Genomic DNA, 72,089 nt, shown 5'->3' with positions numbered 1-72,089 from the left:
TTTGTAGTAGCTCACCACTTTGTGCCAAACCTAATGATAGAATTGTCATCCGGTTTAAAACTGGCATTTTTCAGTGCAAGATTACTCCTGCTTTAGGTCTTTCACCATCTTCTATACATGATATTGTTGAAAGATTCAGGGAATCCATATATTATATTTATATTTTCAGCATTTAGCAGACGCTTTTATCCAAAGCGACTTACGCAATGAGCTGAACACGATGAGCAATTGAGGGTTAAGGGCCTTGCTCTAGGACCCAACAGCGGCAACAGCCTTCTGTTTACTAGTCCAGTACCTTAACCACTGAGCTATCACTGGCCCTGCACTGAATCCGTAGAACTCAAGGCTGGAATACTACATGGCATTGCATGGGTAGCCAAGCTACTGTGATAAATATAGCCACACTTTGTCAGGCTCTGGAGTATTTCGGAAACCTGTTAACACAGTAACACAGTCCTCCACTGAATAAAAAAAAATGCAACCTGCAACTCTTACACAGAGAGAATGCCATACATTAATTCTATGTAGAAATACTACCTAAGTTCTCTGAGGCTGAGCACAGTCCAGAGTGTGCCTGCAGTCCAGATTTGTCTTCTATTGAAAATATATGGCATATCATCAGACATAAGTGACAACAGACTGTTGAGCAGCTGAAGTCTCATATTAGGCAAGAATGGCTGAATTCCACTTACAAACCTGCAACAATTGGTATCTTCAGGTCCTGAAAAAAATTTAATTAAAAGGAAAGGTAGGTGTATTAAATTAAAAAGTGCCTAGAGAGTGTTAAACACACTGACAAATGAATCCTATCAGAATGTGGCAGCATCAGAAGTCCGCAATGGCAAAAAGGCACCAGACTCTGAGTTTATTGGACATTCCATTTAAAAAAACATGGGAATCAATATAGTAATAACAGTCCCTACTCTTTTGGAAGGATTTGCCACAAGATTTGTGTGTGTTTCTGGGAATTTGTGGCCATTCAGTCAATGGAGCATTTGTGAAATCAGGCACTGAAGTTGGACGGCCTGACTAGGGGTGGGTTTATAAAATCGATTTTTCGATTCGAATCGATCTTTATTTGAACGATCCGATATCGATTCATATAAACGCGAGATCGATCTTTTAAATACGCCCCTTTTTACGGTGCACACGGAAATCTGTTACCCCCTTTAATTTCGCGTGACCAGCCAGTGTTTTTTCATGCACATCAGTTTAGCATGGCAGAAGCTCAAGTTATGACCACTACACAACTTTTTGCACTGATTTTCGCTCGGCGACGGGTCGGTGCTGGATTCGGGAGGAACTCGGTGTTCGCTCTGCGATCAAAACTCGGCTCTCAATCGATGTGAGAAACAGCGAGGGGAAACACAGGGGCGAGGTTGTAAACAGGTGGTGGAGCGCAATATAGTTTCTATCAGAATACATCAGCACACGCGAGTTTTACAGTATTTCTGACCTGATCGTTCTCTACAAAACAAAATATTTATTAACCTCCAACTCACTATAGAACAAGCCATGCTGCTCGTGTTGCCAAATCCACTCAGATTCATTTATTTCATCAGCGCGCACACTTTGATCTCTCGCTACTTGTTGATGTGCATGTTTGGACGTGGTATCATTAAACCTTTCATCACTTCTCACGTGTGTTTTCGTGACCAGAAAGCTCGCCTGTGATTCCCCCTGGTGATAGATGGTGTCGTGTAAAACCCCCCCATCGCCGATCAGTCGTGTAGTGTGAACATTACAGCGACCCGGTGTTAATCAGAGTGTCGTGTAGTGTAAACTTGGCATAAGCTGTTCAACAGCCAGGTGTATGTTTACATTACGTTTACACTGTTGTAGCGTGTCAGACATATAAAATAATAATAAAAAATGAATGTTACTGTTTTCTGTTTTGGATTTATTATTTATGTGAACAAAATACACAAATATTTTTAATAATGAGTGTTCTTTGTACAATTATCACATTCGTTCTCTGAACATCTGTACATATTTAAACAAAACCTGTTAATGTAACTCAAATATGCCTAAATGTGTTGAATCGAAATTGAATCGAAAATCAAATCGAAGATCGAAGATCGAATCGAATCGGGACCTTGTGAATCGGAATCGAATCGATCCAGGAAATTAGTGGCGATACCCAGCCCTAGGCCTGCCAATTATATTCATCCCATAGGAGTTCAGTGTGGTTAAGTTCAGAGCTCAGAGTTAATCAGGCTGTTGAAGGACCTGCTGTTGTCGTCCAGTGGGTCAGAATGGGCGCTCATAATGTTTTGGCTCTTCAGTGTATTATTCAATAATGATGTTGATGTCTTCTCTCGTCTCACTTCTGCAGCTTCGAGAGTTCAACATCTGTGGCCGATGCCAGGTGGCGCGCTACTGCGGCTCTCAGTGTCAGCAGAGGGATTGGCCGGCCCACAAGAAGCAGTGTCGCGAACGCAAGAGGGTTCTGGCCTTGGAGTCCGAACCGGAGCGGTGATCCCCTGAACCCTGAAAACACGCACAGGGTCACGGGGGCTGTGGGATAAGACTTGTAAAGCTGAAATGCAAAAACATCAAATCTACTGACTGACTGACTGACTAACGGGACGGGTGATGCGTCGGTGGGTGAGGCGGGCTTGCCGGGGTGGGGATCGAAAACCTTGCTACTCGGAGCATTTTTCTCCTGGGCTCGTCTGAGGGGGTGTTTTGGGGGTGGGGGGGGTGGGGGTGTGTGGATGAGGGGATTGTTACTTGAGGGAGGATCATAAAAGGCTGCTGCTATGGGTGTGTGTTTTGTGAAGTAAAACACCATGCCGTCATGACTTCCTCTATGGACTGTCGACAGTTCATAAGCTCACTCCTTCCTTCCATCCTCACGCCCGTCGGGAAGCGTCAGCCACTGGTATCGAGGATCACGCCTGCTGTCGGAAGAGATGGAATAACAGACCTTCACTGTACTTCTCCTCTCCCGGTCGGACTTCCTGTGCACTCGAGCGTGCACAGACGCATCAGTACTTGCCATAACCCTCTCCAGGTGTGCGCCAGAGGACCGTGAAAATTCACACTACTAGTATTGTACGTGCGCGTGCGTGTGCACGTTCGCGTGAGAAAAACGCCTGAAAGACTAAAGCGGATGGTCGCTATTCCATCTAGGGATGTCGTCACTTGTTAAACTGTTTTTCGAAAAGCATTAACCTAGTGCTGCATTAACGATCCTGGTTCCCTTCCATAAACGATGTCCACGCTCCATCACTTCGCGGATGTCCTGGCTAAAAACTTGAAAATGCACACGGGAAGTTGTCTAACGTCCGTCTACAAGTCGACATTTGAAGTCCCTGTTATTTGTATGTCAGTCTTTCCTGTTCGCATAAGCTCAGCTTATGTGTTCTCTTTTTTTTACCAGCTTTAATCTTTCGAAAATAGACAAAAGCAAACGTTCATGAACACATGTTTAAAGTGTGTGTCTTCCTCGTATGTGTAGGGCAACTTTACCGAACTGTAATGTGCATGGACGTACACACACATCTGCATGTGTTGCAGGTATTTGTGCTGTTTGTTGACAGTTGTACCAATTTCAATGTGTTTATTTATCTGGATAGGGTTGAACACTGTGCACTGAGTATCCTCACTTTTATCTTTGTCATTTGGGCAGGACGTGGTTTCTGAATGATTGTGTGTAGGTAAGTCTTTCTCTTTTTTTTTTTTTTTTTTTAATGATTTACAATATTACAACACACTTTACAAATACATGAAATATAAACTATAAGAAGGGGCTTAATGTTGGCTATAACATCTCTTGTCACTGTAAAATAAAATAAAATATGAGAGAATATGTACCGAGGAGTTTTATTCTTACAGTACCCGTACCCTCTTCTCCCGCATCCATTCCTTTGTAACGTGTGCAGCATGTGGGCGTCCCTGGAAAAGATGACGTCTTGAAGGCAGCACATGTTGCTCTAAGATCTCAATGTACTTTTCTGCGTTAATGCTGCATCACAGAAGTGTAAACGACCTTTGCCGAGGTCACTGACACAGCCCCATACCATGACAGACCCTGGCTTTTGGACTTGTTGCTGATGACCGTCTGGATGGTCCTTTTCGTCTTTGGTCCGGAGCACACGGCGTCCATTTTTTCCAAAGACCTGGAATGCTGATTCATCTGACCACAATACACGTTTCCACTGTGTGATGGTCCATCCTAGATGCCTCCGAGCCCAGAGAATTCGACACCGCTTCTGGACATAGTTAACATAAGGCTTCTTTTTTGCACAGTAAAGTTTGAAGTGGCATTTGTGCATGTAACTCTGTATTGTAGTGCTCTACAAAGGTTTGCCAAAGTAATCCCTCACCCATGTGGTTCTATCAGCTATTGTTGAGTGGCGGTTCTTGATGCAGTGCCGTCTGAAAGATCGAAGATCGCGGGTGTTCAGCTTAGGCTTCCTCCTGATTCCTTGAATGGTTTAATGATATGATTCACTGTAGAGGGAGAAATATGCAAATCCCTTCCAATCTATCTTTGAGGTACATTGTTTTTAAACATTTCAATCATTTTCTCACGCATTTGTTGATAAACTGGAGATCCTCTGATCATCTTTACTCATCAAAGACTCAGCCTTTCCTGGAAGCTGCTTTTGTACCAAACCATGATTACAATCACCTGTTTGGAACCACATTATTATTTAGTTTGTTCACCTCGTTACTAGCCCTAAATTGCCCCTGTCCCAGCTTTTCTTTTGGAATGTGTTGCAGGCCTGAAATGCAGGAATGGAGGTATATTAACAGATAAAATGAAGTTGAGCAGATAAAACATTTCATTATCTATTTCATTATCTTGGGTTCAAACTGTCTGCAATCAAATAAAAGTCAATGTAAGGAACACTGCATTTTTATTTTATTTGCATTTTCCATACTGTTCCAACTTTTTCTGATTTGGGGTTGTATTTTGTAGTAAACGGGTAATGAATTCGGATCACTTAGGAGCACTTTGTAGTTCTACAATTACTGACTGTAGTCCATTTGTTTCTCTGCATGCATTGTTGGCCCCCTTTCATGTTGTTCCTCAATGGTCATGACCACCACAGAGCAGGTATTATTTAGGTGGTGGATGATTCTCAGCACTGCAGTGACACTGACATTGTGGTAGTGTGTTAGTGTGTGTTGTGCTGGTATGAGTGGATCAGACACAGCAGCGCTGATGGAGTTTTTAAACACCTCACTGTCGCTGCTGGACTGAGAATAGTCCACCCACCCAAAATATCCAGCCAACAGCTTCCCAGCATCAACAGATGAACGATCGTCTCTGACTTTACATCTACAAGGTGGACCAACTAGGTAGGAGTGTCTAATAGAGTGGACAGTGAGTGGACACGGTGTTTAAAAACTCCAGCAGCGCTGCTGTGTCTGATCCACACACACACCACCACCATGTCAGTGTTACTGCAGTGCTGAGAATGATCCACCACCTAAATAATACCTGCTCTGTAGTGGTCCTGTGGGGGTCCTGCCCATTGAAGAACAGACAGGCTAAAAAAGTATGTAGAGAAACAGATGGACTACAGTCAGTAATTGTAGAACTACAAAGTGCTTCTATATGGTAAGTGGAGCTGATCGGTGTATACTTTATAGGGGTACACTTCAATAGTATTTGGATCTGTTGTTTATAGGGCAGTGATGTTTTAGAATTCAGGACCCCTTTCTTCCCTGGTAGATTTGGTCCTCCTCATGTTGTGTTCATGCAGAAAATACAATATATATACATTAAAAAAAAAAATGCATTTTTACTTGTGCCATCTTGCTACAGCTGGTATTGAACTTTAACAGCCTACATAGTGCAATGTGTCTCTGTCCAGGATGGCATGAATAACCTTTAGCCAAACGTTTCCATAGCAAAGCAGTGGGGGGACATTAGCATTCACCTTTTACTTCTGTAGCAAACACACCAAGGACTGCTTTTAGGTTTCACAGCTCTCACTTTGCAACATTAAGTTATAATTATATACTGATATTATATTTGTAAGGACAGTTTTTGTGAGAATTTTAAGTATAGTTAGTCAGGTTGAGGACAAGCCTCGGTTTAGTCCCACTCCGACGAGAGCAATGATCATGTATCAAACCTGAATCTGGATACTAGGTAAGTAGATTTAAAATCTTTATTTCATTAAAGCTATTAATATGTGTGATTATTTTTCTTGCAATTTAAGCAAAGTTTGTCGTTCTATCTTTTTTGGTGTGTTATTTTATTTTCAGACTATTTTTTAGCGCGGATGAAAAAATGAGGTGCTGTCCGACTCCGTGTCAAGAAAATAGCGCATTAACATGGCTCATGTGTTCGAACCCTCTTCATGTCTCGTCTTCAATAAAACTCCTGGCTGAAGCGGTTCAGGATAGAAAGTTTCCTTTAGCAGAGATGATTCTTCAGGATGGTCGCAGTGACCAGTGTTTTAAAGTGCTTATGCGGTTCTTCACTTCTTCAGACGTATGGTCAGTACTTTTCAGTGGCCGCTTTACGTTCACTCACTTTAAACTGCTCCGCCTGGCTTACACTGATCAGCCATAACATTAAAACCACCTCCTTGTTTCTACACTCACTGTCCATTTTATCAGCTCCACTTACCATATAGGAGCACTTTGTAGTTCTACAATTACTGACTGTAGTCCATCTATTTATCTACATACTTGTTTAACCTGCTTTCACCCTGTTCTTCAATGGTCAGGACCATCACAGAGCAGGTGGTGGATCATTCTCAGCACTGCACTGACACTGACATGGTGGTGGTGTGTTAGTGTGTGTTGTGCTGGTATGAGTGGATCAGACACAGCAGCGCTGCTGGAGTTTTTAAATATCGTGTCCACTCACTGTCCACTCTATTAGACACTCCTACCTAGTTGGTCCACATTGTTTGTTTGTTTATTAGGATTTTAACATCATGTTTTACACTGGTTACATTCATGACAGGAACAGTAGTTACTCATTACAAGATTCATCAGTTCACGAGGTTATATCAAACACAGTCTTGACAATTTACTTGCACGTCTTTGGACTGTGGGAGGAAACCGGAGCACCCGGAGGAAACTCACACGGACACGGGGAGAACATTCAAACTCCACACAGAAAGGACCCGGACCTCCCCGGCTGGGGATCGAACCCAGGACCTTCTTGCTGTGAGGCGACAGTGCTACCCACTTAGCCGCCCGGTCCACATTGTAGATGTAAAGTCCGAGACGATCGCTCGTCTATTGCTGCTGTTTGAGTCGGTCATCTTCTAGACCTTCATCAGTGGTCACAGGACGCTGCCCATTGGGCGCTGTTGGCCGGATATTTTTGGTTGGTGAACTGTTCTCAGTCCAGCAGTGACAGTAAGGTGTTTAAAAACTCCATCAGCGCTGCTGTCTGATCCACTCGTACCAGCACAACACACACTAACACACCACCACCATGTCAGTGTCACTGCAGTGCTGAGAATGATCCACCACCCAAGTAATACCTGCTCTGTAGTGGTCCTGGGAGAGTCCTGGCCATTGAAGAACAGAGTATGCAGGGAAACAGATGGACTACAGTCAGTAATTGTAGAACTACAAAGTCCTTCCATATGGTAAGTGGAGCTGATAAAATAGACAGTAAGTGTAGAAACAAGGAGGTGGTTTTAATGTTATGGCTGATCAGTGTATACTCAATCAGTCTGCTACATGAAGCTCCAGCACTGCTGGGCAGGGCAGCAAGACAGAACTAAGTCACCTGAACCTCATTGAGGTGCTGAGGCAAAAACTTACTGCAAGGGAGGAACAGCATTTTCCTCAGCAATGAACTGGGAATGCTTTGGGCCTAGCGAGGCTTTTGTTTCACCATGATTCAATTGTGTCCGCTAGCTGAACCCCAGTTAACACAAAGCACTGCTGATAACTCTTGTCGACTCCATTGTAAAGATTAGGTTTTATTGCCTGTGACCAGGCACAGAGGGTCTGTAGGGGCATATGTAGCGATAATCAAACGTTTATGAGTGTGTTGTGTCTAAATTCTTCCCTGTGACTTCTCAGGTTATGCATTGCAGTGGTTAACATCTTTGGGATGCTTTTGGAGAATGAAGCTTTGGTACAGAAACTTCAGGAGTTGAATTTGGGCGAATCAAATCTTTGCCATGCCTTAGGACGGCTCCTCTCAAACCGGGAGCCTGACGTTGTACTGCATGCTGCTGGAACCCTGACCTCTCTGGTAATTTATTATACACTTACACATTGTAATGAACAGGTACACTAATCAGGTATTTTATCAGGTAAAAGTATCTGGTATGTACATTTATTGGTCTCTCTCCTTTACCCCATACACTGATCAGGCATAACGTTATGACCACCTTTCTAATATTGTGTTGTCCCCCTTTTTCCGCCAAAACAGCCCCTGACCCATCGAGGCATGGACTCCTCTAGACCCCTCAAGGTGTGCTGTGGTATCTGGCACCAAGATGTCAGCAGCAGATCCTTTAACTCCTGTAAGTTGTGAGGTGGGGCCTCCGTGGATCGGACTTGTTTGTCCAGCACATCCCACAGATGCTCGATTGGATTGGAGATCTGGGGAATTTGGAGGCCAAGTCAACACCTCAAACTCGTCGTTGTGCTCCTCAAACCGTTCCTGAAGCATTTTTGCTTTGTGGGAGGGCGCATCATCCTGCTGAAAGATGCCACAGCCATCAGGGGATGCCGTTTACATGACAGGGTGTACACGGTCTGCAACAATGCTTAGGTAGGTGGTACGTGTCAAAGTAACATCCACATGGATGGCAGGACCCAAGGTTTCCCAGCAGAACATTGCCCAAAGCATCACACTGCCTCCACCGGCATGCCTTCTTCCCATAGTGCATCCTGGTGCCATGTGTTCTCCATTGCTCCGTGGTCCAGTTCCGATGCTCACGTGCCCATCGTTATCGCTTTCGGCGGCGGACAGGGGTCAGCATGGGCACCCTGACTGGTCTGCGGCTATGCAGCACCATACACAACAAACTGCGATGCTCTGTGTATTCTGACACCTTTCTATCAGAACCAGCATTAACTTCTTCAGCAATTGGAGCTACAGTTGTTGGATCGGACCACACGGGCCAGCCTTCATTCCCCATGTGCATCAATAAACCTTGGCCGCCAATGACCCTGTCGCCAGTTTACCACTCTTCCTTTCTTGGACCACTTTTGATAGATACTGACCGCTGCAGACTGGGAACACCCCACAAGAGCTGCAGTTGTGGAGATGCTCTGACCCACTTGCTGCCTAATATATCCCACCCACTAACAGGTGCCGTGATGAAGAGATAATCAGTAATCAGTGTTATTCACTTCACCAGTCAGTGGTCATAATGTTATGCCTGGTCAACGTATATACGTAGTATGTTCCAATTCATTCTTAAATCCTGTACATTTGTCTACTCCACAAATTAGGTCAAGACGCCATCCGGACGCCAGTGGCTGCTCCAGGACCATGCTGTATTCACTGAGGTTTTTGAGAGCATCGCTCGTCTTCTAAGCCACAAGAGGGAGAGTATGGTTAACTCTGCTGCTCTCATCCTAGCACGACTGTCTCTGTCTGAGCTGGCCTGCCAAAAGTTTGTGTCTCACTCTTCAGCTTCAAGGATAACAAGGCGTTTAGTTTCGTGTCTGGACTGTGATTGTGCAGGTTAGTGCCAATGAAGAATGTTAGCTCACAGTACTCCTCATGTTTTGGAAAGCCCTATAGAAAAATGTTTTCAGAGAAATAGTGAAGGTCAGAAGAACACTAGGTACTTCTTACCTGATTTAAATGAATAATTATATGGTAAAATTAACCATAATTAATATACACATACAATATGGACAGCATGATGTGCCAAAAGTATGAGTGGTTTTAATGTTATGACTGATCGGTGTATAACATTGTTCTCCTCGGTGTGTATGTTTTCTATACTGGATATTGTACTGTGTTTTTAGACACTGCTATGAATGCAGCATTCACTATTGGCTCCTTGTGTGGAAGTGAACAAGGCAGAAGCCTCATCCTAGCAGAAGCCAGAGAACAAAGGCTGGTGAGACAAAGCCTGAGTCCGAAATCTGTAGCATCATACTTTTGTGTCAACATCATGAATTTTGCTTTATTAGTAGGCCAGAATCCTGTACGTGTTGATCCAAAATGTTTATGTACTCCACAGCATTTATGGTGCCTTAATAGATGTGCTCGTTGCTAGGGATGTAACGATACACTCTATCCACGATGCGAAACAATCCACAAACTATGCAAAACAATGCTGCACATTTCCCTTTTTGTGTAAAAAAAAAAAAAGAAACAAGTCCCACATTAAATAAATAAATAAATGAATAATATAAATAAAGAAAGTATCCTCTCACGAATAAATTTGGCTGAAAAATTCCGAACCTGGCAACCCTGTAGTGACGTCAACCAGGCGAGGTGAATAGCGCCGGTGCCCTCTGCTGTTTAAAGTGAATTGATTCATTATACATGTAAACCGATTTGAATCGTTACACATATGAATCGATTTTGAACTGTTTTGTGGTGCATCGTTACATCCCTACTAGTTACCCATGCTATTGGCACTAAGACACCCCCATCCCAAGAGAGTCACTGGCTTTCGAACCTTGTAATGGTTACAGCTGGAATAACTGAACATCCAATATTTCCAAAAAGCTGGAACACGGCACATATTTTCACTCTGCTTCAGTCCATTCTGTGCTTGAGGATAGAAAAATCAGCTGTGTTTTTGGAAGTTGTGAATTCGTGGGATCTTTAAAAAGTTTCCGCACTTATGTTTATGTTGGAAACGGTGAGGGTGGGAGGAGTAGTACTTGGTCGTGTCTGAGAGACTGAGAGAGAGCTTATAGTCTGGATTTAGCGCCATCTGATTCCCACCTTTTTGGATCGCTCAAAGAAGCTTTAAGGGGAAGAAGATTTCCATGTGATGATGATGTGAAAGCAGCGGTGCATCAGTGACATTTTTTGCTGCTGGCATTAAATAGTTGGTACGATGCTGGGAAAAATGCATCAGAATGTGAATATGTAGGAAAGTGATGCCATTTGTTTTATAAATAGAGTTAAAAAGAAAAAACTTTTAGAAGAACCCTTGTATATGGTTTCTGCTTTGAGTAGTCTTAACCTGCATTTGTAGCAACAGACTGTGTTTACAAACAAGTAAAGCCATGTGGTTATATACACTACATAGTCATAAGCTTTTAATGTAGTGCTGAATTAATGTAGTGCTGAGGGATCAAAATATTAAAGCATTAAAGCTGACTGTGCTGAATTCCATTAAATTCCAATAAATGAGATTATTACTGACAAAAAGCCTTTATAAGCCTTTATAAAGTTATGTACCTCTGTACTTGCATTTTATTTGTGTTTAAGAGTTGTGTCCCTGCAGTGTATATTGAGATCATTGGTTCATCTTGATGTTTAAGGACATCATCATCTGGTTGTCTATCGACTTGCTGTTCTTTTCTGTAGGTGAGCAGTCTGCAGGATCTGATGACTACTGGAGAGGGGGCACAAACAGCCTGTTTTACACTAAGTTGTCTGGCATCCAATGATGACGGGCATGCCCTGGTAATGGAGAGTCCGTCATTCCCTGCTTTGCTGGATCATCTGATCAGTTTACTGAAAAGTGGAGACCCAGACAACACCTGGTTTGCTGCTATGTAAGTTTGGTGGTGTTTACATCTGGGTTTGAAATGTGATTGCAAGTGATCATTACTAATTACAGGTATACACCGATCAGGCATAACAGTATGACCACCTTCCTAATATTGTGTTGGTCCCCCTTTTCCTGCCAAAACGGCCCTGACCCCTGAAAGTGTGCTGTGGTATCTGGCACCAAGATGTTAGCAGCAGATTCTTTAACTCCTGTAAGCTACACACGCTGCAAATGGGCGGGACTGAGGTCGGGAGTGGGTCTCTCTCTGCCAGAATGGTGCGGTTACGACCTCTGCTGGCTGATTAGAGGCGCCTACACGGAGATGAGGAAGCAGTGCTCTTAGGGTGTGTCTCTCCGCACGCAACGCTAGGTGGCGCAACACTCGTCAGTGTGTGGGTGGCAAGATGCATACGGCTTGCTGCTCACGTGTCGGAGGGGATGTGGGTCAGCTTCGATCTCCTCGGTCAGTGTAGGGACGCGCTAAAGGGGGAGAAAAAGGGGAGAAATGCATTTATATACGTCTATATACAGTATATGTATATGTAAACTCCTGTAAGGTGCGAGGTGGGGCCTCCATGGATCGGACTTGTTTGTCCAGCACATCCCACAGATGCTCGATTGGATTGAGATCAACACCTCAAACTCGTCGTTGTGCTCCTCAAACCGTTCCTGAAGCATTTTTGCTTTGTGGGAGGGCGCATCATCCTGCTGAAAGATGCCACAGCCATCAGGAGAGACCGTTTCCATGAAAGGGTGTACACGGTCTGCAACAATGCTTAGGTAGGTGGTACGTGTCAAAGTAACATCCACATGGATGGCAGGACCCAAGGTTTCCCAGCAGAACATTGCCCAAAGCATCACACTGCAGCCAGGTATAGCCCCGTACCTGCAAGAATTAAAACATGAAACCAGTTTGCAGTATGCTTAACTATGGTAGGACAATACTGTACCACAAACCACAAACAAAAATTGTAGTGGGTATCAATTGTGTGATCTTTAGAAGTTTGCTAAATATGTTGCCATTTACTTCTAACATTTCTTTGCTTATTGCTTCTTCTCAGGACAGTGAGAGTGCTCGTGTCTCGACCAGCTGGAGTCAAGCGAGTAAGAGAACACAGCTCTTTGGTGGAACAGCTAAAGGTATTTATGCCTATTATGAACTCACCTGAAGGTCTCAGGTACTCACAATGCAAATCTAGTGGTGAACAACTTTTGTTTTCACTGACACACCTTGTTCTACAGGCTGTGTTATGTTAAGGTCCTAGCTTTTTCTTTAGGCCTAATTTTTTACAACAATAACGTAATGTACATATTTTTTTAAATCTAATCTTTGTGAGAATATGTTGTGCTTGGAAGCTCACGTTAATGTAAATGAATGAACACACAGAGATTTGGGTAGACTTGTGAAGTAGGTATTGTTTGGACAGCACAGCTGATTCACGAGTCCTGCAGTTGGGTCTAAAAAGGACATGAGGCATCAAGAAAACAAATTTTCAACCTCTACAGATGACACATTATATAACAATACATCAATTAGGCATAACATTATGACCACCTTTCAAATATTGTGTTGCAACTGTGACGCACTGTGTATTCTGACACCTTTCTATCAGAACCGGCATTGACTTCTTCAGCAGTTTGAGCTGCAGTAGCTCGTCTGTTGGATCGAGCCTTGGCCGCCCATGACCCTGTCGCCGGTGTACCACTGTTCTTTCCTTAGACCACGTTTGATAGATACTGACCACTGCAGACCTGCAGTTTTGGAGATGCTCTGACCCAGTCGTCTAGCCATCACAATTTGGTCCTTGTCAAAGTCACTCAAATCCTTACGCTCGCCCATTTTTCCTGCTTCTAACATCAACTTTGAGGACAAAATGTTCACGTGCTGCCTAATATATCCCACCTACTAACAGGTGCCGTGATGAAGACATAATCAGTGTTATTCACTTCACCTGTCAGTGGTCATAATGTTATGCCTAGTCGTATATTTGTTATATAGTTGCAGTAGTCAAGTACCACTGAGCTATCAACTGTTTGTACCTCAAGGAGTTGCATGACTATGCAGCTGGAGTTGGTGTAACTAACACATCACAAATACATCACTAGCTATTTAATTACTCACACCTCACTGTGTAGGATTGCACCCATGTATTAAAATTATGTCTGTCATGGATTTAGAAAGATGTTAAAACATTCCTTCAGAATTTTGCTCAATGTTGGTGTAATTACTGCAGATTTTTTAACTGCACATACACTGACAAGGCATAACATAATGACCACTGACAGGTAAAGTGAATAACACGGATTATCTCTTCATCACGGCACCTGTTAGTGGGTGGGATATATTAGGCAGCAAGTGAACATTTTATCCTCAAAGTTGATAGTTGTTAGAAGCAGGAAATGAACAAGCGTGAGGAGAACAAATTGTGATGGCTAGACGACTGGGTCAGAGCATCTCCAAAGCTGCAGCTCTTGTGGGGTGTTCCCGGTCTGCAGTGGTCAGTATCTATTAAAGTGGTCCAAGGTGGGAAGAGTGCTAAACCGGCGACAGGGTCAGGGGCAACCAAGGCTCATTGATGCACGTGGGGAGCGAAGGCTGGCCCGTGTGGTCCGATCCAGCAGATGAGCTACTGTAGCTCCAATTGCCGAAAAAGTTAATGATGGTTCTGATAGAAAGGTGTCCGAATACGCGGTGCATCACAGTTGCAGGGCTGTTTTGGCAGCAAAAGGGGGAGAAAGGTGGTCATAATGTTATGCCTGATCGTTGTATATGCTGTCATTCATATAAAAAGTCAATAAAAATAAATAATTACCCTCAATGTTTAGATCACTGGTGGTCTTTCACAGCTTGCAGAGTTTGTAAACTGGATTGATTGATGCTGCTGTTTCATAAACCAAGTTCACACTTCATCATTTACTCTCATCACTCAGCATCTGTCTTGTTCTCCATCTACGAGCTCGGAGCTTCAGGAAGAGCTTGGTGTATGCCTAAAGAAGCTGAGTCGCCTTCCTAAGCCATCTCCTGTTACGCTCCGGTACCAGTCAGCTGCCTGCATTGCATCATGGGAGAGACTGGAGACTGAAAGTGGCCTGGAAGTCACTTATAGGTACGATCATCGCAACTGTGATAGCCATTGCCATGTTTTTTTTTTTAATCATTTAAAATCAAAAAGTAAAATTATTATTATTATATACACAAAAATAATTAGACCCTTTGCTCTGGCACTCCAAACTGTATGCAGGTACATCCTATTAGCTTTAGTAGTCCTCCAGATGTGTCTACAACCCAGGGCAAATACCTGGGTCGATCAGGGCCCTCTATTTACACTTAGTTGTCAAGTCTTTAAGCGCCCCCAGGACCATGGTGGCCTCCATAAGTTTAAAATAGAAGAAACTTGGCACAACTTTAGACCTTTTAAAGTTAATCATCCAGCCAATTTGGCCATCCATTCAAGAAGGGCATTGGTTAGCCGCTCAGGTGGCGCAGCGGTAAAGTACGCTAACGCACCAGACTTGGGGTTTCGAATGCATCGTATCGAATCTCGGCTCTGCCTTTCCGACTGGACTGGGCGGCAGCATGAATAACGATCGGCTGTTGTTCAGGGTTAGAGGGTAAGAAAGTCGGATCGTGGGTCCTCATAACTGGTGCGACTGCGGCCCCTGCTGGCTGACTGATGCCGCCTGCACAGGGCTGAGGAATAATGCTGATGGGGGTGTGGCCCTCCGTACACAGTGCCCGTCAAGTGTATGAACTCGACTCGTGCAGGTGAAAAATGCAGTCTGTACTGACTGTACGTGCCGGAGGGGGCGTATGTCAGTTCAGAAGCGTCCTCAGTCAGCGGTGAAGGGTCAAATCGGTATAGAGGACGCAATCAGGGTGGACACGACTAGATTGGGGGGGAAGGGCATTGGTTAGAAAGGGATAAATTCTCAGTTCTTAATAACTAATGCAGCCAAACACAGTAGGTCCTCGACTTACACCTACATAAGCACCTATGTCACTCACATGGAGCACATACAACGCCGTCTTCCTCGTATAGTGCCGCGTGACGATGTATTCGTCCGCTCCGCTCGCCAACTAGTTCCCGCACGAACTTTGTTTTTATGTCGCAAATGCCGTACATCGGAATGACGGAACAAGACTTTCTTAATAAATGTTTGGGAGATGGCGACGTAACCACGAAACGCCGTATGTTGAGTCCGCCGTAACCCGAGGATCTACCGTACAGGAATGCAGCCGAACACAGGAACATTCTTGAAGAAAACCCCAGGCATTCTGGTTCACTTTTCAACACGACAGTGACCCGAAACATGCAGCCAAAACAACACTAGGGTGGCTTTGGGGCAAGTCTCTGAATGCCCATGGGCTGCTCAGCCATCTTCCAGACTTAAACCCCACTGAACATCTGTGAAGAGACCTAAAGTCTGACATGAAGAATGGGATAAACTGCCTAAACCCAGGTTTGCAAAGCTTATAGAGCATATCCAAGATGTAACTGCTGCCAAAGGGGGTTTTAGAAAATACTTTTGTTAATGTGTGTGTTTTATTATTGTTTTGTATTTATTATGCATTCTCTCTTTTTGCTCACCTCAGTCTCTTCGATGAAGATACCAAGCTGTTCTGTGGCCCTCAGTGTCAGGTCACTTTATCCCATTCCCATTTTCAACATAAACAGTCGCTGTCTTTACGCCTCAACCTCTCTACCTCGGCCGATGACGTTAGTCCTTTCAGTGACCCGGTGGAAATGAGAGTGGCCAGGGTAGGGCTTAGATTGAGTCCTCCACAGAAGCTGCATGTGGTTCGCTGCACAGCCACTCGGGTGCATTTGAGCTGGACGGAGCCTGAGGGAGGTGTCGAGGCCAAATCGTATCAAGTCTACTGTGATAATGTGCTGGTGAAGACCTCCAGAAAGTTGGGGTAAGTTCAGTCAGTAATCTAGCATTAATCTGAATCTGAGTACTGTAAATATTTTTTAAATCCACAGGACTACAATGAGCTCTCTGTCTCCCAACACCAAGTACACGTTTAGTGTTTGTGCCCTGGGTCCAAGAGGTGCAGTCAGTTCTTGCTCTAGCGTTATTGCTCAGACTGCGGACGGTCAGGATCATGCTCCTCGAGGCCTAACGGTGGCTGTGCTGGGATGCCACGAGCTTCACGTTAGCTGGTCGGCTCCGGCGGTACCACATGGTCACCTTTTTACATACGAGCTGCTTCTAAATGAACACGTGGTGTACCAGGGCACAGGGTGCAAGCATACGGCCCGGCATCTTAATGCCAACACATCATACACCTGCACTGTTACAGCTGTTACCTCCAGAGGAAGCTTCCAGAGCTGGCCAGTCACCAAACGCACAGCTAAGAAGGAATATGTGAAGACGAACAGGCAAGTTAGCAATGTTTCTTTTTATTGTTAATATATTATGATGATAATAAGTTGTGCAAACATACACTGGTGTACAGTACAATGAAATATTTTTTTTCGCACATCCCAGCCTGTCTGGAAGCTGGGGTCAGGGCGCAGGGTCAGCCACTGTATGGCGTCCCTGGACTTGAGAGGGGTAAGGGCCTTGATCAAGGACCAAACAGTGGCTGCATGGCAGAGCTGGGATTCAAACTCTCAACCTTTAAAATGATAGCCCAAAGCTCTATCCACTAGGCTATAATATTGATTATGTACAAAATTGAGTATATACACTGATCAGCCATAACATTAAAACCACCTCCTTGTTTCTACACTCACTGTCAATTTTATCAGCTCAACTTACCATATAGAAGCACTTTGTAGTTATACAATTACTGACTGTAGTCCATCTGTTTCTCTACATACCTTTTTAGCCTGCTTTCACCCTGTTCTTTAATGGTCAGGACCCCCACATGACCACTACAGAGCAGGTATTATTTAGGTGTTGGATCATTCTCAGCACTGCACTGACACTGACATGGTGGTGGTGGTGTGTTAGTGTGTGTTGTGCTGGTATGAGTTTTTAAACACCTCAATGTCACTGCTGGACTGAGAATACACCACCAACCAAAAATATCCAGTCAACAGTGCCCTGTGGGCAGCGTCCTGTGACCACTGATGAAGGTCTAGAAGATGACCGACTCAAACCGCAGCAATAAAGTCTCTGACTTTACATCTACAAGGTGGACCAACTAGGTAGGAGTGTCCAGCACAACACACACTAACACACTACCACCTGGTCATTGTCACTGCAGTGCTGAGAATGATCCATCACCTAAATAATACCTGCTCTGTGGGGGTCCTGACCATTGAAGAACAGGGTGAAAGCAGGCTAAAAAAGTATGTAGAGAAATAGATGGACTATAGTCAGTAATTGTACTAGAACTACAAAGTGCTTCTATATGGTAAGTGGAGCTGATAAAATGGACAGTGAGTGTTATGGCTGATCGTTGTATAAAATAAGACAATGTTAAAAAGGGAGAAAAAGAACTATGGCCATTATTATGAAATAATGAGCAAAATTAAATGTTTGATTTTATGTTTCTGGTCAATTAACTTCACTCTGTATATATGTTGTTTTAGGCACGCCTACTCCACAAAGCATCAGCATTTAGCACTTCCTCCAATAAGAGAAGTAAGTGAGGTCAAAACTAAATCCAGGAAGTCATTTTCCCCGTACAGACAACTACCTGAAGTCCAGCTGACCACTTGCCATGATACAATATTCAGTCACAGAAAAAACAAGCAACTGAAGTCATGGAAATATGCTGAAAAAAAATCCAATGTGAACATTTCTCCTATGAACTCAGAACGCACGGCTCGGCCCCAGCACCGGTCACCAGACCTAATACAAACTAGACCAAAGATTAGCCAAGGTAAGACTTTCTTTATGTTAAACCAAATATTAAAGATTGTCAGTAAACCACTGGCTATATTCACAGCATGAGCGTGTGATTCCATATAAATCATAGGGATAGCTCGGGGAGGAAACACCCTGGATAGGTCGCCAGTCCATCACAGGGCAAACACACTTACACACACACCTAGGGCAATTTTAGTAGCTCCAATTCACCTCACTTGCATGTCTTTGGACTGTGGGAGGAAATCGAAGCTTCCGGAGGAAACCCACACAGACACAGGGAGAACATGCAAGCACCACACACAAAGGACCCGGACTGCTCCACCTGGGAACCAAACTCGGGACCGTCTTGCTGTGAGGTGACCGTGCTACCCGCTGAGCTTCCGTGCAGCTCGACTATGGGGATAACTAATTCAACCATTACGTGCATCACTGTTAATTTCATACTGTTGACAAAGACTGCTTTTTCACCTATAAATCTGTATATTTTCGAGAGCCCATACATGGCAACCTTAAAGGCAGGATCTACAATGAGCTAGTGCTCTGCGGCATCTGCATTATCATGCATGCTGATGGACGAGTCTGGGTTTGGCGGTTGCCAGGAGAACGGTACTTGTCTGACTGCATTGTGCCGAGTGTAAAGTTTGGTGGAGGGGGGATTATGGTGTGGGGTTGTTTTTCAGGAGTTGGGCTCGTCCCCTTAGTTCCAGTGGAAGAACTCTTAATGCTTCAGCATACCAAGAGATTTTGGACAATTTCATGCTCCCAACTTTGTGGGAACAGTTTGGGGATGGACCTTTCCTGTTCCAACATGACAAGCAAGGTCCATAAAGACATGGATGAGCGAGTTTGGTGTGGAAGAACTTGACTGGCCTGCACCTCAACCCGATAGAACACCTTTGGGATGAATTAGAGCGGAGACTGCGAGCCAGGCCTTCTCATCCAACATTCCCATAAACACACTCCTAAACCTTGTGGAAAGCCTTCCCAGAAGAGTTGAAGCTGTTATAGCTGCAAATGGTGGGCTGACATTATATTAAACCCTATGGATTAAGTATGGGACATCACTCAAGTTCATACGCGTGTGAAGGCAGACGAGCGAATACTTTTGGCAAAATAGTGTAATTAACAGTCTGTTGTTTTTCCCCTAATACTGTAGCCACGTTGCTACAATGGGAAGCTGACAGAAGAGTTTTAGATAAAGTCAGGCCTCATCGCATCAGTTCACAGATAGGTGAGTAAACCATATAAACTACATGCTGCATGTAAAATGTGTATTATTTAATAATGTTAAATGTGTTGTATAATATAATGACATGCTTTCCCTGTTTGGTTTAGCTGGGAAGGTGAGACCTCTCCAGCCAGTGTCTTATAACTGGTCTGATCTAGACCAGACAAAAGACCATCACAGAAACAGGTACGGGGTAAAGTAAAGCAGGGTTGCAGTTTTGGTGAACTAGAGTGCAGCACAGTTTAATAATTGAATCTTTAAGTACCTTTAATTGTTATTAGTAGTGGATGGCAAATAACAATAGTATTCAAATTCACCACTGAAGTGATTTCAGACATCCCAAGTCTCCCGGAAGTTCCGGGAGTCTCCCGCATACACATAGCGGCTCCCTGATGCCCACAAGTCAGAAAAAATATCCCGGAATCTAGAACGAGCGGCCAAGAGCGCACACACACGCGCACACAGGCGACACAGACTTTATTCCCCGATCGTGTATTAAATCCGTTATCTGATATACAAACAATATACGATGTCTAATATACTGTCTAGTGCACTATGTATGAAACATAAATCCGTTATCTGATATACAATCTAGTGCACTATGTAGGGAACATAAAACCGTTATCTGATATACAATCTAGTGCACTATGTAGGGAACATAATTAATTATGTAATACACTATCTAGTGCACTATGTGAGGAACACAAATCATCATCTAGTTATACTTTCTAGTGCACTATGTAGGGAACATGAATACGTTATCTAATACACTATCTAGTGCACTATGTAGTGAACATGAATGCGTTATCTAATACACTATCTAGTGCACTATGTAGGGAACATAAATCTGTTATCTGATATACTATCTAGTGCACTATGTAGGGAACATAATTAATTATGTAATACACTATCTAGTGCACTATGTGAGGAACACAAATCATCATCTAGTTATACTCTCTAGTGCACTATGTAGTGAACATGAATGCGTTATCTAATACACTATCTAGTGCACTATGTAGGGAACATAAATCTGTTATCTGATATACTATCTAGTGCACTATGTAGGGAACATAATTAATTATGTAATACACTATCTAGTGCACTATGTGAGGAACACAAATCATCATCTAGTTATACTTTCTAGTGCACTATGTAGTGAACATGAATGCGTTATCTAATACACTATCTAGTGCACTATGTAGGGAACATAAATCCGTTATCTGATATACAATCTAGTGCACTATGTAGGGAACATAATTAATTATGTAATACACTATCTAGTGCACTATGTAAGGAACACAAATCATCATCTAGTTATACTGTCTAGTGCACTATGTAGTGAACGTGAATGCGTTATCTAATACACTATCTAGTGCACTGTGTAGGGAACATAAATCCGTGATCTGATATACAATCTAGTGCACTGTGTAGGGAACCAATTGTCTAATTCACTATCTAGTGCACTACGTAGGGAACATAAATTCATATCTAAAATACTATCTGGTGCACTATGTAGGGAACATGAATCCGTTATCTGATATACAATTTAGTGCACTATGTAGGGAACCTAAACCCGTTAACTAATACGCTACCTGAAGCATTATGTAAGAAACATAAGTCTATTATCTAGTACACTATCTAGTGCACTAAGTAAGGAACATAAATTCTTTTCTAATATACAATCTAGTGCACTATGTAGGGAACATAAATCTATTATCTTTCACACTATGTAGTACACATTAATGTGTTTGTGACACAAACAGTTAGCTTAGTAGCTCAGTTAGCAGCTCCTAAAAGTTCGGTTATGACACATCCTTTGGTGTGTGCGTGTTTTTTTGGGCTTGGGGGGTCGAGGTCCGGGTCCGGGGGTACCTCCCTGAAATGAGTTTTTGCAACTTGGGATGTCTGATTTTGGACAGCAGTGGCTGAACAGAATCAGAACAAAAGAGGAAGCCTAAAAATACAAATTCATTCAGTCTCACACAGTGACTTCAAAAGGAGAATTCTATTTCCCGTGGTAGGTTTTGACATCAGGCTGTAGCACGATGAGACACGCTCATTATAGTGTAAACTACTGGCAGACCAGCAAAATATTAGGAACAAAAGGATATAAAAGCAGTGAGTAAATGTCAGACACAGCAACACTAGGTGGAGCTGTTACTGAGCATGGCACATTAGCTACTCAGTCCACCAACTTATGAACCCTCAATCACAGACAAATGCTTCTTTGACAAAAGAAAGTCCTTTCTGTGTGGAGTTTGCATGTTCTCCCTGTGTCTGCGTGGGTTTCCTCCAGGAGCTCCGGTTTCCTCCCACAGTCCAAAGACATGCAAGTGAGATGAATTAGAGATACAAAATTGACCATGACTGTGTTTGACAATAAACTTGTGTATTGATGAATCTAGTGCATCGAGTAACTACCGTTCCTGTCATGACTGTAACTAATGTGTGTAAAACATGACGTTAAAGTCCTAATAAATACATTTTAACAATTATGTTTGATCATGTTGTATAGATATTTTCACCTATTTAAATAATAAAACTGCATTTGAATATTAACAAGTACAGCTTTAGGTATAGAAATGTATAAAACTGTTAGAAAAAACAAGAATTAAATGGTTGATCACTAATATTTTGATTTTCCCCCAATGTTAGGTGTAAGAAGGGTTCACGAATGCACAATTCATTAAAAGGAAGACACTACATTACATCCAACTGGACAAAGGTTTAGCTGAGACTGACCGCTTCACCGTGTGGAACCAGCTGTTTTAAATGAGCATTTTGTGTTTGCAATGTTGTCACAACACCTAGTTTATAGTGGAGCTGGATATGTACTAGATATAAATAACCACATACTAACTCTTGTTCTCCCAGTAGAGAATATTGTATGATTGTTGACAGATGAAAATTACATGAATTAAAAACCAAATGGAAAAAACCTGGTTCTGAATTGATTTCTGTTTTTGACTATGCAGTATACACTATATTTCTTACCTGCTATATTTTTTAGTCCCAGTATGTCATTAAATCATTTAATAGTGATGTAATAGTATTACTTTGTTAGGATTGTTCTTCCTTATGTATACATCTACTTTTATTCCAATGCACCAGTTAGGAAAGCAAGCGGGTAATGTAAACACGTTACAGTTTGGACCATTTAGCCACACTTGTCTCTTTAAATTAGCATAATTGATCGACTCAACTTCCTGTTCTCCTACTGATCTTTACCAAATAAGAATTACATAACAATTATATAACATTAGACAATTAAATAAAATTGGATTTTTTTTTAATGATAGTAACTAGTAAAGACAGACAGGTATGGGCACATGCTTTTTTGTCTTGGGTACCATGCAACGGGACAAATTTGAGACCGTTGTAGTCAGGAACAGGCAGTTAAACAGTAGTAGGACAAAAAGACCAGCAAATAGAACTAAACAAGTGGCGCAGTGGTAAAACATGCTAGCGCACCAGGCTATATGAACAATGATTGGCTGTTGTTTATACAGGGTGGGGAGCCGGATAGGGACCTCACAACTGATGCAAGAACGATAAGGTCAGAAATACTGTAAAACTTGTGTGTGCGCCGATGTATTCTGATATAAACTATATTATGCCCCTGTCCCACCATTTGCACCTCCTTCTCTACGTTTCCCCTTACCAGAGCCGTAGATAGAGAGAGTTGCGACACTCCTTGATCTCGCCGTCACGTGGTTCATGTAACCCTCCAATAGTTCCAAACAAACCCGGCGCTGTCATGTTCTCATATGGGACAGGCAGCAGTGAATGAAATATTAAACGCTAAATAATAAACATTCGTACAATTTCTGTGTATTTTCACCTGACTACATTTACTGCATCTGCTTTAATGTCAATTTGGTATATAAAGTGGAAGATTGATGTTTATAATGACTTGTTAATAGGTCGTTCTTGTTAACACACAGTACATTATATTAGCATACATTACATCATGCGATATCAAGTAGTAGAGACAATATACAGTACAGAGATTAGACTTTTTTTTTTTTTTTTTTTTTTTTTTTTTTTTTTTTGCATAAACTATAATCTCCCTTCACTTTCCTGAGGATTCATAATAATAATAATCATTTTAGTTAAACACTAAGCCATGTGGCTGGATTCATAAGGTTTACCTGCACTGAATGAACAGATTCATAAACACACTACCGTACCTTTAACATTATAGTGCAGGTACATGAAAAAGCATTCATTCATCTCTTATTTCATGAGTGATTAATAATTGATTCCTACATGTAATACATGAATGAATTCATTATGAATATGCACAAGTTCATTTTGTCTAATGTAAGTGGTGGACAAGGTACACAAACCATGTAGTTGAGTTAAAGTAGAGATATCCAAGGTAAAATATTACTCCAGTAAAAGTAGTAGTAAAAGTAAAAATACTCTTTACCTCCACTAAAGTATTTACCTTCAAATGTACTTAAGTATGAAAGTAAAAGTAGCATGATTTATTATGGCTCTAATGTTTTATGATCATTTCTGTAACAAGACTCTTGATTAATCAACTCATTTTAGGTGAAAAGACTTGTCATTAATTCAGCTTAACTGACTAAGCTAAATTGGGTAATACCTATTAATTAAGATAAACATGTAACATTTAGTGCTGAGCAAATGCTAAACAGTAACCGTATTAAGTAAATTAATGACATTAAATTCATTATTTTTTAAAAACAAAGCAACATACAGCTAAAAATGCTTGATAAGTAGTGGAAATGAATGGGGCTCTATGGGTTGTTTGGAACTATTCAGAGCTCCACAACCCGGAAGCTGCGCAGAAAAATGTTCCGCCCCCGTTACGACGGTTCCCTATGGGAGTGTCGCCACTCTGTTCTCTCTACCGCTCTGCCCCTTACACCGTATCTTGTGTTCTCATTGGCTGTTCGGCATAGCACTCATTGCCAGTTGGGCAACTCAGACCCACGCCCCCTCCGACACGTGGGCAGCATGCCGTATGCATCTTATCACCCACACTTTGACAAGTGCAGTGCAGCCCAATGGTTAGGCTTAGGGTTAGGGTTAGGGTTAGGGTTAGGGTTAAAGGCGCTAAACGGGGTCCAACCAAATATTAGAGTGTGTGACCTTTTTCTTTGGCCAGGCAGTGTATAAAACATCCAAACTTGGCCAGGCAGCGTATAAAACATCCAAACTTGGCCAGGCAGTGTATAAAACATCCAAACTCAATAATGTGATGGTGTAGCCACATTTTATAGTGAAAACTAAACCCATTTACGACCTCAGACAGTATGAGGGCGCTACTGACTTGTTAAAAGAAATGAGGACAGTTTCAGTGCTTCATTTTCTCAGTTTCTTTGGCTGTTTACACGGAAGTGAAGGACAATAACAAAGCAGGGTCAGTTTTAAAAGCAGCAGTGGTGTGAAAGTGGAATTTACTCAGGATTAAATCTAAACGTTATGGTTAATCTCGGACTGCGTAAAGTGGACGATGCTGTGGTGGAGAAACACCCGGTGTGTGTGCTAGTGCTTTTCCATTCAGCGTTAAAATTAAAACATTTATGTGTTTATTATTGTGTTACTTGATTTAAACTTGGTTTAATTTGCTGTATTGTGTTCAGGGTTTGGAACAGTATGCTGCCTGCCAGTCCCGAGCATTTATGAAAGGATCAGCGAGCTTCATTGTTGGTTGGTATAGACACAGATCAACCATAACATTAAAACCACCTCCTTGTTTCTACACTCACTGTCCATTTTATCAGCTCCACTTACCATATAGAAGCACTTTGTAGTTCTACAATTACTGACTGTAGTCCATCTGTTTCTCTACATACTTTTTAACCTTCTTTTACTCTGTTCTTCAATGGTCAGGACCCCCACAGAGCAGGTATTATTTAGGTGGTGAATTATTCTCAGCACTGCAGTGACACTGACATGGTGGTGGTGTGTTAGTGTGTGTTGTGCTGGTATGAGTGGATAAGACACAGCAGCGCTGCTGGAGTTTTTAAACACTTCACTGTCACTACTGGACTGAGAATAGTCCACCAACCTAAAAAACATCCAGCCAACAGCGTCCTGTGACCACCGATGAAGGTCTAGAACAGGGGTGGGGAACCTCCGGCCTGTGGGCTGTATACGGCCCCCCGCTCAATCAAATGTGGCCCGCCATATGTTTATTAGATTTTATTGTCTGGGCTTTATGCAATTAATTAAACTTTAGACGAGACAACAGACATAACAAATACGAGTTATGTTGCTACATACCAGTTGCGTGTTGCCACGATGTCATGGCCCCCAGATATTCCACAGCTGGTCAAGACCAAACATCAAATCAAATATAAACACTACATACCATCAGCATCATGTATTTATAAAGCCTATATTATTTGGCTGTATGTTGCGTCATTGTAGTCTGTGGCCCGTGACCAGATATGTAATTATTAATCTGGCCCTCAGTGGGTAAAAGGTTCCCCACCCCTGGTCTAGAAGCTGACCAACTCAATCAGCAGCAATAGATGAGTGATCGTCTCTGACTTTACATCTACAAGGTGGACCAACTAGGTAGGAGTGTCTAATAAAGTGGACAGTGAGTGGACACGGTATTTAAAAACTCCAGCAGCATTGCTGTGTCTGATCCACTCATACCAGCACAACACACACTAACACACCACCACCATGTCAGTGTCACTGCAGTGCTGAGAACGATCCACCACCTAAATAATACCTGCTTTGTGGTGGTCTTGTGGGGGTCCTGACCATTGAAGAACAGGGTAAAAGGGGATAACAAAGCATGCAGAGAAACAGATGGACTACAGTCAGTAATTGTAGAACTACAAAGTGCTTCTATATAGTAAGTGGAGCTGATAAAATGGACAATGTGTGTAAAAACAAGGAGGTGGTTGTAATGTTATGGCTGATCGGTGTACATTGAGTACAATTTGGTACCTTGAAACCTGGCATTGAGTTTCAAGGTATTTTTTCCCCATAAGGATGTATGGGGAAACCTGTTAATGCGTTCCATGGTCCCGTGGACTTGCATATATTTTAGGCTTATACACTGAAACTAACGCAAATATAATATAAAAACACTGAAATAAAAAGCTGATTCTCCCGAGCTGTAACACAAGTTTAAAAGTGAAACAGTGAGGAAAATCCAGATGAACACAGATACTTTTGGAGCTGTCAGAGTGAATCTGATGGTTATTCCACAGAAACGCAGTTTTGTCTCATATGCACGCTTTGATGACGTGCTGTATTACCGCACCGCTCAAGCCGGGCGCTGAACAAAGCGACTGTTTATTATTAATTTGAAATTTTTCAAAAACAAACTGAACACGTTGAGTTCAAGGGTACAAATTTCTCGACGAAGGGCGTCGAGTTTCAACGATTTTGTATTTTACATTTATGTATTCCCACTTCGTAGCTTAAATGTGTGGTGTTTGCAAGCAATGTAAATTTGAGTTCCAGCCAGTTCTGAGGTAAATGTAGAGCAAATAGACAAAACAATGAAGAAATATTCCTGCCCTGTGCTAAAGACCTAAAGGTGCCACCAGAACCATGAAATTTAAATGTTTTTTTTTCTGCTTATAACTGTATTTATTTTACATTGAATTTACTTGCCATTAGAAGTATAGACTGTAACATTTTTTTTAATATTCTGAGGTATTTTTATTGTATTTTATATCACATTGTTAATATCTGTTAATCAGGCACGGCAAGCCTTTTCTTAGCACAGCTTGCCATCCAGAAAAAGTTGAAATATCCACTACAGTGGAACCTCCTGATATCTATTGGTAAGTATACGTCACACATGAATGCCTCATTTTTGTATTTCTACATACATCTGTCAGATAACTGTGATTTTGAAATGTAATATAAATTGTTTGAACATTTTAATCCATTCTTTAAGCAAAGTTTAATACAGTAAATGTTAATTGTAGTTGAACCAGGACCATTCAATCTTATTCAGCCAGTGACCCCATTTAAAGGCACAAAAACTTCACCCCTTTATTACCTAACTCCCTGACCCACAGACTTTTTTATTCCAGCACATTACTGTAAAAAATTAAAATAATTTAAACAAATTAATTACAACCCCAAATCAGTAAAGCATTTACCACTTTGTAAAAGACGTTTTGGCACAGAGGATTGTAGTGCTTGACAAAGGTTTGCCAAAGTAATCCCTCACCCACGTGGTTATATCAGCTATTGTTGAGTGGTGGTTCTTGATGCAGTGCCGTCTGATCACGGGCGTGCAGCTTAAGCTGAATCGTTTCTTGAATCGTTTAATGATATTATGGACTGTAGAGGGATAAATATGCAAATCCCTTCCTGTGAGGTTCATTGTTTTTAAACATTTCAACAATTTTCTCACACATTTGTTGATAAACTGGAGATCATCTGATCATCTTTGCTCATCAAAGACGCCTTTCCTGGAAGCTGCTTTTGTACCAAACCATGATTACAATCACCTGTTTGGAATCACATCATTATTTAGTTTTTTCACCTCATTACTGGCCCTAAATTGCCCTCGTCCCAACTTTTTTTGGAATGTGTTGCAGACCTGAAATGCAGGAATGGATGTTTATTAATAAATGAAATAAAGTTGAGCAGATAAAACATGAAATATCTCAGGTTCAAACTGTCTGAATTTAAATAAAAGTCAAAGTAAATGTAAGGAACACTGCGTTTTTATTGTATTCGCATTTCACATACTGTCCCAACTTTTTCTGATTTAGGGTTGTAGAAAGTGTAATCATTCTTAAAGTCAAATGTATTATTTGTTTGCACATGTACACATACTATTAGATTGGGTGCATTTGACAAGCTGATATTGTCATGAATGCTAATATTCTTAGTATTCAAATAAGTATCTTTCCTGTTTTCTGATCGTCTCTCCCAGTGACTTCTTCAGTGTTGAGCTACTCAGTAACACGTCATGAGACGATGAAGTGCACAGATTTGTGGCTTTTCCTAGAGTCAGGAGGACTGTCCGACTCTAGCCAACCTAGTAAGTATTCACCTAAAAGCATGTTGTTCTTAATAGATCACTTTTTTAAATAAGCAGTTTCCTATCATTTGTGTCACTATTATTCTTCACACATCTACACACAGTAAGGGGAAAGAAGTGTTTAACCACTTTAGCTTTTGTGTTTTTATACAAACAGTGCACAAATCCAGTACAAATTTACACTCGAATGTATTTTGTCCCTGTATTTGTGTAACAAGACGGATCACACCTTGTCATGAGGTGCCAGGTATGTCCCCGCTCATGCAAGAATTAAAAATAAACCCAGTTTGAGGGATGCTTTGACCAAACTGTGGCTAAAGTCATAAACAAAAAGGCTAACAGGAAAATAGAAACAGTAGCCAAAATAATGAAAACAAAGCACAATGGACACAAAAATGGTTGTCACAAAGTGGCAAGTCGCTCTGAGCTTCTTTAACAACCAACAAGCTGGGCATGACGAAGCACAAGCGGCACGTCAGCCTGCCACAGTGTGGATCCAAACATGAGTAACACTTACCTGCCAATTGTTACTATGCATGCACATAGAGTGGGCTCAGCAGTTGTAACTTGGCAATGTTGGCACGTTATATATTGCGTTACGCTTCCTCCGTACCGATACTACCCTTTGCTCACTGAGTGTGCCGTACCGACTGCATCTTTTCACCCGCACGAGGCGGGTTCATATAAGGATCTGCTTTGTGTACGGAGAGCCACACCCTGATCAACGCATTGTTCCTCGACTCTGTGCAGGCGCCATCAATCATCCAGCAGAGGTCGTAGCTGCATCAGGCTTTCCCACCCTGTGTAAACAACAGCCAATCATTGTTCGTGTAGCTGCCCAGCCCAGCCGGATGTTTTACCGCTGCACCGCCTGAGCAGCCCCGGTGCTGCCTGTCTTGGGGCAGATAATAAAACTGTCATGTTTGTTCATGTATTCATATTTTAGGCAGTGGTCAGTCTCACAGCTGTTTAGTAACCCATTTTAACCCATTGTATCATCATGGGCCATAAATGTGAGATGTCTCACTTATGATCATTTAAAAAGTCACAACACCTAACTATCTATATTTTTCTATTTCCCTTTCAGAACAAGAAGCTCTTACTCCACCACCTAAAGTCACAAAATATGGAGATACAATGGAATAAGTAGCAGTTACCATTATAGCATTGCATTTCAACTGAATATATATTTTGGAAATTTGGGGGAAATTTGTGATTCAACTGTGTACAGGTTATTATTTTGCCTTTTATGATTATTTGTGTTAATAAAGGTTTAATTAGACCTGCTCATCATTTGAATTCCTTAACTTTGGGTTTGCACAGTTGCAGTGTGTGAATGGTGCATTAATGTAGTAGCATTTACAAAGCTGCAGATTCTGTCTACCTGAGTGACATGCATTTTTGGTGAATAATCAAATTTTGGAAACTATTACTACAAAATTTATCCAATTTAGTTTGACCTATAATATTGAAAGTATTTGCAAATAGTATTAACCCCAGTATTTGTTAGATAAATGGTGTCATTTAAGACCAGTCCATGAATAAAACAATTGTCTATTAGGGGAAAATCCATTAGTGTGTGTTGTGCTGGTATGAGTGGATAAGAAGGAGTTTTTAAACACCTCACTGTCACTGCTGGACTGAGAATAGTCCACCAACCAAAAACATCTAGCCAACAGCACCCCGTGGGCAGCGTCCTGTGACCACTGATGAAGGTCTAGAAGATGACCGACTCAAACAGCAGCAATAGATGAGTGATCGTCTCTGACTTTACATCTACAAGATGAACCAACTAGGTAGGAGTGTCTAATAGAGTGGACAGTGAGTGGACACGGTGTTTAAAATCTCCAGCAGCAGTGCTGTGTCTGAGCCACTCATACCAGCACAACACACACTAACACACCACCACCATGTCAGTGTCACTGCAGTGCTGAGAATGATCCACCACCCAAATAATACCTGCTCTGTGGTGGTCCTGACCATTGAAGAACAGGGTGAAAGCGGGTAAACAAGTCTGCAGAGAAACAGATGGACTACAGTCAGTAATTGTAAAACTACAAAGTGCTTCTGTATGGTAAGTGGAGCTGATAAAATGGACAGTGTGTAGAAACAAGGTGGTGGTTTTAATTTTATGTCTGATCGGTGTATATGACCTTTTGGGCATTAATATAATATGTGGCTTTAACAGGCTCCATTCATCTGAGAACACTTACACAAGATGTTGCTGTAAGGAGTCCAGCTGTACACCTGACGGCCGGCAGAGGGAGCCGTCGAGGCAGGCGTGCACGGACTGCTGGAACTCCAATTCCCAGTGAGCTTAGCGCGAATTAGACCTAATAGGGAACAGCTGAAGATCATAACTGATGAATGAGGATTCCCGCCTCCACCTGCATTTAATCAGACGAGCTAGTTCAGTTCAGCATAGCACCTTCAGCTTGCTACATTGAGCTTGTTTTTTTGGTAGGGAAAGCCGGTAATGTCAAGCCGCATAGCGGGGCGACGGTAGGTAGTGATGGCAAAATGAAGCCTCATGAACCAATGAGGCTTTCCAGTCCAAAGATTCGCCAAAAGGTTCATTACTCGAAGCCTCATGAACTGTTCTCACTAGTGACACCTGCTGTTAAAAGAGAAATATGACAATCTACAGTAATCTGAGCCAGAGTATCTTTGAATGTCTATATAGGAAATCAACCATCTTTGCCACTCTGTATCAATGAATATAAAAGGTTGTTTGCTAGGAAATATTATTAGGTATTAAGTGATGATAAACACTTAAAATAAATACAACAATGATGACACTGAATGTAAATGTGCTTATTAAACTGGGAGTGCAAGAGTGCTTTATGAATGATGTGTTTATTGAACTTTGAGTGAAGGACAGTAAACTACGACAAAGAAGTATGGAGAAGGGACAAATTCAACTTATTGATTTTTATTTAAAAATATAAGCTTTTTAACAGTGTTGGGGTTTAGGCGATTCCTTTTTTTGGATACAATCTCCCCAGCCTTAGAGAATACCCTTTCACATGGCACTGAGGAGGCTGGAATGCATAAAAACATTTGTGCCAACTTATATAAATGTGGATATATATATTTATGTTTGCTCCAGTACATGAGTGGATATTCTTGTCTGGGCAGGTTTACTTCAGATAAGTATCTGTCAACTTCAATGGTTGCATCAACTATTGCACTCGAATTCTGCCTGCTCTGTCCCACATTGGAGTCTAGCAAATGCCAAAGGTCACCTATAAGTGTACAAGGGTACAAAAACAGCAATCAGTGATTGATATTACATTATACACACACATACACACACACATATGCATATACATATATATATATATATATATATATATATATATATATATATATATACAGTGTATCACAAAAGTGAGTACACCCCTCACATTTCTGCAGATATTTAAGTATATCTTTTCATGGGACAACACTGACAAAATGACACTTTGACACAATGAAAAGTAGTCTGTTTGCAGCTTATATAACAGTGTAAATTTATTCTTCCCTCAAAATAACTCAATATACAGCCATTAATGTCTAAACCACCGGCAACAAAAGTGAGTACACCCCTAAGAGACTACACCCCTAAATGTCCAAATTGAGCACTGCCTGTCATTTTCCCTCCAAAATGTCATGTGATTTGTTAGTGTTACTAGGTCTCAGGTGTGCATAGGGAGCAGGTGTGTTCAATTTAGTAGTACAGCTCTCACACTCTCTCATACTGGTCACTGAAAGTTCCAACATGGCACCTCATGGCAAAGAACTCTCTGAGGATCTTAAAAGACGAATTGTTGCGCTACATGAAGATGGCCAAGGCTACAAGAAGATTGCCAACACCCTGAAACTGAGCTGCAGCACAGTGGCCAAGATCATCCAGCGTTTTAAAAGAGCAGGGTCCACTCAGAACAGACCTCGCGTTGGTCGTCCAAAGAAGCTGAGTGCACGTGCTCAGCATCACATCCAACTGCTGTCTTTGAAAGATAGGCGCAGGAGTGCTGTCAGCATTGCTGCAGAGATTGAAAAGGTGGGGGGTCAGCCTGTCAGTGCTCAGACCATACGCCGCACACTACATCAAATTGGTCTGCATGGCTGTCACCCCAGAAGGAAGCCTCTCCTGAAGTCTCTACACAAGAAAGCCCGCAAACAGTTTTCTGAAGACATGTCAACAAAGGACATGGATTACTGGAACCATGTCCTATGGTCTGATGAGACCAAGATTAATTTGTTTGGTTCAGATGGTCTCAAGCATGTGTGGCGGCAATCAGGTGAGGAGTACAAAGATAAGTGTGTCATGCCTACAGTCAAGCATGGTGGTGGGAATGCCATGGTCTGGGGCTGCATGAGTGCAGCAGGTGTTGGGGAGTTACATTTCATTGAAGGACACATGAACTCCAATATGTACTGTGAAATACTGAAGCAGAGCATGATCCCCTCCCTCCGGAAACTGGGTCGCAGGGCAGTGTTCCAGCATGATAATGACCCCAAACACACCTCTAAGACGACCACTGCTTTATTGAAGAGGCTGAGGGTAAAGGTGATGGACTGGCCAAGCATGTCTCCAGACCTAAACCCAATAGAACATCTTTGGGGCATCCTCAAGCGGAAGGTGGAGGAGTGCAAAGTCTCGAATATCCGCCAGCTCCGTGATGTCGTCATGGAGGAGTGGAAAAGCATTCCAGTGGCAACCTGTGAAGCTCTGGTAAACTCCATGCCCAGGAGAGTTAAGGCAGTTCTGGGAAATAATGGTGGCCACACAAAATATTGACACTTCAGGAACTTTCACTAAGGGGTGTACTCACTTTTGTTGCCGGTGGTTTAGACATTAATGGCTGTATATTGAGTTATTTTGAGGGAAGAATAAATTTACACTGTTATATAAGCTGCACACAGACTACTTTTCATTGTGTCAAAGTGTCATTTTTTCAGTGTTGTCCCATGAAAAGATATACTTAAATATCTGCAGAAATGTGAGGGGTGTACTCACTTTTGTGATACACTGTATATCACATATTACTAAACCGAAGAAAAACTGACCACTGTCAGATGATTGGTCTGTTTGTATGGCCTCTTGTAGCTGAAGGGGGGTTGATGAGGGAGTGTTTCTGATGATTTCAGCACAATTCCCTTTTAACCTTGTTATAGCTTCTTCCAATTTAGTGGAGCTCAAGAATCCCAGCTTTTTAAACCTCGGATCCAGCAGAGTTGGCATGGTCCTGACAGTTATTGCCTCTGCCTTTAAAGAGCGGTCTATTACCCGGCGTACCAGATTCGCTCCAAGTTGCCTTGCCATGCTCGAGGTCAAGCTCTTAGTCTTGTTCTGGGTAGTGTGGCTTAGCATCTTGAGCATTGGTATTACCTTGGATGCACTTACCCATTTCTCCCCTGACAGCTCTATGGTAGCCTGCTGAAATGCACCAAGAACCTGAATTGTCTCTTTAATTATTTCATATTCCAGAGATGTTGGAGGGGTTATTTCAGTCCTTAGAGAGGCCAGAGCTGCTCCAACTGGCTCTCTAAGGTTATACAGGCGCTCCAGCATGAGATATGTGCTGTTCCACCTGGTGTCCACTTCTAATATCATTTTAAGAGATGGGAGGCCCATCTGCTTTTGTACCTGCGTCAATGTTTCCTTGGCAGTCGTGCTGGTTCTAAAATAAGTAACCATTTTGCGACATTTTGCCCTCAACTCAGACAGGCCTGGTACTTCTTCAAAGGACTTTTTTACTATAAGATTTAGATTGTGAGCGACACATAGAGCATGTCTAACATTTAAATTGTTAACACAAGCAATCATGTTGGCTGCAGCATCTGTCACTATACATTTAGTTTTGTCCTTTATGCCCCACTCCTCCATGAATCTTGAATGAGCCATTGCTAGGTTCTCTGCAGTATGGGTACTTGGAAAATGCTCTACCCCAAGCAAAATTGTCCCTAGCTGGTCCTCTTCATCAATGAAATGACAAGTGACTGCAAGGTATGCTTCCATATTGATTGAAGTCCACATGTCAGATGTAAGGCTGACAGACATGACTTTTTGCAGTGTCTTCTTGGCCTTCTCCTTAGCCTCCTCATACTGCTTGTCCACCATTGCCTTTAGAGCCTTTAAAATCAAATATGAAGAGTTGACCTACTATTAATTTCATGTTTAAGTAGCAAAGAAAATCATAAAACACATCCCTACCATACACACCTGTCTGGTTGGTAGAACATATGTCGGTTCCAGTACATGAATTAATTCCTTAAAGCCCACATCTTCCACAATGGAAAAGGGTTGTGAGTCTTTGATGACCATATTGACCAGGGCATCATCCACTATTTTCTTTCTGGAATCTGAAACAATATGTAATTGAAGTTATTACAAGGGCCAAACACATGATGTAGATAATTAAATAAAGATTATTTATTTATTATTTACTTTGACTGGTGTCTGGACCACTGGCAGCAGACTGTGCATGATCATGTATTGCTCTGTAATGCCTTATCATGGAGGATGTGTTGTTGCTGTAAGTGAGCTCCTTATGACACAGCAAGCACCTTACCTGCATCATGACAGTAAAACACATTATGTATAGGTTATGGAGGATATTGTAATGATTACTTTCTGAATATACAATTTTCTGACAATACAATTATGACATACCTTGTTTTGAGCAAACAATTCAAAATGTTCCCAGACAGGAGAAGTCCTCCTCTTTCTGGGTGGCTCCATGGTGTCTATCTAGCCTACAACTAACCTACACTCTATATTAAAATAATATAGATGTATGTAGATAATATAGATGTATGTAGATAATATAGATGTATATAAATGATAATACAGATGTATATTAATAATAATATAGGTAATTAAGATATATAATACTATATATATATACAGTGTATCACAAAAGTGAGTACACCACTCACATTTCTGCAGATATTTAAGTATATCTTTTCATGGGACAACACTGACAAAATGACACTTTGACACAATGAAAAGTAGTCTGTGTGCAGCTTATATAACAGTGTAAATTTATTCTTTCCTCAAAATAACTCAATATACAGCCATTAATGTCTAAACCACCGGCAACAAAAGTGAGTACACCCCTTAGTGAAAGTTCCTGAAGTGTCAATATTTTGTGTGGCCACCATTATTTCCCAGAACTGCCTTAACTCTCCTGGGCATGGAGTTTACCAGAGCTTCACAGGTTGCCACTGGAATGCTTTTCCACTCCTCCATGACGACATCACGGAGCTGGCGGATATTCGAGACTTTGCGCTCCTCCACCTTCCGCTTGAGGATGCCCCAAAGATGTTCTATTGGGTTTAGGTCTGGAGACATGCTTGGCCAGTCCATCACCTTTACCCTCAGCCTCTTCAATAAAGCAGTGGTCGTCTTAGAGGTGTGTTTGGGGTCATTATCATGCTGGAACACTGCCCTGCGACCCAGTTTCCGGAGGGAGGGGATCATGCTCTGCTTCAGTATTTCACAGTGCATATTGGAGTTCATGTGTCCCTCAATGAAATGTAACTCCCCAACACCTGCTGCACTCATGCAGCCCCAGACCATGGCATTCCCACCACCATGCTTGACTGTAGGCATGACACACTTATCTTTGTACTCCTCACCTGATTGCCGCCACACATGCTTGAGACCATCTGAACCAAACAAATTAATCTTGGTCTCATCAGACCATAGGACATGGTTCCAGTAATCCATGTCCTTTGTTGACATGTCTTCAGCAAACTGTTTGCGGGCTTTCTTGTGTAGAGACTTCAGAAGAGGCTTCCTTCTGGGGTGACAGCCATGCAGACCAATTTGATGTAGTGTGCGGCGTATGGTCTAAGCACTGACAGGCTGACCCCCCACCTTTTCAATCTCTGCAGCAATGCTGACAGCACTCCTGCGCCTATCTTTCAAAGACAGCAGTTGGATGTGACGCTGAGCACGTGCACTCAGCTTCTTTGGACGACCAACGCGAGGTCTGTTCTGAGTGGACCCTGCTCTTTTAAAATGCTGGATGATCTTGGCCACTGTGCTGCAGCTCAGTTTCAGGGTGTTGGCAATCTTCTTGTAGCCTTGGCCATCTACATGTAGCGCAACAATTCGTCTTTTAAGATCCTCAGAGAGTTCTTTGCCATGAGGTGCCATGTTGGAACTTTCAGTGACCAGTATGAGAGAGTGTGAGAGCTGTACTACTAAATTGAACACACCTGCTCCCTATGCACACCTGAGACCTAGTAACACTAACAAATCACATGACATTTTGGAGGGAAAATGACAAGCAGTGCTCAATTTGGACATTTAGGGGTGTAGTCTCTTAGGGGTGTACTCACTTTTGTTGCCGGTGGTTTAGACATTAATGGCTGTATTTTGAGTTATTTTGAGGGAAGAATAAATTTACACTGTTATATAAGCTGCACACAGACTACTTTTCATTGTGTCAAAGTGTAATTTTGTCAGTGTTGTCCCATGAAAAGATATACTTAAATATCTGCAGAAATGTGAGGGGTGTACTCACTTTTGTGATACACTGTATATATATATATATATATATATATATATATATATATATATATATATATATATATATACTGTATATATATATAACACTAAACTACTCAACTAACTAGTCTACTAAACCCTAACCTAATAATATAAATATTAGATATAATTATATTAATAACTGATAATATTACTATAATAATTATAACTGATGTAATCTATAATGTTATTACTAAACTTTTCAAACTAACTGTAACGCACACTCCAATCGCCTCGCAACCACACCAAACAACGCCAACTCAAAACCCACAAAGTGCCTTGCGGTTCAAACCCTCTTTATGCGGTTGCGTGCCGCTACCGTAGCGGCACGCAAAATGAATCGATGACGTGTCCCACTAAATCCGAGGCCTCGTTTGTCATCAGTCACGTGATTTTTTACGTCACAATACACGCCTCGAACCGGGGCTTCATTTGACACACCCCTTTTTGCTCGACACAGGCTCCGAAGCCTCGCTTCAAATGTCACATCACTAACGGTAGGGCACTGCCCGAGGTAATTTCCACTGTGAGGGAAAGCCGGTAACGTCAAGCCGCATAGCGGGGCGACGGTAGGGCACTGCCCGAGGTAATTTCTACTGTGAGGGAAAGCCGGTAACGTCAAGCCGCATAGCGGGACGACGGTAGGGCACTGCCCGAGGTAATTTCCACTGTGAGGGAAAGCCGGTAACGTCAAGCCGCATAGCGGGGCGACGGTAGGGCACTGCCCGAGGTAATTTCTACTGTGAGGGAAAGCCGGTAACGTCAAGCCGCATAGCGGGACGACGGTAGGGCACTGCCCGAGGTAATTTCCACTGTGAGGGAAAGCCGGTAACGTCAAGCCGCATAGCGGGGCGACGGTAGGGCACTGCCCGAGGTAATTTCCACTGTGAGGGAAAGCCGGTAACGTCAAGCCGCATAGCGGGACGACGGTAGGGCACTGCCCGAGGTAATTTCCACTGTGAGGGAAAGCCGGTAACGTCAAGCCGCATAGCGGGGCGACGGTAGGGCACTGCCCGAGGTAATTTCTACTGTTAGGGAAAGTCGGTAACGTCAAGCCGCATAGCGGGGCGACGGTAGGGCACTGCCCGAGGTAATTTCTACTGTTAGGGAAAGCCGGTAACGTCAAGCCGCATAGCGGGACGACGGTAGGGCACTGCCCGAGGTAATTTCTACTGTTAGGGAAAGCCGGTAACGTCAAGCCGCATAGCGGGGCGACGGTAGGGCACTGCCCGAGGTAATTTCTACTGTTAGGGAAAGCCGGTAACGTCAAGCCGCATAGCGGGACGACGGTAGGGCACTGCCCGAGGTAATTTCCACTGTGAGGGAAAGCCGGTAACGTCAAGCCGCATAGCGGGACGACGGTAGGGCACTGCCCGAGGTAATTTCTACTGTTAGGGAAAGCCGGTAACGTCAAGCCGCATAGCGGGGCGACGGTAGGGCACTGCCCGAGGTAATTTCTACTGTTAGGGAAAGCCGGTAACGTCAAGCCGCATAGCGGGACGACGGTAGGGCACTGCCCGAGGTAATTTCTACTGTTAGGGAAAGCCGGTAACGTCAAGCCGCATAGCGGGGCGACGGTAGGGCACTGCCCGAGGTAATTTCTACTGTGAGGGAAAGCCGGTAACGTCAAGCCGCATAGCGGGACGACGGTAGGGCACTGCCCGAGGTAATTTCCACTGTGAGGGAAAGCCGGTAACGTCAAGCCGCATAGCGGGGCGACGGTAGGGCACTGCCCGAGGTAATTTCTACTGTGAGGGAAAGCCGGTAACGTCAAGCCGCATAGCGGGACGACGGTAGGGCACTGCCCGAGGTAATTTCCACTGTGAGGGAAAGCCGGTAACGTCAAGCCGCATAGCGGGGCGACGGTAGGGCACTGCCCGAGGTAATTTCCACTGTGAGGGAAAGCCGGTAACGTCAAGCCGCATAGCGGGACGACGGTAGGGCACTGCCCGAGGTAATTTCCACTGTGAGGGAAAGCCGGTAACGTCAAGCCGCATAGCGGGGCGACGGTAGGGCACTGCCCGAGGTAATTTCTACTGTTAGGGAAAGTCGGTAACGTCAAGCCGCATAGCGGGGCGACGGTAGGGCACTGCCCGAGGTAATTTCTACTGTTAGGGAAAGTCGGTAACGTCAAGCCGCATAGCGGGGCGACGGTAGGGCACTGCCCGAGGTAATTTCTACTGTTAGGGAAAGCCGGTAACGTCAAGCCGCATAGCGGGACGACGGTAGGGCACTGCCCGAGGTAATTTCTACTGTTAGGGAAAGCCGGTAACGTCAAGCCGCATAGCGGGGCGACGGTAGGGCACTGCCCGAGGTAATTTCTACTGTTAGGGAAAGCCGGTAACGTCAAGCCGCATAGCGGGACGACGGTAGGGCACTGCCCGAGGTAATTTCCACTGTGAGGGAAAGCCGGTAACGTCAAGCCGCATAGCGGGACGACGGTAGGGCACTGCCCGAGGTAATTTCTACTGTTAGGGAAAGCCGGTAACGTCAAGCCGCATAGCGGGGCGACGGTAGGGCACTGCCCGAGGTAATTTCTACTGTTAGGGAAAGCCGGTAACGTCAAGCCGCATAGCGGGACGACGGTAGGGCACTGCCCGAGGTAATTTCTACTGTTAGGGAAAGCCGGTAACGTCAAGCCGCATAGCGGGGCGACGGTAGGGCACTGCCCGAGGTAATTTCCACTGTGAGGGAAAGCCGGTAACGTCAAGCCGCATAGCGGGACGACGGTAGGGCACTGCCCGAGGTAATTTCTACTGTTAGGGAAAGAATGCTTTATTTCCTGGGGTGACTTTCCTCCTCAGAGAGACTTTTTTAAAAAACTTTTTATATTCCTTCATTTTCAGTGTACTCAATAAATAAATGGATATTTAGCATAAAAAAAAAAAAAAAAAAAAACTCTCAGTAAGATAGCTCAGGTTAAAGAAAAAAAAAGTGAGTTCATTCACTATGGAGCACAGAGCCTCTTCACAGCACCATACCTCCTCAAAACTATCCATGTTTCCTGTACTACTAATTCTTGAATTTATAAGTCTTTTGAGGATTGTCGACATATCACAGTCAGTATCTTGTGCTATTTTGTTTTTCCTGCTCAGATATATAACCATCTTGGCTTGACCAAGGATAAAATTAATCAGTTGGCACTTGTGGCTGTCACTCTTGACATAGAGAGAGAGATCGAGAGATCTGTGCCTCTCATTGTGACACGTCATCAGTGATGCGATGTTCCAATAAGACTCGCTCAAGTTTCAAGTGTACATGCAGAAATAAGCATATACTGTATATATAAAGCAACTAGAGAGAAGATCTTTACCTCTCATCCCTAGGTTTTGTGTTTTCTTTACTAAGTTTAAAGTAAACCTGTGTTTGAGTTCGTCACCTTTGACAACTCTTAAGTTTTACCTGAACCTACCTGTACATGAACCTGTCTGCTCGGTCCGTGCGTTTGGATCCAACCACACTAGTGGAAATATGCAGCTGCATGACCTGTCAAGTTCCTGCCTATCACAACAATTTGCATTATTTTGAGCTCCTCTTTTTATTGTCTTGTGTGTCCAGAGGATGTTTAGTGCAAAACAGGATTAAGAAGTGCATGTGCTCTTAGTAGCTCAGGAAAAGTAGTAATAAGAAGTAAATCACTTCAATAATAGTGTTAAGCAGGCTAAAGACGCGTCTGATGACAGAGTAAAGCATGAAATAAATTCCAGCAGCTCTATTGTATGTGGGATTGTTATACTGGGTTGTTCATGTGTGAAGGCTGCTACCTGTTAGATTGCTGTTTGAAGGTGGCATGTGAAAAAGACAAAAAGCAACATTATAGGTAAAAAATAACCTGGAATTCAAACTGTTTTGTGTCTGGACACCATGAATGAGTGGTAGGTAGGGCAAGTAGTGTTGGTGCACTTTTCTAGGGCGACCTGTGTGATTTAATGCTGTCAGTGTAAGGTTCATGATGTGTACCCAGTCTTTGTCTTTCATGAACTTACAGATACTCAATTTTCCTGGTCTAGTGTTTCTAAGGCTGTATTTTGGTGTTTGTTACATACTGGTGTTTGTTACATTCACTAGGACTTGGTGGAGCCCTGATGGTGCGAAAAGATCACATAAAGCTCAATCTATTTTAATACCATATGATTTTGAAACAACAAGCTAATGGTCAGATGTCCAAATACTTTTGGTCATATAGTATATGTGGATACCCTGCCTGATTATTTTTATTTACACTGACTAGGCATAACATGACTACTGACAGGTGAAGTGAATAACCCTGATTATCTCTTCATCACGGCACCTGTTAGTGGGTGGGATATATTAAAGGTGGTATGAAGGTGGTCATAATGTTGTGCCTCATCGGTGTATATATTTATTTATATATTTTTGCTTCTGTATATGGTATACATACATGCAGGCATCCACTACATCATACGCTTGGTATCTGAGAAATGCCAACATTGTTACTAGTGGCTTTGGTGTACCTGAAAAGCTTAGTGTATCAACACAAAGGCTGTAGGCTTTTCAATTGTTATTAGAACCATTACACTTGATCCTGTTTCTCTTTACTGCATTTAGCTGACAGTTTCCTTACTCTGGTACAAGTACCCAGTCTACAAAACAAACTGCTAAAACACTGGGGTAAGAACGAAGGTAGTGAAAAGAGATTGAAGTCTACAGTCTTTCTAACCTTCTTTATAAAATCCTATTTTATTTTATTTTCTGTTTGATTAAAAAGTACAGTAGACCCTGTCCCCAGAGAAGGTGCAGATAAAGCGCAGTGGTGAGAAAATGAATCTATTACATTCGTTGTTGTGTAATTACTCCTGCCAGTAGCTGTCACTGTGTATCGGACAGAGGAGACAGTGAGTAAGAGAGAAGAAGGAAATCGCTGAGTTAAGTATTCTTTCTTTGGTGCAATTACACCTACAAAATACAACATTATTGAAATAAAGAAGGAAATAATAGAGAAATATGAGTTATTGTTTCTGGTAGAAAATGTATTGTGGTGTATGGTACAGCACACGCACTGTACTGGAATGTGATGTGTGTTTTTTATGTACAGTTACTACTGTGTATTGTCGTTTATTATTGTTTATTACAGGAATGTCTATTCTATTATTTAAGGGAAAATATAGTTGTATTTATAACAAAAAAGACAGTTTAAGACATTAGAAAGGTTAGGTAAGGGGGTGGTTTGGGGGGTCTGGCACAGATTAATTCTATTTCTTATGGGAAAAATAGGTTTAACTAATAAACATTTTGACTTAAGAACAGCAGTTCGGAACCAATTAAATTTGTAAGTCAAGGATCCACTGTACTAAAATGTGTTGATGCCATTTCAGGTACTGGATGTTAAAACACATTTTATTTATAACAATTCTAGAAACAATTGGTAAAGCTGGTCCAGGACTACTTTTGGAGCAACCTATACATTTTTTTCCCCTCTCAAAACTCACCCCATCCCCCCAAACATCTGTTTTTGGGGCTCTTTTTATTAAGAAAAATATACTTTTAGGGAAAATCTGGCTGACTGATATTCAAATGTATAAAAAACAAAACTCAAACCCTGTTGCTTTGTATCAACCAATCAGCGTGAAGAACTTCCCAGCTCAGCCAATAGGAGTGAGGATGCGCAACCGTTCCGAGGGCGGATCTATTGAAAAACGAAAGTTGAAGGCGACTGAAAGAACTGCGTTCAATTCAATAGCCCAGAATGACGCGCTAATGTATGTTTATGACACGTGTATTCCTATTTAGTCTAAATATATATTAAAATTTAGCGCTGTTCTTATTTCCAGCGGTCACTTCATGGCTTTGACTGCATCGGATCCCAGGTGCAGACGGACCGGACTGAGCGCTGCGTGTAGGGCGGCTGTGGGGACCGAAAACATTCCGACAAAAAGCGCGTTAAAAACGACCAGCATGCAGCCGAAAGAGGCCGAATATACAACAGACGGGTTACCGAAAGCCTTCCTACACAGCCTGCGCACTCTGTTCGATATTTTAGACGACGGAAGGCGAGGTTATGTGCACATTTCGGAGATTGAAAGTCGCTGGCAGGGCGCGGAGACGCAGGATTTACCTGGCGGGGTGCTGGAGAGCTTGAGGCGGGTTGCACCACCGCACGGCTGCCTGACATTTGAGCGTTTTGTCGCGGGGCTTCGTTATTCTATACCGAATCCCGAAAACGGTAACAAAGCGCACTTTACTAATCACAATAAGCCCGGACATCTTCATTCTAACAGCTTTAAACAGCAACAACAAGACACACACGCTAAAGTGCGTCCACTCGGACCGAGCAATGGGACTAATGTTCATCAGAACCGAGCGGCTGCTTCACAGAACCGAGCGGGTGCTTCACAGAACCGAGCTTGGCAGAAAGAACGGGCAAATTCTGTGTTTACTTTGGGTAAACCATCATCAAGCGATTCATTATCGTACCCTGCTGTGCCCAGCGTACAGCCATACAGGAGGAACGGCAGGAGTCAAGAGCGCGTGCATGTTGTCCCCGAGCGCGCGCTTTATCGATCCGAGTCATTTCGTACTGGCAAAGTAACACAACCGCTGAATCGAGTCCTTTCAGTCGAATCACTTGTACTTGATTCGTCAAACTTTCAGAATCCAAGTAAGTCCTCATTTAATTAAATTATTAAATAAAGTTTATGGAATTAGCAGTAATTATAAGATAAGATTCCTTTATTGATCCCCATGGGGGAAATTCGAGTGTTACAGCAGCTCCAGTACAGTGTAAATACAGTAAATAGAGTAAATAAAATAGAGTAGAATAAAATTAAAAATATTTTGAAGAATTAACTATGCTATGCAATTACTATTATACAACAGTATGGTAATTACAACAATATAATAAATATAATATAATATTATATAATAAATATAATTATCCCTTTACTCCTTGCATAATTTTTTTTATCACATGACTTTTTTTATTTAGATTTTTTTAAATCAGACAGCAAATACATTTTGTTTTATTGGGATTTTTTTATTTTTTATTTTTTTTTTATTGTCCAATTTTTGCCCGATTGCATCACGCTTCCTCTCCGCCTATACCGATCCCTGCTCCGACCGAGGAGATCGAAGCTAACTCACGCCCCCTCCGGCACGTGGGCAGCAAGCCGCATGCATCTCATCACCCACACATTGACGAGTGTCGTGCCACCTAGCGCTGTGTGCGGAGAGACACACCCTAAAAGCACTCTTTCCTCATCTCTGTGCGGGCGCCTCTGATCAGCCAGCAGAGGTCGTAATTGCACAGTTCTGACAGAGAGAGACCCATATCCGTGCAGGCCAATCGTTGTTCATGCGGCCGCTCGGCCTTCAGCCGGCAAGGCAGAGCTGAGATTCGATACGATGTATTCGAGATCCCAGCTCTGGTTGCAGCGTGTGTTTTTACCGCTGCGCCACCTGAGCGGCTATTATTAGGATTTCAACGTCATGTTTTACACTTTGGTTACATTCATGACTGGAACGTTAGTTACTCATATATCGAACACAGTCCTGGACAGTTTTGTATCTCCAATTCACCTCACTTGCATGGCTTTGGACTGTGGGAGGAAACCGGAGCTCCCGGAGGAAACCCACGCAGACACAGGGAGAGCATGCAAACTCCGCACAGAAAGGACCCAGACCGCCCCACCTGGGGATCGAACCCAGGATCTTCTTGCTGTGAGGCGACAGTGCTACCCACCGAGCCACCGTGCCACCGACAGCAAGTTGACAAATATTCAAAAACTTGAAATTTGAAAAAGCCTAGCGGTTAAGGTACAGTACCAGTAAACAGAAGGTCACTGGTTCAAGCCAGGTTGCTGCTGTTGGGCCCTTGAGCAAAGCCCTTAACCCTCAATAGCTCAGACTGTATTCTACTGTAAGCCGCTTTGGACAAAGGCGTCTGCTAAATGCAAGTATGAGTATGAGTTGGTGCACCTCGTTTCAAAATCATGGGCATTAATATAAACTTAATCCCCATGCCTCCATTTGAGGCAATAACAGCCTTCATTCTTTTTGGAGGCCTTTCAGAAGATTTTGTAGTTGCTCTGTGGAATTTGTAACCATAAGGTCAAAAGAGCATTTGTGAGGTTGGGCACTGATAACAGTTAAGACTATAGATGTTTAATAGGGTTGAACAGAGCACTGTGTAGATCACAGGAGTTGGTCCAGACCAAATTCTTTATGGAACTTACTATGAGCACAGATATACAGTCATGCTGGAACAGGATGCTGAAAAGGTCATTGAAATCATAATTTATTTTATATACTGTAGTTAATGTTAAACACTGTTAGCAATGAGTGCTGACTAAACTTCTGAACTATTAAATTAAGAACGCTTTTATTTGTCATATATACTGTACATGTACAGTACAACAAAATTCTTCTTCGCATATCCCAGCTTGTTTGGAAGCTGGGGTCAGAGTGCAGGGTCAGCCATCGTACTGCGCCCCTGGAGCAGAGAGGGTTAAGGGTCTTGCTCAAGGGCCCAACAGTGGCTCCATGGCAAAGTTTGGATTTGAACTCTTAACCTTTCAGTTGATAGTCCAAAGCTCTAACCAGTAGGCTACCACTGCCACTAAGGGGGTTTGTTTACATACTTTGGGCCATATGCTGTAGGTGCATGTACCCTGTTACTTTTTACAAGTAAAAGTAATGTGTGATAACAGCTATTTTCATCCTGCAGATTATGGAGTTCATCCCTAATTAAAAGTTACTTATATTAACGTTGGCCACATGGCCCTTAAAATCGTCCCAAACGTACAGATCTGCTTTTTTGCCTGGGTGCTTTTCTGTATGTTTGTATGTTTAACTCTGCTGGAGCCGCTTTTTATATACACCTCTTCCCCCTCCTATGAATTTACGTTTCTCTGTTATCCGAGTGGTGTAAAGACCCGAGAGTAATTGTTGGAAAGCCGCCCGTCAAGCTTTTCCTGTTTGAAACACACGATTTAGGTCATAGAGAGCATGGTATTAAGTTCACAAGAGTCAAAAGAAGATAAAGCTGAAACTCTGCAGAGCGGTGGATTTTAGGATTGGAAGAAACCCTGGCTTAGACCCTCAGTTTATCGAGTTCTTTTTTAAATTTCATAAAAAAAGTGAAAATAATTTCTAATTATTATTTTTAGTAATGGCTTGAGTAAGCCGCTCAGGTGGCGCAGCAGTAAAACACGCTAGCACACCAGAGCTGACATTTCAAACTTGTTGGTTCCAGTCTCAGCTCTGTCATCCGCCTGGGCTGGGCGCCTACATGAACAAGATTGGCTGTTATTCATGCAGAGTGGGGCGCCTCATAACTGATGCAGTTACGACCTCTGCTGGCTGGTTGATGCCGCCTGCACAGAGTCGAGGAATAATGCTTTGATCAGGGTGTGGCTCTCCATTAGAGATGGGCCCAAACCGATCCCGGATCGGTATCGGCTCCGATATCGACATCATATACAGATCGGATATCTGACAGACGGGCCGATCTACTTACCTATCCAAATTCCAGTCTGCATCTTGTGCTGGACCATAAACCCGCCTTAACGTAACATAATGTAACATGAGGCACGTCACCGATCCGAGTTCCGTTACACATCTTACCATGAACCCGTGACAACTTCAGTCAGTAACGGAGAAAAACATTAACATTAGCTGCTTATTTGACTAAAATGTCCTTTGTATGGAAACGCAGAAAAGCAAAACAGCTGCTTACAATGTGTGCAAAGCTAGCGTGTCAAGGAGTGGAAGTAAGGTTTCGTCGTATAACATGACTAATTTAATCAAGCACCTGCAGAAACTTAAAAATGTAACATAAAAAACAAATGCAAATAGTAATGTCTTTTTTTTTGCTCTTTGAATATGATATTCTGTGTGGTTTCAGCCTCATAATGTAACCCTTACAGACATCCCAAGTTGCAAAAACTCATTTCAGGGAGGTACCCCAGACCCGGACCTCGACCCCGACCAACCAAGCCCAAAAAAAAAAAAAAAAAAAGCTAAAATACCTCTCGCACACACCAAAGGATATATATGGGTGATAACAGAACTTTTAGGAGCTGCTAACTGAGCTACTAAGCTAACTGTTTGCGTCACAAATACATTAATGTGTACTACATAGTGCACTAGATAGTGTGAAAGATAATAGATTTATGTTCCCTACATAGTGCACTACATTGTACAGTATATTAGAAAATAATTTATGTTTCTTACTTAGTGCACTAGATAGTGTACTAGATAATAGATTTATGTTTCTTACATAATGATTTAGGTAGCGTATTAGTTAACGGATTTAGGTTCCCTACATAGTGCACTAAATTGTATATCAGATAACGGATTTAGGTTCCCTACATAGTGCACTAGATAGTATTTTAGATATGAATTTATGTTCCCTACATAGTGCACTAGATAGTGAATTAGACAATTGGTTTATGTTCCCTACATGGTGCATTAGATTGTATATCAGATCACAGATTTATGTTCCCTACATAGTGCACTAGATAGTGTATTAGATAATGCATTCATGTTCAACACACAGTGCACTAGAAAGTATAACTAGATGATGATTTGTGTTCCTTACATAGTGCACTACATAGTGTATTACATAATTAATTATGTTCCCTACATAGTGCACTAAATTATATATCAGATAACAGATTTATGTTCCTTACATAGTGCACTAGACAGTATATTAGACAATTGATTTATGTTTCCGACAGTGCGCTAGATTGTATATCAGATCACGGATTTATGTTCCCTACATAGTGCACTAGATAGTGTATTAGATAACGCATTCATGTTCACTACATAGTGCACTAGAAAGTATAACTAGATGATGATTTGTGTTCCTTACATAGTGCACTAGATAGTGTATTACATAATTAATTATGTTCCCTACATAGTGCACTAAATTATATATCAGATAACAGATTTATGTTCCTTACATAGTGCACTACAGTATATTAGACAATTGATTTATGTTCCCTACACAGTGCACTAGATTGTATATCAGATCACAGATTTATGTTCCCTACATAGTGCACTAGATAGTGTATTAGATAATGCATTCATGTTCAACACATAGTGCACTAGAAAGTATAACTAGATGATGATTTGTGTTCCTTACATAGTGCACTAGATAGTGTATTACATAATTAATTATGTTCCCTACATAGTGCACTAAATTATATATCAGATAACAGATTTATGTTCCCTGCACTAGACAGTATATTAGACAATTGATTTATGTTCCGTACACAGTGCGCTAGATTGTATATCAGATCACGAATTTAATACGCGATCGGGGAATAAAGTCTGTGTCGCCTGCGTGCGCGCGTGTGTCGCTCTTGGCCGCTCGTTCTAGATTCCGGGAGATTTCATCTGACCTGCGGGCATCAGGGAGCCGCTACGTATGTGCGGTAGACTCCCGGAACTTGTGGGAGACTTGGGATGTCTGCCCTTAACACAATAACGATCATAATAATATTAAAGTATCTTAAAGTAAGTTGCTTAAATCACTGCAAAAGTTTTGAAATGGGAAAAAAAAACCTCCCTTAACACCCACTTCATAAACATAGACACTGAGGTGAAAGTGGATCAGCATAGCCTATCAGACCCATGAAGGGCCGGGCACTCGAGCTTGTTACTGCATGTTTTGTTCAAATGACAGGATAACACGAGAACCTGATCCTTAAATTACACTCTGTGTCGTGTACTAGACATTTTAAAACTAGAGTATTTCAATTTGAGGATTAACTGTAACTCTAAAGTTTGAAGAGTCACACCCATACTCCCCCAGGTTTGGCCATTTGTCAGTAGAAATTAACATTTGCACTTGTTAGCATTTGGTACCTGACTTCCCAGCCCTGAGGTGTTATCTGTCATGAGAAGTGATAGTAAGAGGTAGTGCTAAACGTTCTCACCCGTGTGCTAAAATGTATCTTTATTACCAATCACGGAACTGATGCAATAATATCAGTTATGAAAGCATAATTAATACAATTAATACAGGTTAAGACTTGAGGCCGGGTCATGAGCTTTTGGGAAATCAGGGTTCGAATCTCAAAGGTACTATCTGTAGTTGGGCGTCTAGACCTGGGTTTTTCAAACTTTATTTCAGTTGACTCCCATTATGTCCCTGATTTTTTACATGACCCAGACAGCATAAACAATGCATCTTACTCACTCTGCTCTTCTCTAATCTGGTCCCACTGTGGTTTACAAGCGTTTGAAAAACCCTAGTGTATTCCGACATGATTGGCTATTGCTGGACGAACAGTCGTGCCATTGTGACTGAGTCCGTTCTGAATTAAATGTTGTAAAAGCATATCGCGGGCACGCACTGCCTCGAATCTAGTACGTACTGTTTAAGTATGCCATAAAAAAAAAAACTCGATTATTTTAATATTATTATCGATTGTCGATTATGATTTTGATTTTTTTGTTCTTGTATAATGCAATTGAAAAAAGACTTTTTTTTTTTTTTTTTTTTGCATTTTAATTTAAAAGACTGCAGAAGTGAAAAATAGTAACAGCACCACCGATAATTATCGGTTTAGACTCAAACTTTATAACGATAATGATATACAGTCGAATCCGGTTAATTGGACCACCGGTTAATCGGACCGGCCGCTTATTCGGACCGAATCCTAAAGTACCGAAACAGATCCTATCATGTACGTGTAATGTTATTCGCTTATTTGGACCAAAATTCCGTTTAATCGGACCAAAGAACGTGAGAGCGAATAAGAAAAAGAAGCCATAACAACATCAACTCTTCTGGAAAGGCACATAGCGTATCAGTCAGGAAATATGATCCCTACCTTTCTAACTTAATTTTGTTCTTCATCAGGTCAACAAGGTGAAAATGCCGGTCTCCCAAGGTCGAAGAGCGAGAGCACTACAGGGTTCACGGCCACGAGGCGGCACAGCAGGAACCGAGAGGAGCCGAGGCGACACACCATTACTAATGGAGTGGACTATGGAATGGTACGAATCTTAAACGCATCCAAGCCATGTCTAGTTTAACAGTAGATAGTGCATCTAAAGGGATTCGAAGGTGGAATTAGGGCTGTCGCGCTAACCGCAATTTGAAATATCGCGGTATAGACCAGCCAACCGCAGGGCATGCTGGACAACCGCAACACCGCGATATTCACGTTTTTTCTTTCTTTCTTCTCCTTTTTTTTATTGTTGCAGGTCCATCTTGTTTTATACGCTTACATTCGTGCGTAATAAATGTTAAATAAATTCATAATGAAAATGAGCTAGGAGCGTCATTTTCCCGCAACCTGTTCTCATGCGTTGCTGCTGAGTGTCAGGCTTTGTGTTTTAAAATGTAAACAATCGCAACAGGAATTATAGGCAAGTTTATTAATGATTAAATTGAGTTCACACTCAATAAATACTTGTAATTTAGACTATATTTAAACAGCCTTGGCGAACTAAAACACTTAATGACGGTTAATATGGCATTGCAGCCTGCAGATTCTCTCTTGCTGGCTTGCTGGAATGATTTAAATGCATTTTTTCGTTGAATAAAAATGTATTGAAACGAATAATAACTTGAAACGTAGTATATATTGTTATGTTAATTATATCTACTAAATAGATGGTTAATAGTGGCGCGATAACCAGGCTAGACTTTCTCTGATCTCTAAAGTCGCATGCAGGTTCAGTACATCTACAGTGTATTAACGCAACGAGCACCATCAGAGAGAGTTTTAGTACCGAGGGGAACATCGCTACCCCACTCAGATCCTCTCTAAAACACATCAGGTGAACATGTTGGTTCGTCTAGCGCGCATGATAACGCAGGTTTAAACTCTTACAGACTTTATTCTTTATTCTATTTTTTTTACCATATTTTGATTAGATGTGCATTTAAAATATTTAGCCTAAACACTTTTTTTTTGTTTCACAGTGTATATCTAACCTAGGCTAGAAGCTTATTTAAACCTTTTTTTAATAGAGAAAAGACGCGCATCCCTGCTCTGTTCTGTATTTAACAATAGCCTAAACACGCATTTCATTGGTCTTAAAGCCGTCTCATCTTTGTCATTATAAAGCAATAATATATCGAATCATAGCCTAACAATAAAGCTTGTTTATATAGCTCTAAAATCCAGATCAATTAAGTAATTTTCAAAAACAACAAAAAAATGGCGATATAACCGCATACCGCGATATTGAGACAGGCTGAATACCGCAAGGGGAAATTCTGTCACCGCGACAGCCCTAGGTGGAATGGCCTTGTTTGAAAGACTTCTGATTACAAGAGATCCAAGTGCGTAGTGTGAACTGTACAGCGGACCTGATGACCTGATGAAAGTCGTGTAGTGTGTGTTGTGGGAATTCAAAATAACCCTTAAAGACTGACGCAGACAACCGGGGTAATAATAAGAGCAAAATAATCAATTTATTACTCAGCTGAGGACCGATCTCATAATGCAATCACACACATGCCTTTACAGAAGAGAAAGGTGGATACCGTCCGCCCTATCGCGGTATTTAGACCCCACTTTACTGCCCCTTCAGGCTAACTCTGCTCAGCGACCCAGCTCAAGGCCGACTGTCCACACCAAACTTGTTTATCATTCTACAAGAATAGTCAGCGTGTTAGGAACATGGTGTACTTCCATAAGAATGTGAGTGCAATCAAAACTGTGTGTGCGGCGGTGCTCATGCCAAGGTCAACATATCTCTGGACCTCAGAAACCTTCCAAAAGTCTCTTCTACCTCTGTTAATTGAACTAAGAAAGCAGAAACGTATGAGTTTAATGCAAATAACTAATCAAATATAAAATTTCCAGTCACATGTGAACTTGGCATTAGGATATGTTGACTTACTTTGCTAAAAATGCACAAAATGACATTTAAAAAGCCATAAAAACCACTCAGACTGGAGTACTGACTACATAATTAGCCACCACCACATTCATCTCTTCAATCCCGTCTCTCCTCCCCTTTCCCCTATTCGCCCCTCCCCGAATCTGCTTCACCCCCATCCCCTAACTATAATTCCTCTCTGCCACACTCTCCTCTTGCTTCTCTGTCTCTAGCTCCCTTTTCTGTGCTTTCGTGTCTCCATCTTTTCCTCTGGGTTTCTCTCGTTTCTTCTGTTCGTTTCTCGCTCTGTTCTCATGGTGTTGAGCCGACTCGGGCCCCCGGGCCTGAGAGCTGGCGCTGTCTGGGCCGCCTACACCACCGTCTTCATCCCTCTCAGCAGCAGTCTGTACTCCAGCAAAGCCCTGCACTTTTTCTTCTGGGTGAGTGAACGAATGAAGGAGCAAGTGGGTGGAAATGTGAACGGAACTAGAGGAAGATCAGAGTTAAGATGGGGTTGCTTTGGAATCGTTAGTTCACCAGCTGTTAGGTATGTTGGGATGAATTCTTAATAAAGTTAAATGAAATAGTACTGGTGATTAGACTAAATCTAAAGTTTAAAACTGAACCTCAGTGACTTTTTTTTAATTATCTATTTTTTCCCCACTTTTTTCCCCCCAACTTTTATCCCCATTCTAATCGTGTCCAATTACCCTGATTGTGTCCTCTATACTGCCCTTTTGCCGCTGACTGAGGACGCCACTCGACTGACTTGCGCCCCCTCCGGCACGCAGTTAGTACAGCCTGCATTTTTCACCTGTCACACCCCCCTCAATGTTATTCCTCAGCCCTGTGCAGGCGCCGTCAGTTAACCAGCAGGGGCCGCAGTTGTACCAGTTATGAGGACCTATGCTCCGACTCTACCCCTAAGCCCCTGAACAACAGCCAAACGTTGTTCATACTGCCGCCCAACCCAGTCGGAAAGCAGAGCTGAGTTTCGATACGATGCATCTAGAAACTCAACTCTGGTGAGCTAGCGTACTTTACCGCTGCGCCACCTGAGCGGCAACCTCAGTGACTTTTAACCAGTAAACAATCTCCGGCTATTCGATAAGTTTACGCTAAGCTTAAATGTGGTTTTAAATCACACCTGTTATTGTAAACTAACTCTGACTGGTTTTTGTTATCGCTGCATTCGCCCACAGCTAGCATCATTCTGTCCCCTGTCTGTCTGTCAGGTGATGTCATTGTCTACCATGGCGTCTCACATTAACACTCTCATTGGCTCTGGCTCGTGCAATATTGCCTGCACAGCTGCCCCCACTGTCATTCCTTTTACAAAAAAGGATTTATTCCACCACACAAACGCCCAGCCTGACCCACACCCCCCTTTTTTTTTTGTTCCCTCTATTGCTTTTCATGGCATCCCCTCTCTCGGGGACGCCCATTCAAAGAACTTCACTTTGTATGTATTTACTAGAGAGCCAGACTCTCTGTTGTTGCCCTTCCTCCCTCCTTGAGGGAAAAAAAGCATACTAAAGTATTAGATTGTAGTTGGAATGTATTGGAAATGCGCTTTAACGGCACTATTTGGACTCTTCATCATGGGTTTGTTGGAAAACCATGGGCACCAATATAGAGTTTGCCCCTTTTTTAGCTGCCACATCTTGCACTCCTCTGTACACTGTGACACGCCCACAGATGACGTCACGGTTCACGCTGAAAAAGCAAGTATTCTGTGGTGCCAGATTAGAACGCTAGTTCGCTGCCTGGAACCTCTTTTTTTCGGGTTCAAAATCAAGTTCGCGAACCGGAACAGAGTCGGATCCGTGTCGCTGGAAAAGGGGTATGGGAGTCTGTTTTCAGACTATGTTTGTGGTGAACCCTGTGCCCAATTAGTCTAAAATCATGTGTAAGGTTGAGCACTGATGTTGAACATGAAGGCTCGACTCGCAATTGACAATCCAGTGCATCTAAAAGAAGTTTGTTGGGGTTTAGATCAGGGTGAATAATCAGTAGGCGAATAAAGTTTAGACAAATCAGACTCAATACACCATGTCTTTATACTTTAAACGCTTGCTTTTTACTACCCTTTGTTAGTTGTGCCCAGGTGGCGCAGCGGGATATTCCTCTAGCACAGGGGTGTTCAACCTGAGTACTTGTCTGGGGGGGCGCGAGTGCCTGACCGGGGGGCGTGACATTACGAGATTTTTTTTAGGACGTGTGTGTGTCTTTAAGAGAGACGCTCTGTTCACAGTATCGATTATAAGTGATTCAGGAGTCGATTCATTTCAAGCGCAGCGTAAGTTTCTTTTCTCAGTCATCTCTCCGTGTTTACTGTTATAATGAATGTTGCGGTTGTAAATAAACACCAACTACTACAGAACATTTTGTGTGACTCGGTTACCTTAAAAAGCTCAGGCTTAATTATACTGAGTATTACCACAGAGCGGGAGCCGACTCAGAGTCGTTCTGTCTGTGGAGCTAAACGTTTTCTGTCAGTCAGAGCAGATGATCCCGAACTAACCAACGTAGTAATTGATGAACTTTTGTCTATGCTTGACTCTGTGAAGAACCGCTTACGATTTACCAAAGCGAACCACGAATTTATATAATGTGCTGATAGAATCGGCTCAGATGGGGACTGTATTATTTTTTTAAAGTAATATTTTTAATGAGCAAAATTGCATCATATATTTGATGTGCACAACGTTAATTACGTTATTTTAGCTTGTCAGAAGCTTTCTCAATGATTTCTGTGCGGTGGTTGACGAAGGGGAGGGGGCGTGGTGCAAGTTTGGGGGGGGGGGGGGGGAAGTTCGTAGTTGGCACACGAAGGGTACTACGGTAATACTAAGGTATTTCGTTGGCTCTGTACTTGTACTCTGCACAATGCGCGTTGTACCACCTCATCCCATTGGTTTGAATTGCATGAGGCAAACTGTGTTAGCTTAGTTAGCGAAAACTGATGTTATCGCTGTCTGAGTAGCGCATTCGAATAAACTGCCTTATAAGTCAATGACTTATTAGAATCCTCTCTACTTAGGCAGCTGCCTACGTAGGCAGTAAAACAGCAAGGCAGCTCACTAGGTTTTCGAACACACCCCATGTGTCATAATGTTATGCCTGGTCGGTGTATGTGTATCACTTTTAATACAACCATGCAATGTACTTTTTGACCACTGGATGGCACTGTAAACTATTATAATAAGGATAAACTGGGTATTTTCCATTATACTAATACATAGTACATAGTGGTGATATAGAACTCAACTTTTTGTGGAGGTGGGCAGAACAAATGACTGGAACATTTCAAACCAAGCAGCTTTAAAAGATACAATTGTGTGTGTGTGTGTGGCTTGAATAGCTAACTTATTTAAATTTCTCTGTATAGAGTTCAAGTACTAAACCTGTAATCAACTACTGAACCCTGTTCTCATGTAATCTACAGCTGAAGCAGATGAAGGAGCTGGAACAGGAGAAGGACTCTTTGCTGGCAGGGCTGGATGTGGTGGAGAGGGCCAGAGAGTGGTACCAGAGTCAAATCCACAACATCAACGAGAGGCAGAGGCTTATCGGCCAGAGCGGTCACCTCACTGTGAGCAACACACACACACACACACACACACACAGAGTATACATTATATTCCCAAATATATAAATACTCTAATTACTAAGTTCAGGAGTGCACCTTTATAGTTGTACTGAATGAGTTACTGCGTGTTTCAAATACAATTCCATCAGCTCAGCTCTGCCATCTGGCTGGGCTGGGCGGTTACATGAACAACGATTGGCTGTTGTTCACAGGGTGGGACAAGCCGCACCAGGGTTCCTCATAGCTGGTGGAATTGCGACCTCTGCCGGCTGATTGATGGCGCCTGCGCAGAGTTGGGGAATAATGCTGATCAGGGTTTCGCTCTCAGTGCACAAAACTGATCCGCATATGAACTCGCCTAGTGCAGGTGAAAAGATGCAGTCGGTACTGCACACGTGTCGGAGGGGGCGTGTGCCAGTTGCAAAGCTCTTCAGTCAGCAGTGGAGGGTTGTATCGGTAGAGGTGAAGCGTAACGCAATCAGGGTACGACTAGATCAGGGGAGAAAAATGGGGGGGGGGATACAGTTCCATCATTATTGTGTTTTAAAAAGTATTATTGTTGTTGTTCTTATCAGTATTGCCTGGCTTATTTGTGTCCCTTTCTTTGTATTATTAGGATTTTCTGACCGAATCGAATCGCCTGAATGTCCTAATGCCTAAACTAGAGGAAGTGAACCGCTGCCTTAATGAGCTCATATCCTGCTCTGGAATGGTTAGTCTATTTTGTCTGTATCTCCAACTGTAATTGGGCACCAGTTGTAGTTCCTAACCTGCAAGAATTGAAAATGAACCTAAACAGGATGCTTAACCAGGGTAGAACAGTAATGTAGCTAATGAGGAACAAACAAAATGTGTAAGGGGAAAAAGAGGTAAGAACTGAAGGACATAAACATCCACAGCCGCAACAGAGAAAGTGAATAGAAAGGGATAAAGCAGACATAAAAACTGGCTATCTTAAAATGGCAAGGTTCTCAGAGTGCCGGAAAGGCTCGGTCATACTTCAAATGAGACCTGACCGAGCCTGGCATCACGGTTTCAAGAGAAAGTCAGTTTTCTAACAAAGGAGCTGGCAAATCTGTGAGAAAGAAACCATGATAAATAGAAACCTTTCCACCTGGAGCGATTTAGAGCTCAGTTCTAAAGGCGCAGGTGACCATCAGTTAAGAGGAACCAACATGTCAATGATATGGGTAGTTGTAGCCTAGTGGTTTAGGATACTGGACTAGTAATCAAAAGGTTGCTGGTTCAAGCCCCACCACTGCCAGGTTGTCACTGTTGGGCCCTTGAGTGAGGCTCTTAACCATCAACTGCTTAGACAGTATACTGTCACAGTACTGTAAGTCGCTTTGGACAAAAGCGTCTGCTAAATGTAATGTAATCCATGTTTGCTACACTGGTGTTTTTTTTTTTTTCTCATTTTCCCTGGACATTCCAGACTAGTATTAAACAGTTTTATGTTTTAATGTATAATGCTGTAGAATAAAAAGAAATAATGCTTTTAAAATAAAACACAACTTATTTAGTAGATGATCCTATCAGAGAGGAACTGTCAGGGCCTGAGATATTAAAAAAATATAGTAAAATATAGTAATGTAAGTAAGCAGGTCTAGTTTTATCTACTCTAATTACAATTTAAACATACGAATCTAAGCAAATAAATCCTTTATACCTGCCTATGCAATTGTGTTGGCATGTGAAGGGTTAAACGACAGTAAAATTGACCGATCATATCATCCTTTGTTATCGCTAACTTTATGACAAGTTCTGCCCGCTGTGCCAGCTGCAAGCACTTTTCTGACCTGCTTTTCTTCAACCACACTTCATTCTCAAACAAGAACAAATAACAAAACGTTTCCTTTACTTTGGCAGTCATTTCCGTCTCCGAGCACACAGTCCTCGTCCATCTCCCAGAGTATCCAGCCTGTCCCAGCTCCCCCACAGGCCATCCAGAGACTAAAGGACCAGAACCACCTTCTCACACAGGTACAACCATTCAACATTTCACCAAAGTAGTGCCATATTTGTTCACTAATTCTAGCAGGTTACAAACAAGTTGTCGATTTGATTCTTTATTGATCACCCTTGGGGGAAATTCGAGTGTTATGGCAGCCTGTGTATTTTGCTGTCGTCTTGAAATCTGATGGCACTGCGCACACAAGAACGCCGGAGGCGCTACGTCTTGCTGCCTTTCCTCACCAGCTTATTTAGTTGTTGGTTTATCCAGCCTTGAAGAAATGCCACCACCCCAGCAAACCACAGCGAAAAAAAAGAGGGCACTGGCCACCACAGACTGATTACCACAACAGAATACCTTTAACAGTCTGTTGCACACATTGAATAACCTCAGTCTCATCAGAAATAACAGTACACCACTTATTTTTGACACTATAGTATATATCAATTTTTTCTGACTTTCTCTGTCGTTTGTCTTCGCTGTGTTTAGGAGGTGACTGAGAAGAGCGAACGCATCACACAGCTGGAGCAGGAAAAGTCGGCCCTGATTAAACAGCTGTTTGAAGCCAGAGCTCGCAGCGCTCACAACAGTACCCTCGACTCGACCTTCATATGAGCAGAACCTAGTAAAGCACAATCACATCAGACCACGAGCACATCTACTCAGCCCAGGGACTGCAAAGACAACACTCCACACCCACTCTATAAGCTTCTCCATGGTTTAACAGGGTGCTAATATGTTATATTTTAAATGTGACTATTTTACTCCATATGTGTGACACTCTCGAATGTGTTTGAGGAGGAAACTTTACAAGCACAGGATTCACTCCAGCTTCATTAAAGACTCACACCTCTTAAATCTCAAAAGGAAGGTCTTTTCCAACCAAAATAATTATGGATCTTGAACTGGTTCCATTCAGGCTTCTTGGAACTTCGGTGCTATTTAGAGAACCGGCCCACATTTGCACCAGTTTTTATTGGAACCGAGGATGTGTCATCAACGGACGGTGCTGCACTATGCACGACGGAAGTAACAGCAGTAACTGGTTGCTGTTGTTACAGATGTTTGGATCAAGTACTGGTTGTTTGATCAAGTACTGGAATGGAACCCTTTCCACATTGGAGGCTGATATCGAACCCAACTCCCTAGGACCCTTGACCTATACAGTGTAAAACATGGTACATACTTTAGAATAAGCTAATAGGGCAGTTTTTGGTATACTTCTGAGATGCTGTAATCTAGCCCATCACTGACACCTTTGTGACCTTTCACCTCAACCCTTTCTTCTGCTAAAATCCTCCTTTATACTCCCTCGAAAAATTTAGCCTGTTCACAATGCACATAAAAAAAATTTGTTCAAAGGAACCTGTTTTAGTTCTTGTACTATTAAAACGGTTCAGTTTGAGTGTGTTTTAAACCACAGAGACGTTATGAAGCAAAGTTGCGTCCTACACAGAGTAAAGACCCAAACCACTTCAGGGTAGGACCTTAAATCTGAGAAGGATCATGGGCAAGACAGTCTTTTCCAACCAAAATAATTCTGGATCTTGAACTGGTTCCATTCAGGCTTCTTGGAACCTTGGTGCTATTTAGAGAACCGGCCCACGTTTGCACCAGTGTTTATTGAAACCGAGATTCAAACTCTCAACCTTTCAGCTGATAGCCCCAAAGCTCTACCCACTAGGCTACCACCGTCCCTTATGCTTAGTGAACCTGGGTTTTTATATCAAGTTCCACTACAACTGACAGGTACCAGTGAGCTACTAGACCCGTAACAGCAAAAGTAAAACTGTCGATTAAGGCACATATTTGAAAGATGTGGCAACCAGCCCCAGTGTTTGAGACTTACCACTGTAATACCCTTCATATTCATATGTGAGGGTTGTTGCCATATTGTTCCTGTATTAAATATGTAGAATTCCTGTGGCATGGCGTAAGTACTGGCAGCATTAAAAGAGGGTTCTCTCATAGCACTTTTCCACCAAAAGAACTCTGGTTCTTGAACCGGTTCTGTTCAGGTTTCTTCCAACCTTGGTGTTTTCCACCAGTTTTTGAGAACCAAGCTTGCGTCATTAACGGTGAGCGTTACACAACGAAAGTAAAGAGTAGTAACATGATGGCGGAGAGTGTAGATTATGTGCGAGCATTTGTGCTGTTGTTACAGATGTTCGTTTTTATGCAAAAAGCATCGATCAGCTATTGGTGATAAGAAGAACTAGACGTGTTTGATGCAGTTGTTGTTTTCTTTAGTTCATTGATGTGAGAAGCGTTTTGCGCTTCGCTCTCACCGCGACCCTCGGCGCAAATAGCCGATTTGCTCAGCGCTCGATTTGAGCGGTGCGGTAAAACATCACTAAAGTTCCACAACACAAACATCCATTTGTGTGAAAAAACCATCAAATCCAGTCTAAAAGCTCCACATGTGTCTGTGTTTAGCTGTATTAACTTCACGTGTGGTGGTTCTGCAGCTCGGGGTTCTGAATCTGCTTCTCAGGAGAGTCGAAAAAAGCTTTACGTAAAAAATAAAGCGTAATGTGGCTGAATGTACTAAAAGTACGACACATGAACACTAAACTTCTCTCAGTTATTACTGGTTATAAGTGCCCTGTACTGCCCAAATTCATCTGTCATTGTTTTAGTACAACAAGCCACGTTACGCTTTATTTTTCACGTTAAGCGTTTGTTCTGCGTTTGTCATATCAAACAGATCATCGCTTTGAAAATATCAGCGAATATCAGCGGCAAACTCAAAATTTATTCAGGTCTTGTTCCTCAGCCTTTGTCCGGTTTTTCGGTTATGGGGTCGGCATTTCCGGCTTCTTCCCGTTAGGGGTCACCGGCGGGATTTGGCACTGTTTTTTTTTACGCCGGATGCCCTTCCTGACACAATCGTCCCTATTTATCCGGGCTTGGGGCTTGGGGTGCACTACAATGCACTGGTTTGTGCATCTAGCGGCTAGGTATCTATAGGACAATTCAGTGTTTACAATTAGCCTGGCTGCATGTTTTTGGACTGTGGGAGGAAACCGGAGCACCCGGACATGTGGAGAACATGCAAACTCCGCACAGAAAGGACACGGACCGCCCCACCTGGGGATCGAACCCAGGACCTTTTTTCTGTGAGGCGACAGTGCTACTCACTAAGCCACCGTGCTCAAAATGTAATCAGGTGAACTTTAAAAATGAAAGTGCAGTGCTTTTTTTCAGTGGAAGCACATGGAACCGGTTCAAAATCAAGTGCGCGAACAGGAACGGAGCCGGATCCGCGCCGGTGGAAAAGCGCTATCAGTCACCCTAGGGTCAATCTTATGAGTGGGCATATGGTAATCAGGCTCACTAAGATCTGTGTTCTCCAAAGTGTCAATCTGTGATGGAACAATAAGATACAATCAAAGTTTGAAGACCTATAAGCCCTCATAACCTCCGTTTATTAAATATGACTCCATTTATGAAATGTTACTTTGTTATTTTTGGTATGGACAGGTGGTGCAATGGGTAGCACTGTTGCCTCATAGCAAATAGGTCCTGTGTCCTATTCTCAGGTCCTTTCTTTGTGTAGTTTGCCTGTTCTCCCCATTGCTGTATGGGTTTCTTCCAGGAGCTCCGGTTTCCTCCAACAGTCCGACACGTGTAAATTAAGTGAATCAGAGATACAAAATTGCCATGACTGTGTTTTATATAAAAACTTGAACTGATTAATCGTGTGTAACTTGAAACTACCTGTACTGTCATTAATGTAACCAAAGTGTAAAACAAACATACAATCATGTCTGTGTAGACACCCGTCGGCCGATAGCACTGTCGAGAACCCAGGTCTACTGTGCCACCCGAAGCTTAGCTAGATACAATGTTGGAACCACTTGTGTGTTTACACTGTACAGAAAGTTGTTACAGATTGTAAATTCTGCCTGATATGGGGTGAAATTCTCTTTGTTCTTGCTTTCTTTTTGATTGTGGGTCTCTGTATGATATAATAGCATTAGATATAAATATTTTAATCTCTGATTACTGGCAAAGTGTTCTGTTTACGAGCTAAAGTTTCATATTCTTAATATGTAGACTGTTTTAAGCTTTCATGAAATACAGGAAAAAGTATTTACCTGCACTGTTTACTCTGTTTTGATTGTCTGTACTACCGTTACCACTGTGTCTACTCTGCATGAAGACATTTTAAACTATAAATCATAAACTTTTTAGAATGAGGAGCTGTTTTGTGTGTGAATTACAAACATGTCTTTATGTCTACCAGGATCAATACATTTTAAATAATACACAATGATGATCCACTCACCAGATGGTGTTAAGGACCAGACGTGCAAAGACACTACAATTGTAATGATGTGGTAGTCTGTGTTGTTCTGGTATGCGTGAATCAGGTGCAGCAGTGTTGTTGGGATTTTTAAACACCTCGGTGTCGGTGCTTGAAGGAAAACTGTTCCAGCAGTCAGAAAGGACTGGACGAAGATAAACACATTGTGCATGGACAAAGAAAATAGATGGTATGTGTTCGTAGTAAACAGGGCCGTTTTGTTTTCGCAATTTTCTTCCTAATCTAGTCGTATCCAATTACCCTGATTACATTACGCTTCCTCTGTATCGATACTACCCTCCACTGCTGACTGAGGAGCACTGCAACTGACACACGCCCCCTCCGACACGTGATCAGTACCGGCTGCATCTTTTCACCTGCACGAGGCGAGTTCGTATGCGGATCAGCTTTTATGTACGGAGAGCCACACCCTGTCCTCATTATTCCTCGACTCTGTGCAGGCGTCATCAATCAGCCAGCAGAGGCTGTAGTCACATCAGTTATGGTCCGGCTTTCCCACCCTGCAGCAAATCGTTGTTCATGTAGCTGGCCAGCCAACCTGAATGGCAGAGCTGAGATTAGAAGCGAAGTGTTCGAAATCTCAGCTCTGGTGTGCTAGCTTACAGGGCAGATTTAACATCGGATTAAGAAAACATTCAGACCCACTGGGTCCGTAAAACACTGTGGACAGGATGCCAATCCATCAATCATGGGGCCCCTACCACTAACCCACCCAAGAGACATAGCCAATCGTGTCTGTATGTAGACTTCTGACCGACCGATATCACCCAGCAGGATTGAACTTTGGATGCCAGCATTACGGAGTTACCATAATTTACCCCTGTGCCATCCAGGTACCCTGAAAAAGTGAGAACCTTTTTTTGAAATCTCCAATTCACAGAAGTATTCAGACCCTTTGCTTTGGCACTCCAAATTGCGTTCAGGTGCATTCTGTCTATCTTTTCGATGTGTCTACAACTCACTTTTAGTACACCTATTGCAGTTAGTACACCAAGAGCACAGGGTACTGCTTTTACCAAACACTCCCTGCACTCATCCACCCAGCTCACATTTTTTGACCCATGTTGATTTGATTTACGTGGACTTAAATAAGTGTTTATAACTAAAGGATTTGTTTGTTTAAAAATCTACTTTCTTTCTTTCTTATCCAAAGACATGGTTGGTGTCCAGTGTTTACTTTTTTACTTTTGCACTGTAGATGATGTTACAGAAGTAGTAAAGGTTTATCTCCCCAAAAATGCTTGTGTGCTCTTATATTTTTAAAGAGCAGCCTCAAATAATACTTAAGATTAAGTTAAGGTCTGTAATCAACTTTTTTGAATAACCAATTCTGTAAACTAGCAGGAACAGACAGTCCTCACAAACATAGGTTCAAAGTAAAATTTAAATACTCACATCTGTGTTTTGGTCCAGTTGTTTAGCACATTAGTTTCACCTTCTAAGCTTGGAGAGTGATTATTTTATAGAAAATACATATAACTCCACTACTTGTGTTTGTGTGGAAGGATACAAAGAACTGCCAAGGTAAACACAATTGAAGTTGTTCAGGTTGGTTCCTGGGTGGCATGGTGGTTAAGTAGGTAGCACTACAGCACAGTCACTCACAGCAAGAAGGTCCTGGGTTCAATCCCCATGTGAGGCAGTCCGGGTCCAGACACATTTGTGCGACTCCGTCTCATTTATTTCTCCTCTTGTATTTGTAATTATTTTGTTATTATTGGTTGTGTGCTTTGTATTGGTTCTTTCATTAGAGGACCAACCAATAAATCGCTGTTCTGCCTGGAGGCTCAAACGGACTACAGCGAATCAATCACAGAAGTGGCGTTCACCGATCAGTGCTGCAGGTCCTGAAGAAGTCTAAGAGTTTAAGAATGTTTAAGAATTTAAGAATTTTTCATTGTCTTTTGGTCCATTTGAGATGAGCTTTGTCAGAAAAAAAACTTGCATAGATTAGATACATGGATGGATGGATGGATGGATTGGTGGATGGATGGATTGGTGGATGGATGGATGGATGGATTGGTAGATGGATGGATACAATAGACAGACACAGACAGACAGACAGATTGTTCGGTAGATAGATTGATGTATAGATGAATAGATGGATAGATTGGTAAATGGATGGATGGATTAATTATTAATCCCGAAGGAAATTATTGCTCTAAAGCTTTCACTTTACATTAAATAGTTACAGGTTGCATCTCTTGATGCAGTGGCCGCATATAGTGACGATGGTTTTTGATGTACAACCAAGCCCATGTAGCTATATTTATAACAGTAGCATGACAGTTTTGCATGCAATGCTGTCTGAGGGATCAAAGGTCTCATTTAAAATGTTAAACAGTGGTTTCCGGCCATGCCCCACATGGACTGAGATTATTTAGATTCACTGAATCTTTTCACAATGTTATGTAAAGTAGATGGTGAATTAGCTAAATTATTTGTCAATCTTGCATTGAGTAATATTCATTTTCAACTGACTACGACCTTCCTTTGCTTACGAGCCTTAAGTGGAACCTCCTTACGCCCAGTCATGATACCATCACCTGTTCACTTTTTTTATTACTTTATACAAAATGGCCTAACTACAGAAATGGGGGTTTGTATTTGAAAATGGTTGTAAAACCACTTTAAGGCTCTGAAACTGTAGAGAACCACAGTGAGAGCAAATGAAGTTTAAAGCAAAACAACTTTATTATGAAGTTAACTAGAACCTAATGAACCATCTAGGGAACAGCAGGCCACGCTTGCCTCAAACAGTCTTCATGATTAGAAAAGGCTCTTACATATTGATACATGTGTAGTTACAGCAGTCTTTAACACTGCACTCTAAATAAGAACATTCTAACAACAGTCATTCATGGTGGGGGTAATGGTATTGGGACGCTTGGGCTGGGCTGGGCTGTGTCCAGGCTTTAAATGGTACTGTTGCTCGCTGGTTTTTGTGTGTTGAACATGATGCCGAACAGGTTGAGACTGTCCTGTAAATCATCTTACAGATATGAAGTATGTTTTGTGAATAAATGGTTTCCGGGATTCAAGTGTTAACATAATTTGGACTCACGCGGTATTACTATGAACATAAAGCATGTACATTGTAAAGATGTCCACATTTTATTTTTTCATCTTAATTAACTGCTTTATTATTAGGCACAAGGCAGGAGAAGTTTTAAAGTAGCAAGGAGGGGCACGTCCATATTAGTATACATGGTTTTGGAATGGGATGAGCAACCAGCTCATGGTCAGGTGTTCACATAATTTTGGCTATGTAGTGTCACTATACTACTATATCACTATGGGCATATACAAAATTTACACTTTTAAACCTTACCTGACTCAGCTATCATGTATAACAGTTCTGACTAACCTAGTAGTCATCACAAGTTCTATAATTATTACGTTATTTTTAAAAGACATCAGTCAGGTGACACCAAAGACAAGAGCCCAGCGTTAGTGCAGGACTCTGACGGGATCCACAGACATCAATGCAAAAGCTTGTGGTCTGGAAAGCAAATACATTATACATGGGTTCATTGGGGGATTGTTTCCCATATGTTGTTTTATTGCTGTTAAAATATTTCACAAAATATTACAATGACATTTAATAAAATAAAAAAAAACTCCTATTAAACAAACTGACATTTTAAATGTTTTGGGAAACAACATCCATTATGCATCTGTGTTTTTAAACCGACAGTCAAGCAAATACCAGGATTCATTATTGCATTAATTGTTTATTCATTGGTAGGTACTACTGGAAATTGCATCCTTTGCTTACTTTGAAATTTTCGTCAGGCTCCAATGGCAAATTGCATCCTTGCAAATCTGTGGGAATGATGAGGACTTGCCACAACAATCTCTCTGTGATTGGATAGAAAGATGTTGAATCATGGTGTTGGGTTGTCCTTTGAACCTGGGACTACACAGAGGCCGTGGTACTTCGTCAAACAATTAGATGGAACGGTCTATTCGCACCTGATGGACTTTGAGACTTTGAGAGAAAAGGATTGATTCCCACAACCTTGGTGAGACGGCAGCTTCTACTGTTGGTATTTGTATGTCTATGTCAAAGCGTTCTTGAGGTTTAATTTATCTGCATGGCATTTTAATTATCTATAGAACAAAACCAGTTGTGCTTTTAAATACTATATAGTAATACTAATAGTAATACTAATAGTACTTGTACTGTATACATGGGATATGGACCCTGTCTATTATATACATTTTATATAGTGTATGTACTGTATGTCTATTTCTTATTTAAAACTACAACCCAAAATCAGAAAAAGTTGAGACGGCATGGAAAAAGCAAAGTTTCTTACATTTACTTTGACTTTTATTTGATTGCAGACAGGATAAACCTGAGATCTTTCATGTTTTATCTGCTTAACTTCATTTCATGTATTAATAATCATCCACTGCTGCATTTCAGGTCTGCAGGAAAGTTGCAAAGTTGGAACAGTAAAGCGTTTACTACTTTGTAATGTTGCCATTCCTTTTCACCACACTTAAAAGACCAAGGAGACCAAGTGATTTAGTGTTTCAGCTTTTATTTTGTCCCATTCTTCCTGCAAACACATTTTTACTATTAAAATTCTCCACACATTCTCTATTGTGGACAGGTCAGGACTGCAGGCAGGCCAGTCCTTTGTAATGTGTGCAGCATGTGGTTTTGCATTGTCTTGTTGAAAAATGCAGGACGTCCCTGGAAAAGATGACGTCTTGAAGGCAGCACATGTTGCTCTTAGATCTCCTAGATCTCAATGTACTTTTCGGCATTAAGTGTAAATGACCTTTGCCAGGGGCACTGACACAGCCCCATACCATGACAGACCCTGGCTTTTGGACTTGTTCCTGATAACAGTCTGGATGGTCCTTTTCATCTTTGGTCCGGAGCACACAGCATCCATTTTTTCCAAAAAAGACCTGGAATGCTGATTCATCTGACCACAATACACATTTCCACTGCGTGATGGTCCATCCTAGATGCCTCAGAGCCCAGAGAAATCGACGCCGCTTCTGGACATGGTTGACATAAGGCTGCTTTTTTGCACAGTAAAGATTTAAGTAACATTTGTGCATGTAACTCTGTATTGTAGTGCTTGACAAAGATTTGCCAAAGTAATCCCTCACCCATGTGGTTATATCAGCTATTGTTGAGTGGTGGTTCTTGATGCAGTGCCGTCTGAGGGTTGCGCTCTTGGCCTTTACGCACTGAACTTCCTCCCGATTCCTTGAATGGTTTAATGATATTATGCACTGTAGAGGGAGAAATATGCAAATCCCTTCCAATCTTTCTTTGAGGTTCATTGTTTGTAAATGTGTTTGTGTCTGCCAAGCAAAACCCAACATAACTAACATTTCATTTTTGTTTCAGCTCTTTCATTTGAAGTGAACAGCAACCACACCGTCAGATGTCAGCAGCTGCCTATGTCAATAACTCCCCACCCCTTCTGAATGTCTCACTGGCGGACAAGCCGCTGTACGAGACATGCGTCCACATGCCTCACATGATCCTGTTTTACCTGTGCTTGCAGTTCACTAACACGTTCATGGGCATTCCAGCAAACCTCATGGTGCTCTGGCTGATCCGTCATAACCGGAAAGACTCTTCCTCCTCTGACATCTTCATCGTTCACCTGGCTGTCCTAGACACCTTTTTTTCCCTTAGCCCTCCACTGGAGTTAGCCAGCCTGATGTGGTTGAACAGCAGCAGCACGTGGTCTGTTTTGCGCTTCTTTTATGGGATCAAGGACACAACGCCGCTCTTCCTTTCCTGCATTTGTCTGGATCGTTACATGGCAGTGCTGCACCCTATCGTCTTCTCCAACCTGAAGGATAAGCCTCATCGGCCCGTCTGTGCAGGCGTCACGTGGCTCATCACGCTGGTTTATTCTGTACTAAAATCCGTTGGCACTATCCCAGACTTCGATAAAGTGTTTATAGTCATGGTCCTGGCTGCATTCGCCTTCATGGTCTTCTGTAACATCTCCATACTCTGGGCCCTGATGATCTCCGGCCCAGGTCGTGATGACATGCATCCTGTCAAGAAAAGAGCCTTCAAGATGGTACTCATCATTCAGGCAATCATAGTCTTTAACTACCTCCCTCTTGTTGCGCTGTTCCCATTTAAGTCCTATTTCTCGCCAGATGTGTTCAGATGTTACATCAATTTCATAGGATTCGGCTGCATGAACATTAGCAGTAGCATTCAGCCTGTGCTCTACCTGTCCAAAGTGATGCCAAAATGTCCAGCATGCTGCTGTACATGTTGTACTACTGAACAGACTGAAAAGGTAACCACAGCAATCGAACCCTCTACTGTGTACTCAACGACCGGGTAAGGTTTGCTTGTAATAAAATGAGAGGGATTGCATAAATGACTTTGTGTCTATAATACATACAGTGTATCACAAAAGTGAGTACACCCCTCACATTTCTGCAGATATTTAAGTATATCTTTTCATGGGACAACACTGACAAAATGACACTTTGACACAATGAAAAGTAGTCTGTGTGCAGCTTATATAACAGTGTAAATTTATTCTTCCCTCAAAATAACTCAATATACAGCCATTAATGTCTAAACCACCGGCAACAAAAGTGAGTACACCCCTAAGAGACTACACCCCTAAATGTCCAAATTGAGCACTGCTTGTCATTTTCCCTCCAAAATGTCATGTGATTTGTTAGTGTTACTAGGTCTCAGGTGTGCATAGGGAGCAGGTGTGTTTAATTTAGTAGTACAGCTCTCACACTCTCTCATACTGGTCACTGAAAGTTCCAACATGGCACCTCATGGCAAAGAACTCTCTGAGGATCTTAAAAGACGAATTGTTGCGCTACATGAAGATGGTCAAGGCTACAAGAAGATTGCCAACACCCTGAAACTGAGCTGCAGCACAGTGGCTAAGATCATCCAGCATTTTAAAAGAGCAGGGTCCACTCAGAACAGACCTCGCGTTGGTCGTCCAAAGAAGCTGAGTGCACGTGCTCAGCGTCACATCCAACTGCTGTCTTTGAAAGATAGGCGCAGGAGTGCTGTCAGCATTGCTGCAGAGATTGAAAAGGTAGGGGGTCAGCCTGTCAGTGCTCAGACCATACGCCGCACACTACATCAAATTGGTCTGCATGGCTGTCACCCCAGAAGGAAGCCTCTTCTGAAGTCTCTACACAAGAAAGCCCGCAAACAGTTTGCTGAAGACATGTCAACAAAGGACATGGATTACTGGAACCATGTCCTATGGTCTGATGAGACCAAGATTAATTTGTTTGGTTCAGATGGTCTCAAGCATGTGTGGCGGCAATCAGGTGAGGAGTACAAAGATAAGTGTGTCATGCCTACAGTCAAGCATGGTGGTGGGAATGCCATGGTCTGGGGCTGCATGAGTGCGGCAGGTGTTGGGGAGTTACATTTCATTGAGGGACACATGAACTCCAATATGTACTGTGAAATACTAAGCAGAGCATGATCCCCTCCCTCCGGAAACTGGGTCGCAGGGCAGTGTTCCAGCATGATAATGACCCCAAACACACCTCTAAGATGACCACTGCTTTATTGAAGAGGCTGAGGGTAAAGGTGATGGACTGGCCAAGCATGTCTCCAGACCTAAACCCAATAGAACATCTTTGGGGCATCCTCAAGCGGAAGGTGGAGGAGCGCAAAGTCTCGAATATCCGCCAGCTCCGTGATGTCGTCATGGAGGAGTGGAAAAGCATTCCAGTGGCAACCTGTGAAGCTCTGGTAAACTCCATGCCCAGGAGAGTTAAGGCAGTTCTGGGAAATAATGGTGGCCACACAAAATATTGACACTTCAGGAACTTTCACTAAGGGGTGTACTCACTTTTGTTGCCGGTGGTTTAGACATTAATGGCTGTATATTGAGTTATTTTGAGGGAAGAATAAATTTACACTGTTATATAAGCTGCACACAGACTACTTTTCATTGTGTCAAAGTGTCATTTTGTCAGTGTTGTCCCATGAAAAGATATACTTAAATATCTGCAGAAATGTGAGGGGTGTACTCACTTTTGTGATACACTGTAACTATTACTTATTTATTTAGTAGGATTTTACTGTGATGTTTTACACTTTGGTTACATTCATGACAGGACAGGTAGTTTCAGGTTACACATGACTCATCAGTTCAAGTTCAATGTCAATGGGGGGGGGGGGGGGGGGGGGTTGCTGGAGCCTATCCCAGCTTTTTCAATGGGCACAAGGCACATAGTAAAACCCTGGATGGCACGCCAGTCCATTGCAGGGCAGACAAACATACACTCACACACACACACTAGGGCAATTCAGTGTCTCCAATTAACCTGACTGCATGTTTTTGGACTGTGGGAGGAAACCGGAGTTCCCGGAGGAAACCCACGCAGACACGGGGAGAACATGCAAACTCCGCACAGAGAGGACCCCGACTGCCCCGTCTGGGGATCGAACCAAGGACCTTCTTGCTGTGAGGCGACAGTGCTACCCACTAAGCCATGCCGCCCCTATCTGCAATAAAGTCAAGTCAAATGTATTTGTATAGCGATTTTTACAATGAACAATGTCTCAAAGCAACTTTACAGAATCCAGGACCAACAGACCATAAAAGCCCTGTTGAGCAAGCCGAGGGCGACAGTGGCAAGGAAAAACTCCCTTAAAATTACAGGAAGAAACCTTGAATGGAACCAGACTTAAAATTAAAACGAACTAAAAGTAATAACTAGCAAATAATAATAATGTAAACAATTGGAGTTCTTCATTATTCAGTCCAGTCTGTGATAAAGTCCTTTACATTTTCGGTGCAAACACACCAGGCCCCCATCACAACTAGCAGAAGCAGCATTGTTGCCACAGCAGTCTCAACAGAAGATGTAGTTACAATGTGAAATCGTTACGAGTAAAAATGTCAGCTCTGCAGAAAGTAGCTTCAGACTCCGGCAGCCCTAATTATTACAGCATAACTAAAAGGGAGAGCGAGCAGTCAGGAAAGCCAACTATTGCTGTGTAGTCTGCAAAGAGTTGAAACAGCAGTTCTGAGTTTAGGCACTGATGATAGATGTAAAGCTTTGACTTACAGTTGAGGTTGAGGTCAGGGTTCTGTCCTCAGGTTATTAGAGTTCCCCTACACCAAACTTTGTGTACACAAACATCCAACAGGCATATAAAGTAAATCATCGGGATGCCTTGGACTGTCAGACCACATTTCAGTAAAACTGACCCCAGTGTACAAACCCTTGATTTGCAGGACTGGGCCAGCTGTCAAAACAGTATAGGTATGGACTGTTGGTAAACAGACACTGGTTTGTTCCTACATAATAGCAATCATTCCCTCGGATGTAGACCTGCACCAATTTGCCTACAAAACAAACTGCTCCACGGAAGATGCAGTCTCAATGGCATTTCACATGCCACTTCACATGACACTGACACACCTAGAAAAAAGGAACACGTATGTAAGGATGTCATATGTGGATTTTTATCTCTGCTTTTAAAATGAACAAACTGGTCTAAAGATTAGGCGCCTTGGGTCTGGAAAGCTCCTGGGTTTTGGAATTCCTTATGGAAAGACCAGAATGAAAATGCCTGGAGGATCTAGGTGGAATGTGTTTGTGAATGGTGCAAAGACAACTATCCATCCATCCATCCTTTCATCCATCTACGAGCTTGTTGGACATCTCATTTAAAAACCACTGACTAAGAGCTTCAATTTCGATTCAAAACAGCCAAATTTAATTACAAACAATAGCAAAAAATCACAGTATGTGTACCATGATTTGTGCATTTATTGCTTAGATGTAATTGGAGTAAATAATGCAAAGTTGTGGTCATTGACGCAGAGCTGTATGTATTTTAAATATTTAAATGATTCCACGAACGCTCAACTAGATTAAAACCTGTGGTCAGCAAAGTCTGTTCAATGTGTATTTGTTTCATATCACTGTAACCTCTACTGAATGATGGATAGTTTATTGGACATATAAAATAAAACAGTTTTTCCTTATGTAATACTGTTGCCATTAAGAGGTGTACTTTGTTTGCAACATTTTGTACATTCTGTGTAAAAGTAACACAATGTTGGGGCAAGGTTTCTCAGCAAAACATTGCCCAGTGCATCACACTGCCTATACTGACTTGCCTTCTTCAAATCCACCATCCCTTGCCCAGGTAAGCAATGC

The 72,089-nt window shown here is 42.3% G+C and overlaps 5 protein-coding genes across 5 annotated transcripts in view; all 5 read left to right on the top strand.

Moving 5' to 3' along the window:
* The window catches only part of zmynd19 (zinc finger, MYND-type containing 19), a 15,101-nt gene extending 12,458 nt beyond the window's left edge, over positions 1-2,643 (top strand). Inside the window, exon 6 of the mRNA XM_062988847.1 lies at positions 2,336-2,643. Coding sequence (XP_062844917.1) covers positions 2,336-2,479 — 144 coding nt within the window. The 3' untranslated portion in view covers positions 2,480-2,643. The remainder of the gene's footprint in view (positions 1-2,335) is intronic.
* Positions 2,644-16,631: 13,988 nt separating this feature from the next.
* On the top strand, positions 16,632-22,600 carry LOC134303716 (uncharacterized). Its single transcript, XM_062989190.1, has 5 exons — positions 16,632-17,023; positions 18,185-18,477; positions 19,621-19,695; positions 19,800-19,878; positions 22,348-22,600. The coding sequence occupies exons 1-5, from the start codon at positions 16,632-16,634 to the stop codon at positions 22,421-22,423; spliced, it is 915 nt and encodes a 304-aa protein (XP_062845260.1). The 3' UTR covers positions 22,424-22,600.
* Positions 22,601-25,055: 2,455 nt separating this feature from the next.
* On the top strand, positions 25,056-29,978 carry tmem141 (transmembrane protein 141). The gene is made up of 5 exons (XM_062988910.1): positions 25,056-25,200; positions 25,308-25,374; positions 27,396-27,479; positions 28,589-28,696; positions 29,784-29,978. The coding sequence occupies exons 1-5, from the start codon at positions 25,147-25,149 to the stop codon at positions 29,840-29,842; spliced, it is 372 nt and encodes a 123-aa protein (XP_062844980.1). The 5' UTR covers positions 25,056-25,146; the 3' UTR covers positions 29,843-29,978.
* A 13,024-nt stretch (positions 29,979-43,002) lies between these two features.
* On the top strand, positions 43,003-58,432 carry sapcd2 (suppressor APC domain containing 2). The gene is made up of 6 exons (XM_062989054.1): positions 43,003-43,857; positions 50,068-50,204; positions 55,492-55,638; positions 56,252-56,347; positions 57,505-57,618; positions 58,079-58,432. The coding sequence occupies exons 1-6, from the start codon at positions 43,041-43,043 to the stop codon at positions 58,202-58,204; spliced, it is 1,437 nt and encodes a 478-aa protein (XP_062845124.1). The 5' UTR covers positions 43,003-43,040; the 3' UTR covers positions 58,205-58,432.
* An 8,901-nt stretch (positions 58,433-67,333) lies between these two features.
* On the top strand, positions 67,334-68,263 carry LOC134303714 (proteinase-activated receptor 2-like). The gene has a single exon (XM_062989188.1). The coding sequence runs from the start codon at positions 67,334-67,336 to the stop codon at positions 68,261-68,263; it is 930 nt and encodes a 309-aa protein (XP_062845258.1).
* Positions 68,264-72,089: the final 3,826 nt, after the last annotated feature.

This window comes from Trichomycterus rosablanca, chromosome 26 (genome assembly GCF_030014385.1).
Source record: "Trichomycterus rosablanca isolate fTriRos1 chromosome 26, fTriRos1.hap1, whole genome shotgun sequence".
NCBI lineage: Eukaryota > Metazoa > Chordata > Actinopteri > Siluriformes > Trichomycteridae > Trichomycterus > Trichomycterus rosablanca.
Note: the sequence above shows the minus strand (reverse complement) of the source record. Positions and strands in the feature narration are given on the sequence as shown.

Excerpts from the sequence above, each read along its gene's own strand:
- LOC134303716 (XM_062989190.1), top strand. The coding sequence starts at position 16,632 with ATGAGCTCTCTGTCTCCCAACACCAAGTACACGTTTAGTGTTTGTGCC. Across the intron at positions 17,024-18,184 it reads GAATATGTGAAGACGAACAG|GCACGCCTACTCCACAAAGC; the intron begins GCAAGTTAGCAA and ends ATGTTGTTTTAG. Across the intron at positions 19,879-22,347 it reads AAAGACCATCACAGAAACAG|GTGTAAGAAGGGTTCACGAA; the intron begins GTACGGGGTAAA and ends CCCCAATGTTAG.
- tmem141 (XM_062988910.1), top strand. The coding sequence starts at position 25,147 with ATGGTTAATCTCGGACTGCGTAAAGTGGACGATGCTGTGGTGGAGAAA. Across the intron at positions 25,201-25,307 it reads CTGTGGTGGAGAAACACCCG|GGTTTGGAACAGTATGCTGC; the intron begins GTGTGTGTGCTA and ends TATTGTGTTCAG. Across the intron at positions 28,697-29,783 it reads GTCCGACTCTAGCCAACCTA|AACAAGAAGCTCTTACTCCA; the intron begins GTAAGTATTCAC and ends TTTCCCTTTCAG.
- sapcd2 (XM_062989054.1), top strand. The coding sequence starts at position 43,041 with ATGGCTTTGACTGCATCGGATCCCAGGTGCAGACGGACCGGACTGAGC. Across the intron at positions 43,858-50,067 it reads GTCAAACTTTCAGAATCCAA|GTCAACAAGGTGAAAATGCC; the intron begins GTAAGTCCTCAT and ends GTTCTTCATCAG. Across the intron at positions 56,348-57,504 it reads TCATATCCTGCTCTGGAATG|TCATTTCCGTCTCCGAGCAC; the intron begins GTTAGTCTATTT and ends TTACTTTGGCAG.
- LOC134303714 (XM_062989188.1), top strand. The coding sequence starts at position 67,334 with ATGTCAGCAGCTGCCTATGTCAATAACTCCCCACCCCTTCTGAATGTC.